The following is a 61,895-nucleotide window of genomic DNA, read 5'->3' as shown; positions in this document are numbered from 1 at the left end:
TTTCAAAAAGGTTGCTGACCCCTGATATAAATGAATATAACGATGGTAATAAAATGTTATATAGCAAAGTAAAAGTTGTGTTTCTTATCTAAGTAAATGTAACTCGTTACTACTCACCTACGTGGATAAGTGTGTTCACCTTTGACAGGTACGACAAAATAAAAATAAAAATGATCACCATCGAGTTTAGGTGACTTGAAACAAGCATGCATTCAATGTTTGGCTTTACCGTGTCTACTTTTACTTTCACTTTCTTTGATATTCTGCCAGCAGAAGCGTCTGCCTCAATCATTATTTGTATTGATGCTTTCTTGAGAGGACTACAATACGATCACTGATCGGATGTTCCAGCCCTGTCATTACTTTTAACTCTCAATCTCACCTTCATTCCTCTTTCTTTCTTTTCTTTCCAAGTTTGGCGGCCAACTTGACACACCTTTTTGTTGTCAAGTCACGTGATTTCCCAGAAAAGCCACACAAGCATTTACCTGACGTGGCCACAAGGGGCGCTCTCTAGTGAGTCCAGTAGAAGACTTCTTGTCAGTTGACTGCTGCCACTTTTCTGTGCAGAATAGCGTTTCGTTTTCTCTCCTCACTGTGACGTCACAGAATGCTGACTCCTCATTGGCTCAGGTGGAGTATTATAAAAAGAGCCTCGACAGTTCCTGGTTCATTTTTCCTGTTTGCGAGTCAAGCGAGTGTTCGTCACTTTTGTCTTTCTCTGCGGGATTAAAAGTGGCAAACATCTTTTTGTTTCGCGCTGACATCATGAACTTGTTTTTATTCTTTCTTCTGGTCGTGCAAATGCACAGCGTGACGCCTGGTAAGTCCTTTTTATAAGTTTATTAATTGTTACTCATAAATCCTCTTTGTGCCTTCACTTATTTGACTTCTGAGAGTTTCTGTTACTCATTAATTAGATAAATGTTGTATTATTCAAGCCCTTTTTTACTTATTCCTGGTTCTTTTTAAACATATTTTATTGTTTTCCCTTTTTCTAAGTAAAATTCATAATGTTCCAATAAGGTTACAGAAGCAGAGTAATCCATTTAAGCTCTTTATTTGTTTTGACTTTAGTGTTTCTTGTTCAAAGACTTATTTTTTCCAAGGCTTGTAAGAACGAACACAAATCTTCAAACACGGAAGTGTCAGAAACTAATCAAGTGTAGTAACATCACCCCGCCACAAGATGTCAGTAAGAGTCGACATCAAATGGGCAGAACAGGTTGTGTTCAACTCTGTTGTACTTTTTATTCAGCCTCCATTGTAGAAAATATATGTTTATTTTCAAAATGTTCAAACTGTCAACAGATGTTAGTAATATTATTAATGTGTTGTATTTGTCATAGAACATGTGAGTCTTGACTGTGATATCTAGCAGTGTTTGATGTTCACTTTAAGACCCGACTGAAGACGGAAGGAGCTAAAATATTCACAGTGCAAGATTGTTGAACATGAAACAAAATAATAAAAAGTCATCCTGTTGTTGTTTTCTTCTTTCAGTGATTCACACGCTGCAGTATTTCTACACTGCGTCCTCTCAAGTTCCAAACTTCCCAGAGTATGTGATTGTTGGTTATGTTGATGGAGTTCAGATTGTTCACTATGACAGCAACAGCAGGAAAGCAGAAGCCAAACAGGACTGGATGAACAAAATCACAGCAGAGAATCCAAAATACTGGCAGAGACAAACAGAGGTCGGTGTTGTTAGTGAGTTGAGGGACAAAAACAGCCTTGAAGTTCTTAAGAAGCGTTTCAACCAAACTGGAGGTTTGTTTATGTTGAACTTTCTACTACTTAAATGTATTTGATGTACTCTTTTTATACTGTAGTAAACACACATTACTGCACTGATACTTGTCTCTGTCCATCCCATAATAACCTACACTAATACTGTGTGTGTGTGTGTGTGTGTGTGTGTGTGTGTGTGTGTGTGTGTGTGTGTGTGTGTGTGTGTGTGTGTGTGTGTGTGTGTGTGTGCGTGTGTGTGTGTGCGTGTGTGTGTGTGCGTGTGTGTGTGTGCGTGCGTGTGTGTGTGTGTGTGTGTGTGTGTGTCACTCTGCTTTACAACACTGTGTGTGTCTCAGGTGTTCACATTCTCCAGTGGATGACTGGATGTGAATGGAATGATGAGACTGATGAAGTTAAAGGTTGGCGTCAGCAAGGTTATGATGGAGAAGATTTCATATCGTTGGACATGAAGACATGGACATTTACTGCAGCAAAACAACAAGCTTTCCCCGACAAACTCAAGTGGGACCAGAACAAACATCTACTAGAATACGAGAAGTTTTACTTCACTGAGGAATGTCCTTCTTACTTGAAGAAGTATGTGAACAATGGGAAGGAGGTCCTAATGAGAACAGGTAGAAACACAACATGTACTTTCACCTTTTAACTTGTTAGCACTCCCCCTATAGGAACATTACTGACATTACACCCTGTCTCTTCATACTCTTCTTTCTTTCTCTCACCTTCTCTCCATCTTTACCTTGTAATGACGACTATGACTGGTTAAATATGGATTAGCAATCACTTCAGGGTGTCGGGTCAGGACAGCAATTATTCATTCAGGTGAGTGCAGGAGAAAAAATAGATTGTCCAAGTCCAGATCTGCAGGTTCAATTGTATATTGAGTTGTTTGTTTGCATTTGTGTATGTGTGTGGTTTCCTAAACAAACAAATACAATTATTGTAAATTAACTAAAGTGACCACAATACAATTGAATATAGGCACAAGCATGCAACATGGCTGTTAAATATACATTACTTAGCTGTGTATACACAGTTTACATAAATCCACAGAATTTGAACATCCCAGCCCTAAGTAATGTAATAATTACTAGAATGTAAATAGCATCACAACAATAATTCTAAATTGTCAATTGGGGCTAACAAACATGTCCAATGCTACAAACAGGCCCCAATCAGAGTATGATATTTAGCTAGCAGTTAGCTTGTGAACCTGATGCCAAACAGCCATTAGACAACAATAAAACTGACCAAATGAGTTGCAATGTAGTTTTAAGCACAAAACAGGTTATATTAAAGTGTATACAAAGTAACTCACTTTGTATTGACGCACACTGTCAATTAAACAAATGACATCGAAGTTCACCGTAACTTTCAGAGCTTGCTGATATAGTGATGTGTTCAATGCCCCCTCCAGTGTCGTAAAAGTGAACTACACTCAAGCAACTCAATGACACAAAAAGAAAACAAGCGTTTCAGAGACAGTCTTTTGTACAGCCGCCCCCAAATTGGTGTACCAATTTGTCCACTAGGTGCTTATATTGTCCTAAGGTAAAGCTGGCAGCTTGATGAGACGAACAACTGGGCGAGTGTAGGTTCGGTCCTTAACCTGAATCACAGCTGTCCTCACTCGGCCATCTGCTCCAGGAATAACATTCTTCACAGTCCCTATTTGCCAAAGAGCCCTCGGCGTTTGCTGATCAATGATAAGAACTACTGTCCCAACAGTAATGTCATCCTTTTCAGTTAGCCATTTCTGTCTGGCTTGTAAGGTGGGGAGGAAGTGTTTGATGTAATGCTTCCAGAAGTGATCAGCTAAAACTTGCGAATGACGCCATCTTTTTCTGGTCAGCAGTTCTGACTCAGGGTAGACCACTTGAGGGAGTGAAGAGTCTGGCCGCCCCATCAACAAGCAGTTGGGCGTGACAGGATCCGGGTCAGCGAGGTCGGAGGAGACATAACCTAATGGCCTTGAGTTGAGGATTCCCTCTACTTCAATAAGGACTGTCATTAACACTTCCTCTGGCACAGTCTGAGCTCCCAAAGTGGTACGGAGGGCGTTCTTTACAGATCTCACTTCTCGTTCCCAAGAACCACCAAAATGTGGAGCATTAGGTGGATTGAAACGGAAAAAAATCTGTTCAGCTGCAAGTTGGTCTTTAACTGCAGGTTCTAAGGCACAGAAGGTTTCATGCAGTTCCTTACTTCCTCCTTTGAAATTGGTGCCCTGGTCTGAGAGAAGTTCATAGGGCTTCCCTCTGCGAGCAATAAAACGTCTGAGTGACATCAAGAAAGAATCGGTATCCATGTTGGGTAGAAGATCGAGGTGGATAGCACGAGTAGTGAGACACTTGTACAGGATGCCCCACCTTTTCTCTGTATGTCGTCCTACTTTAACATGCATAGGTCCGAAACAGTCGACACCGGTCGAGTAGAATGCAGGTCGGAAAAGCCTCAAACTAGAAGGTGGTATATCAGCCATTCTTGGTACTTGTGGTCTGCTTCTCCACCTTTTGCAGTCCACACAGTTGTGCTGGTACTTCCTAACGGCTTCTCTGCCCCTCAGTATCCAGTATTTTCTGCGCAGCTCTGCAAAAACACGCTCTGCTCCAGGATGATGCAGCTGGGTGTCATATTGCTGAATTAGAAGCTTGGATACTGGGTGCGAGGATGACAGAAGAATGGGATGCAGCACTTCCTGGTTGAGGCTGTCACATCTTCTAAGCCTACCTCCAACACGGATCAAGCCTGATGACTCATCATATTCAGGAGCTAAGGTTAGCAATCTACTGTTAGATGAGAGCGGCTTAGCAGATTTGAGCAGTGATACTTCTTCAGGAAAGGTCTCCATATGTGCATGCCTCAGGAGGGTCAATTCTGCTTCATGGTAGTCACCAGCGGTGAGTTGTGTGTTGTCGGCCGCCCCGTGTAACTTCTGTGTGGTTGCCTCCAAAAGATCTTGAAATGTTTTAAACTGCAGGATGTCAGGTATATTTGAATCAGTTGAGCTGGCTGTAAAACCACAAAACACAGTCCTCCTCAGTTCATCATCTTCTTTGGGGCCTGAACCAGCTGGTGCTTTAGGCCACTTGTCAGATGACTGTAGGAGAAAGGAAGGTCCATGACTCCATCGGCTCACTCCTATGAGCTGAGTCAGTGTTTTCCCCCTTGTGATATCATCTGCTGGGTTAGAGGCTGAGTCAATGTAGTGCCAGGCTCTAATGTCGGTGAGTTCTTGTATCTCTGCAACTCTTGTACCTACAAACACTTTATATCTGCAGGAGTCAGACTGCAGCCAGTTGAGGACTGTGGTAGAATCAGTCCAGTATACCACCGCTTGGATCTTGATCGTGAGCTCTTTAATTAGTACTGAACCTAACTGCGCCCCTGTTAAGGCGCCACACAGTTCGAGTCTGGGTATGGAAAGTTGCTTTTTTGGTGCCACTCTGGATCTGGCTGCTAAAAATGCCACTTGAACCTGTCCATCACCACTGTCGGTCAACAGGTACGCCACAGATCCATACACACGTTCCGATGCGTCACAGAAGACGTGGATGGTCCGGCTGCTATTACTACAGTCTATGTTGCGGTCGGTGTAGCACCTGGGTAATGTTACCTTTAACAACTGAGGAAGCTCTTCTTCCCATGATCTCCAAGCCTGCAGCAAATCTTCAGGGAGATTGGGATCATCCCATCCTCTCTTCTTGTCCCAAAGGCGTTGCACGATGATCTTGGCTCTTGTGGTGTATGGAATGATGTATCCCAAAGGATCATACTGTTGGGCAAGAAGACGATAAATGTTACGCATTGTCAATTCAGAGCACTCACTTTGATGCTGCTTGTAGCGGAGTGTGTCTGCTTTGCACTGCCACAAGAGTCCAAGAGTCCGCTCTTGAGGGTCAGCTGTCTGTTGTGTGAACCACAGTGTACTGTTTTCTGACCGAGATTCCTTTGGCAGGTGTTCGATGACTGCAGGAACGTTGCTGGCCCATTCTCGGAGTTCAAATCCACCTTGCTTCAATAATGTGTGCAATCGATTTACAAGCTGCTTCGCCTGATATTCTGACTGGAGACTCTGTAGACAATTATCAACGTAGAAACAGCGCTCTACTGACAGGCGAGCATTCTCATCAGGTTCTGTGTGTCTTTGGACATGAGTCTGGAGTGCAAAGGTGGCGCAACATGGACTGCATGTTGTGCCAAAAGGGAGTACTTGCCACTCATATATGGTAGGTTCTTGGTTGACTTTAACATCCCGCCACAGAAAGCGAAAGAATGGTTTGTCCTCTTCAAGCTGGTGAACTTGGTGAAACATTCCTTTCACATCACTGCTGATGGCCACTGGATGTTCCCGGAACCTCAATAGAACTCCCAATAGGCTAGCTCCAAGCGTGGGTCCCGGAAGGAGGTGGTCATTAAGGTTCTGTCCATTGAATGTGAAGGAGCAGTTAAAGACTATTCGGTTTTTACCGTTGTGCTGCACCATGTGATGGGGGATGAACCACGAATAGTCGCTTTCTTCTGCCTTGATTGGAGAAATGGCTGTGACGTAGCCTGCGTCAATGAGTTTGTGGATTTCTCTAGAGTAGATGACAGCCTTTTCATGGTCTTTCACAAGTCGTCTCTCTGTCGCACGCAACTGAGGCAGCACTGCTTCTTTGGTTGAATGAATCAATGGAATATTTTGTTTCCATAGTAATGGAGTAGCATACTTATTTACACCATCAACCATTATCCTGGTGGTCTTCTGTTCAAGAATTCGGACTGCCTGGTCATCTTGCTTTGACCTGGTGATCAAACGCTCACTCCTGTATGGTAAGATATCTAACTGCCACAGCCTCTCCACATGATTAAGCAACTCTGATTCTGGAGGAGTGCATGTGGTAAAAAGGCATTGCTGTGTGGACAGTTGGTGGTTCAAGAGGCTTGTAGGGCCTTGTAGTGTCCATCCTAGCCTGGTGTGAACCGCTGCAGGTCCGCCTGGAGGGCCAAGACGTACTGGTTCCACTGGAGTGACCAGATGGGGATTATCCGACCCAATCAGCAGTAGCGGCTGGGCATTGTTGATGGTCTGTAGTGGAATGTCTTTCAGGTGGCGATACTTCTCCTGCAAAGCTCTGACTGGATATGTGTGGCTGGCTAGATTCAGTTCTCTGGCAGTAAAAGCTTTATTAATCTTGTAACTCTTGCCTGGTTGTGATGCAGGAGATACTGAGAAGGATACATTTGCTCCGTGGATGGTGCAGACTTCTTGCCGGACTGTACGGAGGGCGAGGTCTTCAGTCTTCCCATGAAGGCCCAAGTAAACAGCAGCATCATTTAGGAGTATTGTGCGCTCTGACCCGTCATCCAATATTGCGTATGTCTCAAGTACCTTGTTGCCGCTCTGGAGGATGACTCTACTCAACTTGAGTAACACTTGATGGCTACTGGCTGGCCGATCAATGTACATAATCTCTGACACAGAACTCACTAAACAAGTGCTTGATTCAGGTGTTTGGAGTTTACCAGTTGCTGTGGCATTTTGGCTGGTATTGACCTGGTGCAGGACATCCAGGTGCTTCCTTTCGCACTGCTTGCACTTGGCCTTGAGGTTACATTTAGCTGCTTGGTGTTCACGTCCGCATCTCCAGCATCGATGATTTTCCTTGATCCACTGTGTTTTCTGTTCCACTGACAAGAGTTTAAAATTGTTGCATTGGTTCAGATAATGCTGTACAGTATTGCAGAAGGGACAGTATTTTTTCGGCTTATCTTGAATTACCTCTCTCACTGAATTAACTGGAGATTTATCTGATGTCTCTCTTGACTCCATAGACTCACTACCATGGAGGATAGTAGTGGATCTCTGTAACTTGTAGTCAGGACGTCGACTCTTGGGCAGAGCTTGTCTCTCTCTCGATGAGGTGCTACTGTGTTGGTCACCACTAATTTGAACTCGCACTTCATATTCGAGCCAGTCAGCCAAATCAAGCAGTGTTGGAATGGGAGTATTGATGGGGTTCACAAATCTATGGAAGTTAGCTCTTAGGTCCTGTGGCAACTTAGCTAAGAGGCGCGAAACATGTGACCCACACCGTAGTTCTGTCCAACCTTGGCCTCCTAGTTGATGTAGCATCCCGACCAATGCACGAACTTGAAGTGCAAATGATTTAAAGGCTTTAATGTCACCAGTCCTGATATTGGGCCCGTCCATCAGTTCAGAAATCTTCTTTAGTGCCAACTGCTGTGGTTGACCATACATCTCTGTAAGTGCCCTCATAGTGTCTGTAAATGGGAATGGACTGTTACTGTATGAGTCAGCAAGAAGTAATGCTTCTTCACATTTGAGATGGTCTGTGAGAATTTGAAATTTAAAGTGCTCTGGGGCATTGTATGGTAGTAAATTGTCAAGGGCTAGTTTAAGTCTTGCAAACTCACGAGGGTCCTCTGACCTAAAGTCTGGGATTGTGGGTTTAGGTCCCCAGTAGGCATCTACACCGGGCGTTCTGCTTAATGGAGTCTGACGGTTTGGTAAATGATATGGCAGGTCAGGTGAGTATCTGTGTTCCCCTTTTTTACTGTCATATACATGGTCAGGGGGGTTATTGTCATTATAGGGGCCTCTATAATCAGGAGAGTAACCTCTTTCGCGGCCAAAGTAGCGGCTTTCGTAATGAGCTCTTGGACTACTTGGTCTATAGGGCTTAGCAGGATGACTGTATTCATTACTGCTTGATGGATAACTTAGATGGGGTGGATGTGTGCTATAAGGGTGATGGTATTGGACATCACGTTGATAGGAGCGATCATTATAGCGCACGTAGTCTTCCTCATAAATCGGGTGGTACTTGACATCAGACAATATTTGACTTGGCACAGATTTATATTGTGTTTGTTGGATATCTTTGGACTGGTGGTGGGCTTTACTGTGTGGTGGACAGTCTTTGTTGTCATAGTAAAGGCAGTGGTTGACACTCCTTAATGTCGGTCACCCCAAAATTGTATTGAGAGTAAGGAGATGAACTGCCAGATGTGGCTTGTGACTCAATGTGCTCTGTGACTAATCCTGCTTCCTGCAAGCACTGCCTTAGATCCTCGACTGTGTCAGGTCGGTTGCCTTGTGGAGATGGGGAATCATCCCTGCTCACCGGTGGGGCACTTACTGGCTGACGTGGGCCTTGATGACCACTAGATGGCGTCGGCTTACAAGTATGTGCTGGTGTTGTCGATATTTCTTCCCTTTGGCGTCTGGACCGCGACTGATTCTGTGAGGAGGCTGTGGGAAGACTGTGGATCATGTCTGTAAGATGTTTGACATCTTTGCGCAATTGGTCATTTTCCTCCCTCATGCTCTGGAAAGATCTGTGAATTTCTGGAGAAGACATTCGTCTGGCCAGCTCATCACCAGGGACGTGGTACCTCATAGGGCAACTGACCTCGTAGTCCTGAAGATATGATGGCGGCTGTCTTGATCTTTGTGGACGATCCATATCTCTAGGCTTTCTCTCATGTGGCCTGAACATATTGACTGAAGTGGTTGCTTGTATCCGGCTCGAAGGACCAAAAATTGTAATGACGACTATGACTGGTTAAATATGGATTAGCAATCACATCAGGGTGTCGGGTCAGGACAGCAATTATTCATTCAGGTGAGTGCAGGAGAAAAAATAGATTGTCCAAGTCCAGATCTGCAGGTTCAATTGTATATTGAGTTGTTTGTTTGCATTTGTGTATGTGTGTGGTTTCCTAAACAAACAAATACAATTATTGTAAATTAACTAAAGTGACCACAATACAATTGAATATAGGCACAAGCATGCAACATGGCTGTTAAATATACATTACTTAGCTGTGTATACACAGTTTACATAAATCCACAGAATTTGAACATCCCAGCCCTAAGTAATGTAATAATTACTAGAATTTAAATAGCATCACAACAATAATTCTAAATTGTCAATTGGGGCTAACAAACATGTCCAATGCTACAAACAGGCCCCAATCAGGGTATGATATTTAGCTAGCAGTTAGCTTGTGAACCTGATGCCAAACAGCCATTAGACAACAATAAAACTGACCAAATGAGTTGCAATGTAGTTTTAAGCACAAAACAGGTTATATTAAAGTGTATATAAAGTAACTCACTTTGTATTGACGCACACTGTCAATTAAACAAATGACATCGAAGTTCACCGTAACTTTCAGAGCTTGCTGATATAGTGATGTGTTCAATGCCCCCTCCAGTGTCGTAAAAGTGAACTACACTCAAGCAACTCAATGACACAAAAAGAAAACAAGCGTTTCAGAGACAGTCTTTTGTACACTCCGTTGTCACCTTCTCTCCATCTTTACCTCCATTTTCCCTTCTTCTCCAACTTTACCTCCATCCACACCTCTACATCCACTTCCATCTACACTTTTTCCGTTCTCACTTTCTCTCCATCTTTACCTCCAATCTAACCTTCTCTCCATCTTCACATCCTTCTCTCCTTCTCTCCATCTTTACCTCCATCCTCACCTTCTATCCATCTTTACCTCCATTCTCACATTCTCTCCATCTTAACCTCCATCTACTCCTTCTCTCCATCTTTACCTCATTCTTACCTTCTCTCCATCTTTACCTCATTCTTACCTTCTCTCCATCTTTACCTCATTCTTACCTTCTCTCCATCTTTACCTCATTCTCTCCTTTTCTCCATCTTTACCTCATTCTCACCTTCTCTCCATCTTTACCTCTGTTCTCTCCTTTTCCCTCCATCTTTACCTCCATCCTCATGTTCTCTCCATCTTTACTGCTGTGCACTCTTACTTTCCATCTTTATCTCATTCTCAACTTCTCTCCATCTTTACCTCCATCCACACCTCATCTCCATATTTACCTCCGTTCTCTCCTTCTCTCCATCTTTACTTTCATCTAAACCTCTCTATGTGTACCTCCATTCTCTCTATCTTTACTTCCACCCTCATCTTCTCTCAATCTTTACCTCTGTTCTCATCTTCTCTCCATCCTTACCTCCGTTCTCATCTTCTCTCCATCTTTACCTTCATCCACACCTTCTCTCTGTACCTCCATTTTCTCCATCTTTACCTCCATTGACACCTTCTTTCCATCGACACCTTCACTCCATCTTTACCTCTGTTCTCATCTTTTCTCCATCTTTACCTCCATCCACACGTTATCTCCATATTTACCTCCGTTCTCACTTCCTCTCCATCTTTACCTCCGTTATTACATTCTCTCCATCTTTACTTTAATCCACACCTCTCCATCTTTGCCTCCATCCACACCTCTCCATCTTTACTTCCATTCTCTTCTTCTCTCCATCTTTACCTCCATCCCCACCTTCTCTCTATCTTTGTCTCCATCCACACCTTTTCTCCATATTCTCTCCATCCACACCTTCTCATCTTTACCTCCATCCACACCTTCTCTCCATCCACACCTTCTCCTCATTTTTACCTCCATCCACACCTTCTCTCCATCTTTACCTCCATCCACACCTTCTCTCCATCCACACCTTCTCCTCATCTTTACCTCCATCCACACCTTCTCTCCATCCACACCTTCTCCTCATCTTTACCTCCATCCCCACCTTCTCTCCATCCACACCTTCTCCCCACGTTGTCCTGTGTTCACACGTGACATCACTTCCTGTGCAGAGCTTCCAGAGGTGTTCCTGCTCCAGAAGACGCCGTCCTCTCCGGTCAGCTGCATGGCGACAGGTTTCTACCCCGACGGTGCCGACCTGTTTTGGAGGAAAGACGGCGAGCAGATCTTCGAGGACGTGGAGCACGGAGAGATACTCCCCAACCACGACGGAACCTTCCAGATGTCGGTGGCGCTGAAAGTGGAGGTGACGGCCGACGTGGAGGGCAAGTACGAATGTGTGTTTCAGCTGTCAGGCGTCAAGGAGGACTTGGTCACCAAGCTGGAGAGAAGAAGCATCCTGAGCAACGCAAGCCATGAAGGTGAGAAAGACACATTTAGTTGGAGATGTTTCCCATCACAAGTCCACCTGTCACCATTATTGATCCATGTCACCATGACAACGCTTGACGTCTGCATGCAAAGTAGTCATGAAGGTTTCCTCTTCATGCTTTGTCACTCCACTTGTGCTTTTTTGCTCTCCACAGACAACTTGAGCGTCGCCCTCGCTGCCACGGCGGCGGTCCTCGCTGTGGCGGCCATCATCATCATCATCATCATCATGGTCATGGTCAGGCGTCACAGAAACAGACAAGGTGAGGGACGCCAATGTCCTCTGTCTTCTTCTTCTCGGTGCACTCGGTCCAGGCCGTGAGTTGATGCTTTCATCCGGGCTGCAAAGGTGCGGCCATCTTTTAGTTGCCTTCCAGCCAAACACTCAAAGATCCACAGAGACAGAGCGCACACTCTCACGTAGAAACACGGCGTGACGTGAGGGGAAAAGTCCACTTCACCTTGTTTCTCTTTCATTTCAGCCCAGTACGGTCCAGCTGGTAAGTAAAACATCTTTTCTTTGAGCCGCAAGAAACAAAGCCGTGGTGAAGCGTCACTCACATGGAGGTCTGATGTGGACCTTTGTTACAAGTTTAGCCGGAAAAGCCCAACTGGAGCTGACTCCTTCACAATAAAAGTCCCTCCTGTGAGCACACGCAATACAAAGTCTGGCATATCTCACTTTTGACAGGAGTCCTCATGATGAGGATCAGCCAAATGAGACATCAAGTGTGCTGACTCGTCATGTTTCCAAGTCACACCTCAAAGATCTGATGTGAGTGACGAGGCACCTTCTGGATGTTCTTCCTTCACCGTTTGCGTTTGTCCCGCAGCTCGCCACGGCGGCGTGGAGCTCGACGAGAACGTGCAGGCGGCTGAAGGCTGAGTAAGCTCACATGGACTGTCTGCACCTCCAAATGTTCTTGTGTGAAGATGATGTTCAACTTGGATTCACCTGCTTCTGTCGGGAATGTGCTGAGTGGTCTTCTTCCTCCAGGATGCTTTGTGCACTGGAACACAGGGAGATGTCTCCATCGCTGAGGGACGTCATCACACTCGGAGATGAGATGGAGATGTGCTTTGTTCTTCGTCCGACTGCTCCTCACGCTATTCCATGTATTCTTCTTTGGCCGTTAAAAGACTTTCAAGATCAAACGTTGGTGGCTGTAAAATCGCACGTTTCATGGCCTTGACGTCATGACGAGGATTTCTTCTTTTCTTTCAATGGCCGCTGCTTATGATCAATATCACATTGTGTCACATCTCTGTCAATAAATCCGTTTTTCCTCCACTCGCCTCGCACTGCTTTCTTGGGGACCAGGAAGAGTCTCAGTCATAAAAATGGTAGAAGTCGTTCATTTTTATTCATGTTTGTATTTTTTCATTCAACACTTAAATCACTAAATCAATTTCAGGTCTATCCGTCCTTATCAGTCTTTTTTTTTCATAATTTACGCCATTTTTGTCAACACCTTGTTTTGTTATGGCAAAAGCACAAAATAATAATTTTCACTCAACGTAATTGCAATCTTAAATATGTCAATAATTCATAACATCATCGATTTTAATTCATAATTTTTTTTGGAGCAATGACAATTAAAACTTGTCCCACTGAAATTATTAGGATCCAAACGGGCCCCACTCATAAAAATAAGTCAAACATTATTTTTTACTTTCAACACTTAAGTCCCTCGATAAACTTCAGATCCATCCCTCGTTTCTGTGACGACCTGTCACGTCAGGTGTCACGCGGTCTGTTTGCGTTTGTGTTTATCTCCTAGTCGGCGCTCTTATTTTGGTCCCACTTCCTGTTTGTCTCCCTGAGCCCTTTTCCCTCCTCACCTGTCGCTGATTGGCAGCCTGGCCACACCTGGTCATGGGGTGAGGGTGATGGGTCAAATGCAGAGGAAAATCTCACCACACCTAGTGTGTGTGTGACAATCATTGGTACTTTTACTTTAATCAACTGGCTTCTATTTATGCCTGCCTCGCCCTCCAGTCAGGGCTCAAGGATTGTTTTGTGAAACGTTACTTTGGTTTTTCTGTATGCTGCTTATGCTTCTGTGCACTTCCCTGCTGCACCTCCTTGTGCTCCCTGTGGGAATTAAAAGACTCTCACCCGCACGTCGTCCTCCTGTCTCCTGCATCTTGGGGTCACAACTAGAGCAGCCATGCAAGTACGTGACAGCTTCTTCATTTCTGTTTTTTTTTTTTTTTGCCCTATTAGTCAAACACCCTTTTTTTTGTAGGATAAACACAAAATATCCTATGAAAATACTCTTAAGTCAAATTTTGTAAGTGACGTAATTGGAGCCATGACTAGTTTAAATAATTTGTAACAACATTGAGTTTGATTCATTATTATTTTTGAGCAATGACAGCTTTAAAGAGAAAACAACCTGCATGGCAGCTTTATTAGACTCAACAATGCAACTTTTCTTTGTTCCATTTCACATGTTTTCACCTCTTTTATTCCACTATTTAGGTTTTTTTTATACACTATCTGTAGAATGTGTCGTGTATGAGCTTATATGGGACATTATATATAATATTTCTAATTGCTTTTTTCTTTTTCATGCCTTTTTAACCTGAGTCTTTCAAGCATAATTGTTCCAAAAATCAGCAAACCCGCCTTTCTACTTCCTCCGTCAAAAGTAGGTGAATCCACAAATATAAATAACTACAGACCGATTTCCAAATTGGGTTAATGTTGAATGTCCAATCCAAGATGGCCGACAGGACTGTCTTTTGTTTGTCTGCTTGTCAAAGTGGTCTGAATTTCTATGTGTTTTAGTCTCTTTTTTTTAGCCGATTTAAGTAAATTGCACTAGTTTTAAGCGTAACAATTGATGAATGAAGGCTTACTTCCAAAAAGTGGTATTTCTGACTGCTTTTGTCGGATTTGGAAACCTGGAGGCCTCTGACCTGCAGAAGCCGGGGGATGTTTTGCTAGCTGAAATTTTGGCCTTCCATCTGCCACAGTCTGGATCTATACTAGTCTCAGCTTGGCCTTCCACTACCTACAGTCTGAGTCGACTGGCTTCATCTTGGCCTTCCGTCTTCCACGGCCTGGATCCATCTTAGCCTCAGACTGACTAAAGCTGGGCCTCTGCTAGCCTTAGCTTGGTCTTCCAACTCTTGTAGCTTGGACATCTGAACTTTGATTATTGGACCTGGGTAGGTAGTAAAACAATTTAACAATGACTTTGACAAAAGCTCTCTATTTAATATTAATGCTTTTTCCTGGACTTGTTTTCTGCAATTGTAGTGGGGTACCTGACCAGGTGCTCCACCAACCTTTAACTCTACCAAACGCAATAACAATCACCTGGTCCTTTGAAACTACAGCATTTACACAAAGGTTATTGATATCCACATGTGGGTCAGTGCTAAATAATTCTAACCAGCTTCAGTTATGGTGTATTTCTGTGCTAAACAGATGGTTTTCTCCTTCTGATATTACTCATTTTGATATTGTGAAGCCAAATAATGTTGTCATGAGGTCACCTTGCCATATGAAACGGAAAATCTTTATATTGCTCTTACTTCTGCTATCAGGCAATGTGCAACCAAATCCAGGCCCAGCTTTATACAACATCAGTACTCCTGATGAACTTAGAGCTAGCCCATAGCAAAGCAAAATTGAAGATGAGATCTCATATATGTCTTATATATATCTCCTAGACATAAAAGAGCACTAATCGAGACCAAAGTAGATTTCTCATTCTTCTCAAATGTAGCTCCTGAGAAATAAGGCTCGCAGTGAGCACTGTGAGAGATCTCAAAGTTGTCTAACAGTTATCTCTTTTTCCGATTTCAACAAAGACCAAAATGAGAGATGAATGAGCTGGTCTCCAATATGTCTCAATAATGACTCAGTGAGAGATACACATGGTTTTGTTTCTCACTACTCACTGTTTGAGTTCTCAGATGTCTCTTTGCTATTTCGGCAAAAAGACAATGAGTATTGGTTTCAATATGTCTCAATGATGTCTGAGTGAGAGATATACTTGGTTTTGTCTCTCACTGCTCACTATTTGAGTTGTAATATACCCGTTTTCTGGCTTAGAAAAAATAATTTCAAAAATGCATTTTAATTGACACAGTTTAATTATACCTCAATCATACTCCAGTTTATCTCACGCTAACATTTGGAGAAAATAATTAATTCAGGCAATATGGATATATGGTCTGTAATCTAAATGGTTTATTTAAATAATTTTCTACTTAATTTGTTGATTTCTTATCCACACACAATGTGCAGTAACTCAGTGACTACAATTGTGAGATTTAAAACTGAACCCAAACAATACTGATATGATCACAAGACACTTTTTAAGAGCTTTTAACATTTGTGAACTTTCTAGAGCAGTGGTTCTCAAACTCTTTTAACAAGGTACCACTTCAGAAGATATTTGGCTCTCCAACCACCATTATAAGGACTAATATTAAAATACAATAGCATAGTAGGCCTATGTATTCATTAAAAAAAGCCAAGTAAACAAGTAAATTTAATAAATTGGCCACTGAAATATTACACACAATGCAAAAACATAATCAACAATGATACTCCATATACAGTACATATTTACAGACTTTTACAGCATCCACGGCAACATCACATCAGTGTGTATTTTCAGAGCATTTATAACAATGATCAAAAAATTGATTTGTGGCTTCTTAGGCCAGTTCAGTTCTTAATTATCTAAAACTTTTCAAGTGTATTGGGGAAATGAACTGCAAACACAATGCCAAGCATAGATGTGAAGTCAAGGAAAACAACTTTACCCAATATGTCATCCAAGGATACTACTGTACTGGCAGAAGTTTCCAATAGGGGAATAACATAACTGCATGTCTCATATGTTACACTATCTTGCAGCAAAGAAAAACCTGCATGTTTAAATTCACGAACGAGGGCCCGTTTGGCACATGAATGTGCTACGGTAAAGAAGAAATCAATCTGTACATACTTTAAAAAAAAGGATGAGAATCTTTCTTCTGACACACTAGTCCCACAAAACAGGCATTTTATTTGTTTACTTTCTATTGGCCCAAAACAATTACTGGAGGATTTATGTAATATAATAAGCGATGATGCAGAGTGGGATAAAAAAAGTTTTTGAACTTCTGCACACTGTTTAAGCAGTCTGTGTTCAGACTATCGGGATAAAGCAACTTGAACATTTTGAGCATATCGCTTAGGGCCTTATCAGTGACTTTATGACAGTTTACATAACCCATGATGATCAGAAGGCACTCTGCCATGGCTTCTGATGCATTGTCATGTATTGGTTTGTCTGTTGTGTCCTTGAAATTTGACTCTTCTGCACACTCCTCACTCAAACTATCTTCAAATCCTTCATAAAACGTATGTCCGTCATTGTACATCCAATCCCCTATATCAGGGAGAGCTTCCTCAAATGATTGAGATGAATCATACTCAGCATCGACATGTAGTTTAGTTGTTAGGCCATCAGGAGGATCTGTGAGGGCTGTTCTGGAAAATGTTTTTCCATTGTCTTTGATAGTCAGAAGTAGAAATATTTTCATGTGCTGAAATTAAAATAGAATACAAATCATTAAAGGTTTTTTATAACATTTTGTCAAAAGGCAAAACGTATAACATCTCAGCATATCGCTCACATTCTTACACTCAAAAGTTTGTCATATTTTAGCAGGATTTGCTTCGTGACAAAATTCACAACAAAACAATAGTCAGACACAGAAGACGGTGGGTGTACCTGGCAGGTAGGGAGAGGCTTGATGTTCCAGAGTGGTACATCCTGCACGGTCACCTGAAGGTTGGATGTGTTCCATTTGAAGAGCAGTGTTTTGGGATCCTTCAGGAGGCACCGCCTCCTTCAGTGTTATTCTGCTGCTATCCCCTGACACAAAGAAGAGGAACCAAAAAACTCAAAAGACTAAGATTTAGTAAACACACAGCATCAAACCAAACCTATGAGAAAGGATCTTGACGAGGGATGCAACATTATTGTAAATATTACGTTATATTGGTTTCAAAATTCTCACAATAATGCCGTGATGTGTGACGCTATCAAACGAGAACTCCAGTGGGTGTGTTTTTTTCTGACAATATTAAGTGGGCTCATCTGAGAAGTAAACTCGATCTCCCATGATAACCCGCGTAGTGTGGGACAACAAAGTTCAAACAGGGGACATTATATAGGGGTGAAAAAGTGGAAGTGTGCAGGAGTGACGGGAACGTTTGTGCTTCGGTGATCCGAGGAATTGTTGCTGTGAAATATTTCTGTGCCTATAACTGTCGTGCTTGTTTAACCTTAAATAAAGTCTGCATAATACAAGGTAAAGCTTGCCACGTTCATCCAGACCATTTCCAAGTCGGCCCAGAGCTGTTGCAGCTCACCAAAGGAAACGTGGACATGCACAAAATAAGAAATTTGCCGACACTTCACACCACAATGTCTACAATAAGTTAGGGAATAGGAGTAATATATTGGAATGAGTTATATGTTAGAACCATTATTTGGAAAATATCATTGATGTGAAACCAAGACGTCAGCAAGGGAAAATATCCATTTGTGAGGTATTTACATGATTAAAAGTCAAATTATTACGGTAGTTAATTCTTAAGAATCAGTATTTGACAAACTAATACTAACATTTCCATTGCAAATGACAGTTTCTTAGGAAGTTAAAAGTAAAAAAAACACTAAACTAAACAGCAGTGATGTAACAATACCAAAATGTCATATCACCGTTACTGTGACCAAAATGATCACTGTTTGCATTATAATCGCATTATTGTTGAATGTGCTAAAAATGTAATCAAACCCACAATAATACCAAGTTATTTTAAAAAAAAAACATACCAGACAAACACAGTATAGTTTCTTGGCTAAAGAAACATTATTGTTCTACATTAGTTACACTGCAAGTTTACTGTTAATGTCAGTTTAAAGACACATATTTGAAAGTTTTGTTTTTTGTTTGTTTTTGTGTGTTACTTGAAATTCTGGAATTCCGCACCATTCCTTTGCACCTGAAATACCTGTTTATAATAATAAATATGATTACAACATATGAACATTATGTTTGTGTTCAATTATAGTAAGTGTGTTTATCCTAAACATTCCTGCCACTTCATTTAACACCATCCATCTATCCATTTTCTACCGCTTATTCCCTTTGGAGTCGCGGGGGGCGCTGGTGCCTATCTCAGCTACAATCGGGCGGAAGGCGGTGTACACCCAGGACAAGTCCCCACCTCACCGCAGGGCCAACACAGATAGACAGACAACATTCACACTCACATTCACACACCAGGGACCATTTAGTGTTGCCAATTAACCTATCCCCAGGTGCATGTCTTTGGACTTTGACATTTTTGTAACAATATCTTATTGTGGCTTTAACACTATGAGGATATCATACCGTGAAATTTTGATATTGTTACATCCCTAATCAGCCTTAACTTGAAGGTGAAAGGTTCAAAAAACATTAATTACACATGCTGAGATTACTTATATTTCACGTTTCATTCTTCATACGTGCTACTGTAATCAGGGTAAAAGAAAGCAATATTTCCATGCTTGTTCCTGACAAACTGTGGACAGCTTTTTATCCTTCTATCTGGTCTGTAAATCTCAATCAGAACTAATTCACTTAAACAAAGAACACGCACATACATGTAACTTACTTAGGCATTGCTCATCAGTCTTCACATAGGTGGTTGCAGGACGGGATGACTGCAGCAAGAAAAATAAAATATCAAATATCTGCTGCCAGTTTAATGCACCACAACTATGCCAGTCTGCTTACCAGCTTTACAGTCCTTCTTGATCATTTATTTGAGTCGACTTCTTTACCAGTTCTTCTCCATCGTTTTCCAGGTTTTCATTTTGTCATTTCGACACTCCAATACTATGTAAATACAGACAAAGGTTGCTGGAATATACAGTGGAACTTCTTGTAAATGTAAAACTCTATATTATGTTGAAGCAGTGTATGTTCAGTAATTTATATTGTTCAACTTCAAATGTTCTCTGAACATTTACTTCTATCATTGCTATTTCACTATGGGATGTATGAAGTGTAGTTTATCACTTGAGATGCCTCGCTGGAGGTAACTTTCATAGCTTCTAGCAAGGTTGAATGCGGCATTTATAGCTATATTTCCGTAAATCAGTGACGTTACAGTAGTTTAATAAATACTAACTCGTGTATGTTAAAGTAATTTAAATACTAAAACAAAAACAATAAATGGTATTACTTACTTGCAGTTATTCCTTCAGTGCCGAATTGTTTCTTCAAGTCACATCCGCCCACTAAATGCGCATGCGTGTTTTTCAGGTAGAGCAAATATGATTGGACAGATTCATGGGGCGCGGTGCCAAATCTCGCGAGAGTGTCGTTGAGATCCACATCTCAGAATTTTGATAAAGTTGATTTTCTCCTTATATGACCATCTGAAAATAGCCATTTTTGGCTATGAGTAACTTTCAAAGGAAGGAAATTTAGAAAATGTACGCTTTCTATCAGACGGCGGCGGACATGACGCGTGGTTTGCCGTCAGTTAACGTCAGAAGAAGAAGAAGAGGCGGGGAAACAGTAGGTGGCGTAACATTTGAACGTTGTCTGTGCGCCTACCTTAAACTAAAACGAGGAAGAAGAAGAAAGCGAAGAAGAAAGAGAAGAAGAAGCGGGAAAGTTTTTGGAAACGACAGTCGCAACGCTTGCGACATGAGACTTGGAGAGGTAAGTATGCTAATATTTTTTAGTTGGTCAACCATGTAATGTTGTGAAATGAAAATATTTAACTGTTGTGAAATGAAAATATTTAACTGTTGTGACAACGGAGCGGTCCTTTAGGAGGCTGCGGTAACCATAATGGCGTCTGCCCAACAAGTAATGTTAGCATACATAATGACCTTCACAATTGGATTCTACAGTGCATATTAATTTGGGGAGCTTAACTTAAAAATGTTTTTTATAATACTGTCGTAGATAAAGTGACACTCGACAAATGAGGTCCGGGTTGAATTTTATCGGTAAGGCTGGCTATTTGCAATAAATAAGAGATTACATCCAAAAGTATTAAATGATTCACTAATTTGCCCCGCCATTTTGAAAGCAGCAGTATATTTGCTTACTCGCTGGCAGAGGCACAGTATGTTTTGTATCATGCTATCGATTGTATAAACTGCATATATTTAGGAAAATAAAGTAGGTATGTGTGTAAAATGTTAAACATTCATTAAATGAATTCGGTATTATCAGTCAGGTCTTGTTAAGACTAGCAACATGATATAAGAATAGTTTTCCTGTGATACATGTTTAAAAAAGTATGATTGTGTTAACCTGGTCAAAATGCACTAATTATGGTCAACCTCTTCAATACAAAGTCATTGGGGCTCGAGATTATATTCATGACCTTTTTGTTAAAAATACTATAACTTTCCTAAAATGTACTCCATTATAAAAAGGTGCCATCAAGCCCACCGCACCTCAAAATAGATATGAATTAAAATAAGAATTAAACTGTCTGGTTTAAGATTTTTTTTTACTATAGCCTGAACGATCATAAATTATAATTTTGTTTACTTGTTTTTAACAGAAGTTAAATATGATTCACCCTAAAAGTTACCATCCATATGGAGTGACCCCATATATGTAAATAATTTCAATTTATATAATAGTTCCATCCATATATTTTCTACTGCTTTTCCCTTTCGTGTCGTGGGGGTGCTATGTCCTATCCCAGTTCCGCTCGGGCGAAAGGCGGGGTACACTATGGACAAGTCAACTTAGATCGACAGACAACATTCACACACGCGTCAATTTAGTGTTGCCAATCAACCTATCCTTAGTTTGTGATCCAAAATGTATTTTTTCATTTACAGCATGGACCAAAAGGAAACGACTACAAGAAAGAGGTTAAGAGTTCCCACAAAGAAAATGAAGGACCTGCATAATTCTCCTCCCCCAATTAAGCAATCTGGTAAGTTTCTATGTATGTGTGGCAAAGCGGACTACGGTTAAGCCAAATTGCAGTACATGTAGCTAACAAACTGGAAAAAGGACTTTATTAGTTTGTGTAGTATTTAAAGATCAGCTGAGAATACCACCTTGGGAAAGTTGCCCCAAGGAAGTTAGGTAACAGTACCCTAATTGTAATGAGGCCACACACCTCTAAGACAGCGATGGGCAAGATCTTCCTACTGCATCTGCTTTAAAATGCAAATAGGGATGGGGAGAGGGAATAATCATAACATTGATGTCCAAATGAGATGACAAATACCAGTCCAATTTTTTATACTCAAATTAACTATTTTAAACACTTTCTCTTTTGCACTCTCTCTTTCAGATTGTTTGGCATTCGTCAGATGGGAGGACGGTTATACCGGCAAAATCTTTACAGGAGCATACATTTTGCCAAGAAATGAAGCTCCTGTGCAGATCTTAGATCTTAAAACAGGAGATTCTGTTTTAGCAAAGTGGTCAGATAGTAAATTTTATAGGGCAACTGTTGAACATATTTTAGGAAAAGATCAGACTCAGTCACCAAAAGGCTGCCAAACTCCACAGGAGTTATTTTTAAATATGTTGGAAGCCAGTGAGCCATCACACTCAACATCAGGGTCTGAAACCATTACAGTAGATCAGAAACCACTGTCTGAACATGATAATATTACAGCGCTGAATCTATCAAGTGACGGGGGACTTGTAAGCTTGACATTTATTACCTCATGCCTATGGGTCTACAAGTTCAAAACGTTTAATCTTTAGCAAATTTAGTGAATTTCAAAACCAAAAAAAACAGCATTAATTTAAACATTATTTTATTTGCCATCAAATCATTGTTTCAGTAAATAGTATGTTAATGACAAATACAAATATTTGATGTATTAAGTTGCCCAAAACCCAACATCTGTATCCACTCTGATTTCAGGATTAAAAGTTCTGAACTTGTGGACCCTGAAAACAATTTGTTGCCATCATTTTATTACTTTTTAGTTATGGTCAAAACGTTCATAGAGTGTAAATATCCACTCTACAATCTCATGTGTCAAAACTAGGGAGTAACAAAATGCACATTTCATGTCATGGTTACAATTGTTATCACAGTATTGATGAATGTGCTCAAGAAGTACTTGAACACACACTGAAATCTTATAAACAAGTTTTATAGAGAAAAATGTACACAATATGTACTTTCTTAACAGTTTTTAAACATTCAGTTTCACGTCAAAATATAAATTCCGTTTTGTTTTTTTTCAATTAAATATAAATAAGAATATGAGAAATATAAATAAAAGTAGTTTAAGGATGGGAGTTCAAGGATGAGTGTCAAAAAATCCGGAGCTAACTTCTTATCAGCAATCAAGTATTAACTAAACACTTGTAGGTTCTCAGAGCAACACTCATCGGAAATGTGTCCAGTAAAAACCTGTCCGATCGGAGCGTTCAACAATAACAAAAATTCCATGGATGAATTAAGTAAACAATATCCAAAAAATAGGATCCAAACAAAATTTGTGGAACGCTCTCCTTGGCCGCTGGTACTTGCTGCTGCTCTTGCCTAAACACCGCACTGAATTTCAGGACAGGGACACCAAAACAAGCTTGGCTTGCTAGTTAGCATAATTATCATCATCGAGCTAGCTTACTTGTTGTTGATACTGTTACATGATTGGCTGTTGGCGTGTCCCTTCCATTGCTCAGTAAATACTGTTAACTGATTGTCTGTTGTAGCATGTCACTTCCATTGCTCAGTGACACTTCCTGTTTTCTGTTTACTGGGTTCCCAAAGCGCGAGTGACCTCATGCAGCGAATCATGCTGGCTCGAATATTTTATCGAAAGCATTTAATATTGATATGATTATGTGTATTGCGATGTATAATTATTGTTTTATTGGCCCAGTGCTATGTAGTATTGATTCTTAAAAAATATTTTCGGGGCTTTTGTCGGAGCCCTACATGCGGATGGAAATGTTCCTCTTTTTTGTGAATTTTCCTCCTCTTTTGTCAAAGGGTGCTCACATGCCTGTGCTTCCTTTGTGGAGAAAGGAGGTAGGGCAGAAATCTCAATAAGCAATAGTTTAAAAAAAAAAACATATTTAAACCAAATATAAGTACTGGTTTGACAGTTTATACTTAATTGTAGATTTCATAAATAATCCTGAGAGATATAAAGTAATAACTTTTTCGTGATAGTCAATGTTATGTATCACTTACTATTAAAAAAATCTGTTATTTGTTATTGTTGACTAAGTGAGTTGTCTATTTCCTTGCAGTCAAGATGATTTCATCTTCAGTACTGGTCCAGTTCCTTTGTCTTTGATGTGAAATGTTTTTGTTAAGGAGTACTGTACAGAATGATTATAGATATAGTCAATTTTGGTCATGGTACATTTATTTTCATTATTGGTACTGTCCATCATAGAATGAGGAGAACAAATCATTTATACATTGGTGATTTTGTAGTTCGATGTCTGTAACTTATATTATTATTTTTAGTAATATCATTATAGGCACACTTCAATTGTAAGTGATAGAATCCAAAACAAAAATCCGTAAAATCACATTGTATGAATTTTTTAAAAGTAATTAATTTGCATCTTATTGCATGAAATTTATATTTGATACTTCAGAGAAGTAGAGGTTACTAGGTGATCAATTCCGTGGAGAAAAAAAAATGCAAGTTACTTGAAAATAATAAAATGTGTAATTTTTTGTTTTGTTTTAGATTTTACAGAACCGCCAGTCTATTAAATACTTGTTCTCCTCACTGCACATAGACTAAGGTCCACTTTGGCCGCTGCAGGTTAAAATATACTGTAGGTCATTTCAGTAATTTTTTTGTAGTTCAGTATTTCTCATCTCTTTTGATGTTGTATATACATATATGGACAAATTGGGTTTATACAATTGTAATCTATTGTTCAATGAAATATCACGATAGGTTTACCAGAGAGGGAACCATTGGTCCATCACCCTACAGCGGCAATACAGCCATCCCATCACTGTATGACCTCCACATCAATTGTCAATTTCCTTACGGAGGCCATATATCTAGCCTATCACCATATGACAGGGGTGTCCAAAGTGCGGCCCGGGGGCCATTTGGGGCCCCCAGGTCATTCTTTAACGGCACATTTTAAAAATACAACTGAAAAAAATAAAAAGTGATAAAAAGCGCAAACGGGTGAAATGTAACAAGAAAATGTTGCAATGCTTTAATAACACAAAGATGCCATGCAGGCTGTTTCTTTCTTTAAAAAATAATGAATCAAAATCAATGTCATTTTGAATTATTGACCTATTCAAAACTTCAATTACGTCACGTTAAATATTCCACTTTAAGATATTTTTTGGGGAAAATGTTGCATATTTTGTGTTTTGCCATATAAAAAAACTGAGCTGTTTTTTTTTTTTTTTTAAGGGCCTAAAACAAACAAACCAAAAAAATTAAACAACAATAAAAGTTCTAAAATTGACGGATATATCTGAGGTTGATCTCGAGATTATTGTGCTAAAAGTAAACAGTAAAAAAAATGTATTATTTATTTTTTAACACTTTAACGAGTAGGACACTTTGGGATCCCCAATTATTTTAGTGTGATTTGTTTTTAAGTGTCATTCCTCCAAAAAAAATAATGATTAAATATCCAAAATTAAGGCTCCAATTGTTATATAATCTCAAAAATTCCACCCCAAAAAGTTATTGGATGAAAATATTGCATATTTTGTGTTTTTTCCATTTTTTTTTTCCTAATGTTGATCTAGAGATTTAAAACATGAATAATGATAATAATACTGAATAAAGACACATTTTTAATATTTTTTTGGACCAAAACCCTTTGGGGTCCCGGGATCATAACTAAGTGGAGGCCTAACTGTATATTTTTTTATACATTTATTGTATTGGTTTTTAAAATATGAAAATGGCCCCCGCTTGCTTTGATTTTTCAGTGTGCGGCCCTCAGTGGATTAAGTTTGGACACCCCTGCCATATGGTCTCAACATAAAAGGTCCATTTCCCTACGAAGACCATGCATCCTGCCCATCAACCAATGGCCTCACCACCGAAGGTTGATCACTCTGGAGGCTGTACACCCCGCCTATCCCCACACGACTTCAACACCGCTGGCCCATCACCAAATGTCCACAACACCTCTGGTCCTTCACCCGGCGTACACAATAGCTTGCCACCTAGCCGGGTGAATCCACCTGAGAATAAAAACGCAGCTTTCCTGGCACCAGACAGGAGAGATGCACTCAACCCATCTGTTGAGGACACTATCTGCTATCAACCACAGGCAGAAAAATCATGGACGCCATGTGATGGATGTAGGGAGGAGTTGGAAAAAATCCGGCGAGAAAAGCAACGAATCAAAGAAGTCCTCTTGAAAATAGGTAAGTACCCAATGCTAATTCATTCATGATGTAATTGTTTTGTTTACTTAAACTTGTGATTGGGCCTTGAACACATTAGTTTCTCATTCTGGTATTGTTTGTGCTATTTTTTCCCTTTCAGATCCGGGCCAAGTCAGAGTACTTCAAACTCCCTGCGACCTCGTTGGAGACAAATACACCGACGGCCCTCATTAATCGGACCAGCAAGAGCTCTTTCCTGAGAGCGGCGTATTCATATCATCGTTCCGCCTTGCTGCCATGAGACATGCTTCAAAGCCCAAATGTATGCGTTTATTCCACGCACTTTTTGACCTCTTTTTTACAGTAGAGGAGTGTCCCTTTTGGTCGCCCTGAAAACAAACCTGCAGGAACACGAAAGCGCATCCTTGACCGGAAAAAAGTTGAAGGAATCCTAAGTAAGTTTTCCCAAACTGAGGGTGTTTTCAGGCCAAAATTGGGTAACAATAATTAAATAGAAGTTCAATATGAGAAATGTTAATCCCTTATCGATTACAGCACACTGGAAGTATAACTCAATGTTACATAATTACAATTTGTGATTGACTAAAAACTAGCGTTATGATGAGCAATATAGTGTTATGTCCATCAACTTGAAGTGTGGTTGTGTGTATTAATGATTTTGCGTAAATTAAGGCTTTAAACGGCAATAAAAAGCATTAAATGCTTTGCCCAGAGGCATTTAAAAAATTTAATACGATTGTAGGACATGGCGGACAGTCAATATGTCAAACGGTAAATGAAAATTAACTTAAGAAGGTTACGGTCATCGAAATTGTTAGTCTTCCTGTGTGTTTCTTTTTTTAACTGCGGCTGTCAAACTGCATACAAGAGGTATTGTAAGGTGGGAACACGACAAAAGCACTGCTTCAATAAAGCAAAATGAAACTGCTCTGGGGGCCTAAACTTTTCCATTCTTTGGTCACTGTAGGCGTGTAGTCCTTAACTGTGACACCATGTCAGGATAATGGAAAAGCTGAGCTTTTTTAATACACTGAGTCGTTTATTTCAATCATCTGCACTTCAACACATATGAGCTAACTTGCCTAACATTAGCAACTGTTGTGACGCAAGTGATCTACGCTAGCGAGGCAATTTTCACAGCAGACCACAACTCTTTTATTTTCTGACATTCCCACAATAAATGAATACAAGTTCCTTCAGCTGCCGGACACTTGATACATACTTGCTATTTACTGTAAACATTTTAAACAGAGAAGGTGTAAAATACAATAAATTCAAAATGTTTAATTGCCATAGCTTTTTTTCAAATGCATTTTATTGGCATTTTTACCAATATTGTTCTGTATTTTTCTAAAATGTTTAAATAGATCATCCATTTCCAAACACATGCATAATTTGCAATCCTGGTATGATGTTCATTTATTATTCCATAAAACCTTTTAACTATTTAAAACAAATTGTATCCTGATTAAAAATGGTATCCTCCAGTTTGTGGCTATTATAAATCATATTTTCAGAGAATATATATATATACTTACAGCATGTTTCAAACAGACACAACTAAATAAATGGCTAATGGGTATATTATATTGATCATCTGATGCAGAATGGGATGTTTGTTTAGAGGGTTCAAGTGCAGTTCTCCTTTAATATTTTTGATAGTCAGAACCTTTTAATTAGCGATTGTCTACGGCCATGCATACGGTCAAAACACCAGATGCTACTCCACAAAAATAAATAAATAAAAATACATTCTCCAATTAAACAGCTTTGTAAGCCAATTCTAATACATTAGATAGTAACAGTTAATGTAAACTTTTCCACTAATTAACTAATGCTTGCAACTGTGTGTATACAGATAGATAATTGTAAGCTTTTGACTATATAAAAAAACAACAACTATATGCAGTCGCACATGGGCATTACATTTTTTCAAGTACCAAAAAATGGCATTAAAAAGCATTACATTTGAATTTGCATTATTATTGTTATTGCATTGCATTGCATAGATTTGATACCTGTAGAAACTGATGTGGGACAAAATTACGAATGGCTGATTATTATGTTCTTGCCTTGCAGCGTATGTCCTGAGATGCGGCACCTTTCCTGATTGGGACAATATTGAGGAGGCCAAGCTCAAGAAAGCTTTGGTAAACAAATGTCGGGCCAGAGACGGTTTTAAGTAGGCCCTTGTACCTGTCAAGTTCATTCTATGGTAGGATGTTTCCTTGGTAAACATGTTAAATATTTTGGTCTAGGTTTGCGTAGTATATATTGTAAAAAATTGCCTTATGATGTAGCTTTTAGTACCACGTTATTCTGTGATAATGCATATTGAGGTGTGCTGTGCCAAGCAAATTTGGCACTGATGCCAGCGCCCCCCGCGACCCCAAAAGGGAATAAGCGGTAGAAATGGATGGATGCAACCTCACTAACAAGCTAGCGGCTTATATCCTTTCACAGTGCAAAGTTTTTTCCAAATAAAAAAATAATGCAACCGGAAATGACGCAGTACGTTACTGCTTACATAATCAGGTATATTAGTAGCTTTTGTAACCAATTTCAAAATATTTCAATGATCATTTATGTACCAAATGTTATATTGTTATCGCAGGAGGCTGTTCTATTGTTTACAACAGTGTTTCTTAATCATAGGGCTGGGGCCCACTGTTTGGCTGCGAGTACCCCTTGGAAGCCGCCAATAAATATCTGTTTCTTAGCTGTGGTCCGTCCATATGGGCAGCAATGGTACTCGGTTGTCTTACACTTTAGTGTAAGATGACTAATTCAGTGTTTATATTTCAGTTGGTCCCAGACCCTTGTGTAGTGGAAAAGTTGGTCGTGCCCCAAGGTAAAAATGTTAAGTATCCCTGGTTTTCACTGTGATTATTTTTTGTATGTAGACCAGTTCCACACAGCACGGTTACAATTTTATAAATTATTTCAGTTTTTGCTTGGAATATTTCCAAAATGGAAATTTTGTCATTTACTCACCCTCTTACTGAGATGAAGTCAAGTGTTTTTTTAAACTAAGGTACATGGTTTGCTCAACAAGGAGTTAAAAAACTACACCTGACTTTTTCACAATAACAAAGTGAGTACTTAAGGTCAAATTCATTTATTTTTGTATTTTTTTAATTTTTTGTATATTGTTTTCTATGTTTTAAGTATTGTGAATGTCAATATGTACATTATGTATGTACTAATTAACTACATATACATTTTTGTATTTAATCTATTTTTATATTATATTTTGTATTTTTGTGTAGCCAAATAAAGTGATACACCTTTCAATATTTGAGTATTTGTTTAGTGTTATTTCTAATTAAGTCAGATGAATATTTTAATTGCACTCTCAATTTGTTCTCATGATTCTCAAATTTGAGATATGATAATAAATTTAAGAGAAATAATCAAGACATGAAAAAGACATACATAAAATCTCTTTTATTGCTCATACATCTCGTTTCTTTCTCTTTTTATTATCCTTCAAAATAAATGAGACATAATTGAGATCAATGGCATACATATATGAGCTCTCGTCAGTGTATCCCACTTCTCAAATATTGCTCAAAGGGTTGTCTCAACTCAACCTCCTTTGTCTCAGTGATGTCTTGTCTCTTTTTAGCTTATTTATTGCTCCTAAGGGTCCCTTAGGAGCAATAAAAGAGAAACAATTGATCACAGAATTAGACAGATATGAGAAGCTCAAAATGTTCTCAAGATACGAGATTAAGCAACAGATGAGCAAGCAAATTTTTGCTATGGGGAGTTATTTGACAGAGTTGATCACTCATGAGTTAGTTTAACTCTGCTGAGATGCAATTAAGCCCCGCCCTGCATTTCACTTCAGTTGGAGGGAAAAGAGACAATAGGAACCATTTCGCTTCTCTCGTGCAGTTCCACAAGGTAAGTGCAATTTAATCAAATGTACTGAAACAGCTGCAAATTAATGCTGTGAAATGTAGCATGTACAATAAAACATGTATGGAGAATATGTGTTTTAGCAACTAAGCTTTTTTTGTCACCAGTTCTGAACAACAAAATCGGTCATGCTATTAGCTTGCATTTCTAAGCTAGCAGACAGTAGTAGCAAGTCACTTCAACTTTAAAAATGACAGTAAGTCACTTCCTCAAAGCCATGATAAACAAAGTTTTTACTGTACAAAATATTATTTAAGGCTGGAACTAACAGTTGTGGGGGCTTTTGTTATTTTGTCCCTCACACTCTAAACTTCAAAAAACTGCAAAAACCTGTGGAGACATGTTTCTCTTGTCCAATTTTGTCTGCGTAGGGATAAGCTCAGTAGTTACTGGTTCATTTATTGCTACTCTTCAAGTTTTGGTGTTATTTATTATCAGGGTATTCACTGGGTCGTGGACATATTGTATTAAATAGTAAATTAGATTTAATTTAATTTAGTATTTAATTCATACCAGGGCCTTTACAAGCATCTGAATCTGTCTTGACCTAGGAATATATAAATGTAAGAACTGATTGTTTTTTTTTTTTTCTTGATTAGATACAAATTAATATAGCTGCAGCCTCTCCTCTGTTCTCAGGGGCACAGAAACACACGCACGTCAGTGAGCAGCAGAGCAGAGGTTACGGTGGATCCCGTGAAATGACAGTAACTGTAACATCAGTTTGATGACATCTAACTAAGTACTGTATGTGAAGAAAAACCTCCTCGAGTATAAACAACTGTAAAACCTGCGCAAACATGTGAAATAGTTTTTAATCCGTTTGCTCCTCCATCTCTCATTTATCCTCTGACACAGCATGCTGGCTCATCTTTAAACTGTAGCAAACAATCTAGCAGTCGTTGTCCTTATACTTTCTGCTAACCATAACTCGCCACTGAAATGATTGTGTTAAAAGTTTCTGCTGGCAGAGCCAACCAGCCCTCACTGCCACATAAACAGCTGAGAAAGGAGGAAAGAGATAGGACAGGAAGAATAACTAATGTTTTTTTTTCTTTTTTGCTGTGTTTTTAATCCTATTTTGAAATTATTCAATATTGTGACAACAGGAATATGATTAAAATGACTTGTTTCCAGTGAGATATTGTTCAGATGATATTGTGACTTTTCTGTTGTAGAAATTACTGTTACTGCTCTAACATTTAGTTTTAATTACAATATTCAATTGTGATCCCTTTCAAAATTCTCTCCCTCTCTCTGTCTCATGTATACATAAATATAGACATATATATATATATATATATATATATTATAAAGCAATCATTTAGGAATGAAAAAGAAAATTATTGATAGAGGCCCCTGCAAAATATTAACAAATCTTATCCTTTACTGTGACACATTGACCTCTAAACTGTTCTTTCTTTAAATATTGACTTTCTTTAATATATGTTTTGCATGTCTCAGTGAAGATGCTGGTCCAGGTGAAGTACAACCAACAGCAGAAGTATGTGAAGCTGGATGACGTTGAGGGACAGTTTGACTTTATCCAATTCCATGGAAAAGGTGTTTCAATTTACTTAATCTTACCTTAAAAACTGTTTAAAAATAGACCCACTTTCTTTAAAAACCTCATGTTGTATACTCTGGTGTCTTTACATGCCTGAAGCAGATTCCTTTATAAATGGGGATAATTTACTCAACATGTGTGCCACCTAGAATGTAAAGCATTTTATACACAAGAACAGTTAACTGAGAAAAGCCAATACTTCACTTTTAAATTTGGACTTAAGAAGTGTCAGGGTTACTTGAGGGAAAAAATCACCAGTGGATGACTCCATCTAACTAGAACAGTCATTTGCTGTGAGACAAATGAAACTGCACATAAAGCACATAAATCACAATTTTCTCATACTGTTTCCCAGTCATTGAGAGATTTTGCCTGCCACCCGATGCAAGCATTATGTACAAGGATGCAACAGGGACAGAAGTTGATGCGGAAATATTCAGCGACCTGGTTGGACAAGGCAATGTGGTGCTGACAATATTCTCAAGCCAGGGTGAGATATAAAATCATGTATTATCAGGCACTCTGTACACTACTGAATAAAATGATCAAATGTTTTTTTCTTTTATTCCTTTAGAATTTTCAGACCTGTCCTTGTCCTCTGCATCTGAGATCTCTGACTCTAGCTTCAACTCAAGCGGAACTCTTACCATGGATGAGATCCCTCGCAAGAGACAGCGAAAAGAGAATAAACATGATGCAACATCAGCTAAACAGGTTTGAACAAAGCTTGATTCACTTGAGTTTTTTTACACATTAAAACAGTTTTTGCGTGTCAAGGATAGCTGTTTATCAGCATATTTTGCATTTTCATGTTTTTGTTTTTTATCAGTTGATTGAAGCTGTAACAAGCTATGACGGAATGACAGACAGAAATACCCATTTTTTTATACATATAGATTTATTTATTAAAGGTAGATTGAGCAAATTGGTTATTTCTGGCAATTTATTTAAGTGTGTATCAAACTGGTAGCCCTTCGCATTAATCAGTACCCAAGAAGTAGCTCTTGGTTTCAAAAAGGTTGGTGACCCCTGATATAAATGAATGTAACGATGGTAATAAAATGTTATATAGCAAAGTAAAAGTTGTGTTTCTTATCTAAGTAAATGTAACTCGTTACTACTCACCTACGTGGATAAGTGTGTTCACCTTTGACAGGTACGACAAAATAAAAATAAAAATGATCACCATCGAGTTTAGGTGACTTGAAACAAGCATGCATTCAATGTTTGGCTTTACCGTGTCTACTTTTACTTTCACTTTCTTTGATATTCTGCCAGCAGAAGCGTCTGCCTCACACTTTTCCCCCACGTTCAGCACTTTGGCCACAGCGAGTCCATCTCATGAAGGCTTTCTGCTGACTTTTTTACTCAGGATGAAACTTCCTGATGCAACCCTGGCCGGGAATCGAACCCATGCGAGGCAGATGCGTGTCCCGTTACCCCAGCAGGGACGCCTCACGCTTGGGAGACATAACGGAGGTGAAAGTTAAGACGTGAAATAAAAAGAAGTGAGGATGTCCTGCGGTGTAGCGACTTTATGTCTATCAATCATTATTTGTATTGATGCTTTCTTGAGAGGACTACAATACGATCACTGATCGGATGTTCCAGCCCTGTCATTACTTTTAACTCTCAATCTCACCTTCATTCCTCTTTCTTTCTTTTCTTTCCAAGTTTGGCGGCCAACTTGACACACCTTTTTGTTGTCAAGTCACGTGATTTCCCAGAAAAGCCACACAAGCATTTACCTGACGTGGCCACAAGGGGCGCTCTCTAGTGAGTCCAGTAGAAGACTTCTTGTCAGTTGACTGCTGCCACTTTTCTGTGCAGAATAGCGTTTCGTTTTCTCTCCTCACTGTGACGTCACAGAATGCTGACTCCTCATTGGCTCAGGTGGAGTATTATAAAAAGAGCCTCGACAGTTCCTGGTTCATTTTTCCTGTTTGCGAGTCAAGCGAGTGTTCGTCACTTTTGTCTTTCTCTGCGGGATTAAAAGTGGCAAACATCTTTTTGTTTCGCGCTGACATCATGAACTTGTTTTTATTCTTTCTTCTGGTCGTGCAAATGCACAGCGTGACGCCTGGTAAGTCCTTTTTATAAGTTTATTAATTGTTACTCATAAATCCTGTCCGTGCCTTCACTTATTTGACGTCTTAAAGTTTCTGTTACTTATTAATTAATTAATTGTTGTATTATTCAAGCCCTTTTTTACTTAATCCTGGTTCTTTTTAAACATATTTTATTGTTTTCCCTTTTTCTAAGTAAAATTCAAAATGTTCCAAGAACGTTACAGAAGCTGAGAAATCCATTTAAGCTCTTTATTTATTTTGACTTTAGTGTTTCTTGTTCAAAGACTTATTTTTTCCAAGGCTTGTAAGAACGAACACAAATCTTCAAACACGGAAGTGTCAGAAACTAATCAAGTGTAGTAACATCACCCCGCCACAAGATGTCAGTAAGAGTCGACATCAAATGGGCAGAACAGGTTGTGTTCAACTCTGTTGTACTTTTTATTCAGCCTCCATTGTAGAAAATATATGTTTATTTTCAAAATGTTCAAACCGTCAACAGATGTTAGTAATATTATTAATGTGTTGTATTTGTCATAGAACATGTGAGTCTTGACTGTGATATCTAGCAGTGTTTGATGTTCACTTTAAGACCCGACTGAAGACGGAAGGAGCTAAAATATTCACAGTGCAAGATTGTTGAACATGAAACAAAATAATAAAAAGTCATCCTGTTGTTGTTTTCTTCTTTCAGTGATTCACACGCTGCAGTATTTCCACACTGCGTCCTCTCAAGTTCCAAACTTCCCAGAGTATGTGAGTGTTGGTTATGTTGATGGAGTTCAGATTTCTCACTATGACAGCAACAGCAGGAAAGCAGAAGCCAAACAGGACTGGATGAACAAAATCACAGCAGAGGATCCAAAATACTGGCAGATACAAACAGAGATCAGTGTTGGTAGTGAGTTGACTGACAAACACAACCTTGAAGTTCTTAAGAAGCTTTTCAACCAAACTGGAGGTTTGTTTATGTTGAACTTTCTACTACTTAAATGTATTTGATGTACTCTTTTTATACTGTAGTAAACACACATTACTGCACTGATACTTGTCTCTGTCCATCCCATAATAACCTACACTAATACTGTGTGTGTGTGTGTGTGTGTGTGTGTGTGTGTGTGTGTGTGTGTGTGTGTCTCAGGTGTTCACATTCTCCAGTGGATGTTTGGATGTGAATGGAATGATGAGACTGATGAAGTTAAAGGTTGGCATCAGGAAGGTTATGATGGAGAAGATTTCATATCGTTGGACATGAAGACATGGACATTTACTGCAGCAAAACAACAAGCTTTCCCCACCAAACTCAATTGGGACCAGAACAAACATCTACTAGATGACAAGAAGTTTTACTACACTGAGATATGTCCTTCTTACTTGAAGAAGTATGTGAACAATGGGAAGGAGGTCCTAATGAGAACAGGTAGAAACACAACATGTACTTTCACCTTTTAACTTGTTAGCACTCCCCCTATAGGAACATTACTGACATTACACCCTGTCTCTTTATACTCTTCTCTCTTTCTCTCACCTTCTCTCCATCTTTACTTCCATTTACACCTTCTCTCCATATTTACCTCCGTTCTCTCCTTTTCCCTCCATCTACACCTTCCCTCCATCTTTATCTCATTCTCTCCTTCTCTCCATCTTTACCTCCGTTCTCTCCTTTTCCCTCCATCTTTACCTCATTCTCACCTTCTCTCCATCTTTACCTCCATCCACACCTTCTCTCCATATTTACCTCCGTTCTCTCCTTTTCCCTCTATCTTTACCTCCATCCTCACTTTCTCTCCATCTTTACCTCCATCTACACTTTCTCTCCATCTTTATCTCATTCTCTCCTCTCCATCTTTACCTCCGTTCTCTCCTTTTCCCTCCATCTTTACCACATCCTCACCTTCTCTCCATCTTTACCGCTGTCCACTCTTACTTTCCATCTTTATCTCATTCTCTCCTTCTCTCCATCTTTACCTCATTCTCAACTTCTCTCCATCTTTACCTCCCTCCACACCTTCTCTCCATCTTTACTTCTGTTCTCATCTTCTCTCCATCCTTACCTCCGTTCTCATCTTCTCTCTGTACCTCCATTTTCTCCGTCTTTACCTCCATTGACACCTTCTTTTCATCGACACCTTCACTCCATCTTTACCTCTGTTCTCATCTTTTCTCCATCTTTACCTCCATCCACACGTTATCTCCATATTTACCTCCGTTCTCACTTTCCCTCCATCTTTACCTCCGTTATTACATTCTCTCCATCTTTACTTTAATCCACACCTTCTCTCCATCTTTGTCTCCATCCACACCTTTTCTCCATATTCTCTCCATCCACACCTTCTCATCTTTACCTCCATCCACACCTTCTCTCCATCCACACCTTCTCCTCATTTTTACCTCCATCCACACCTTCTCTCCATCTTTACCTCCATCCCCACCTTCTCTCCATCTTTACTTCCATTCTCTTCTTTTCTCTCCATCTTTACCTCCATCCACACCTTCTCTCCATCTTTACCTCCATCCACACCTTCTCTCCATCTTTACCTCCATCCACACCTTCTCTCCATCCACACCTTCTCTCCACCTTTACTTCCATCCACACCTTCTCTCCACGTTGTCCTGTGTTCACACGTGACATCACTTCCTGTGCAGAGCTTCCAGAGGTGTTCCTGCTCCAGAAGACGCCGTCCTCTCCGGTCAGCTGCATGGCGACAGGTTTCTACCCCGACGGTGCCGACCTGTTTTGGAGGAAAGACGGCGAGCAGATCTTCGAGGACGTGGAGCACGGAGAGATACTCCCCAACCACGACGGAACCTTCCAGATGTCGGTGGCGCTGAAAGTGGAGGTGACGGCCGACGTGGAGGGCAAGTACGAATGTGTGTTTCAGCTGTCAGGCGTCAAGGAGGACTTGGTCACCAAGCTGGAGAGAAGAAGCATCCTGAGCAACGCAAGCCATGAAGGTGAGAAAGACACATTTAGTTGGAGATGTTTCCCATCACAAGTCCACCTGTCACCATTATTGATCCATGTCACCATGACAACGCTTGACGTCTGCATGCAAAGTAGTCATGAAGGTTTCCTCTTCATGCTTTGTCACTCCACTTGTGCTTTTTTGCTCTCCACAGACAACTTGAGCGTCGCCCTCGCTGCCACGGCGGCGGTCCTCGCTGTGGCGGCCATCATCATCATCATCATCATCATCATGGTCATGGTCAGGCGTCACAGAAACAGACAAGGTGAGGGACGCCAATGTCCTCTGTCTTCTTCTTCTCGGTGCACTCGGTCCAGGCCGTGAGTTGATGCTTTCATCCGGGCTGCAAAGGTGCGGCCATCTTTTAGTTGCCTTCCAGCCAAACACTCAAAGATCCACAGAGACAGAGCGCACACTCTCACGTAGAAACACGGCGTGACGTGAGGGGAAAAGTCCACTTCACCTTGTTTCTCTTTCATTTCAGCCCAGTACGATCCAGCTGGTAAGTAAAACATCTTTTCTTTGAGCCGCAAGAAACAAAGCCGTGGTGAAGCGTCACTCACATGGAGGTCTGATGTGGACCTTTGTTACAAGTTTAGCCGGAAAAGCCCAACTGGAGCTGACTCCTTCACAATAAAAGTCCCTCCTGTGAGCACACGCAATACAAAGTCTGGCATATCTCACTTTTGACAGGAGTCCTCATGATGAGGATCAGCCAAATGAGACATCAAGTGTGCTGACTCGTCATGTTTCCAAGTCACACCTCAAAGATCTGATGTGAGTGACGAGGCACCTTCTGGATGTTCTTCCTTCACCGTTTGCGTTTGTCCCGCAGCTCGCCACGGCGGCGTGGAGCTCGACGAGAACGTGCAGGCGGCTGAAGGCTGAGTAAGCTCACATGGACTGTCTGCACCTCCAAATGTTCTTGTGTGAAGATGATGTTCAACTTGGATTCACCTGCTTCTGTCGGGAATGTGCTGAGTGGTCTTCTTCCTCCAGGATGCTTTGTGCACTGGAACACAGGGAGATGTCTCCATCGCTGAGGGACGTCATCACACTCGGAGATGAGATGGAGATGTGCTTTGTTCTTCGTCCGACTGCTCCTCACGCTATTCCATGTATTCTTCTTTGGCCGTTAAAAGACTTTCAAGATCAAACGCTGGTGGCTGTAAAATCGCACGTTTCATGGCCTTGACGTCATGACGAGGATTTCTTCTTTTCTTTCAATGGCCGCTGCTTATGATCAATATCACATTGTGTCACATCTCTGTCAATAAATCCGTTTTTCCTCCACTCGCCTCGCACTGCTTTCTTGGGGACCAGGAAGAGTCTCAGTCATAAAAATGGTAGAAGTAGGTCATTTTTGTTTGTTTTTACTTTTTCATTCAACACTTAAATCCCTTGATCAATTTCAGGTTTATCCGTCTTCATCAGTCTTTTTTTTTTTCATAATTTACGCCATTTTTGTCAAAACCTTGTTTTGTTATGGCAAAAGCACAAAATAATAATTTTCACTCAACGTAATTGCAATCTTAAATATGTCAATAATTCATAACATCATCGATTTTAATTCATTATTTTTTTTGAGCAATGACAATTAAAACTTGTCCCACTGAAATTATTAGGATCCAAACGGGCCCCACTCATAAAAATAAGTCAAACATTTTTTTTTTACTTTCAACACTTAAGTCCCTCGATAAACTTCAGATCCATCCCTCGTTTCTGTGACGACCTGTCACGTCAGGTGTCACGCGGTCTGTTTGCGTTTGTGTTTATCTCCTAGTAGGCGCTCTTATTTTGGTCCCACTTCCTGTTTGTCTCCCTGAGTCCTTTTCCCTCCTCACCTGTCGCTGATTGGCAGCCTGGCCACACCTGGTCATGGGGTGAGGGTGATGGGTCAAATGCAGAGGAAAATCTCACCACACCTAGTGTGTGTGTGACAATCATTGGTACTTTTACTTTAATCAACTGGCTTCTATTTATGCCTGCCTCGCCCTCCAGTCAGGGCTCAAGGATTGTTTTGTGAAACGCTACTTTGGTTTTTCTGTATGCTGCTTATGCTTCTGTGCACTTCCCTGCTGCACCTCCTTGTGCTCCCTGTGGGAATTAAAAGACTCTCACCCGCACGTCGTCCTCCTGTCTCCTGCATCTTGGGGTCACAACTAGAGCAGCCATGCAAGTACGTGACAGCTTCTTCATTTATGTTATTATTTTTTTTTTTTTGCCCTATTAGTCAAAAACCCTTTTTTTTGTAGGATAAACACAAAATATCCTATAAAAATACTCTTTAGTCAAATTTTGTATGTGACGTAATTGGAGCCATGACTAGTTTAAATAATTTGTAACAACATTGAGTTTGATTCATTATTATTTTTGAGCAATGACAGCTTTAAAGAGAAAACAACCTGCATGGCAGCTTTATTAGACTCAACAATGCAACTTTTCTTTGTTCCATTTCACATGTTTTCACCTCTTTTATTCCACTATTTAGGTTTTTTTTATACACTATCTGTAGAATGTGTCGTGTATGAGCTTATATGGGACAATGTATAATATTTCTAATTCTTTATTTCTTTTTCATGCCTTTTTAACCTGAGTCTTTCAAGCAAAATCGTTCCAAAAATCAGCAAACCCGCCTTTCTTCTTCCTCCGTCAAAAGTAGGTGAATCCACAAATATAAATAACTACAGACCGATTTCCAAATTGGGTTAATGTTGAATGTCCAATCCAAGATGGCCGACAGGACTGTCTTTTGTTTGTCTGCTTGTCAAAGTGGTCTGAATTTCTATGTGTTTTAGTCTCTTTTTTTTGCCGATTTAAGTAAATTGCACTAGTTTTAAGCGTAACAATTGATGAATGAAGGCTTACTTCCAAAAAGTGGTATTTCTGACTGCTTTTGTTGGATTTGGAAATCTGGAGGCCTCTGACCTGCAGAAGCCGGGGGATGTTTTGCTAGCTGAAATTTTGGCCTTCCATCTGCCACAGTCTGGATCTATACTAGTCTCAGCTTGGCCTTCCACTACCTACAGTCTGAGTCGACTGGCTTCATCTTGGCCTTCCGTCTTCCACGGCCTGGATCCATCTTAGCCTCAGACTGACTAAAGCTGGGCCTCTGCTAGCCTTAGCTTGGTCTTCCAACTCTTGTAGCTTGGACATCTGAACTTTGATTATTGGACCTGGGTAGGTAGTAAAACAATTTAACAATGACTTTGACAAAAGCTCTCTATTTAATATTAATGCTTTTTCCTGGACTTGTTTTCTGCAATTGTAGTGGGGTACCTGACCAGGTGCTCCACCAACCTTTAACTCTACCAAACGCAATAACAATCACCTGGTCCTTTGAAACTACAGCATTTACACAAAGGTTATTGATATCCACATGTGGGTCAGTGCTAAATAATTCTAACCAGCTTCAGTTATGGTGTATTTCTGTGCTAAACAGATGGTTTTCTCCTTCTGATATTACTCATTTTGATATTGTGAAGCCAAATAATGTTGTCATGAGGTCACCTTGCCATATGAAACGGAAAATCTTTATATTGCTCTTACTTCTGCTATCAGGCAATGTGCAACCAAATCCAGGCCCAGCTTTATACAACATCAGTACTCCTGATGAACTTAGAGCTAGGTCAGGTCTTGGTTTAATTCATTCAAATATTAGAAGCCTACTGCCAAAATTCGACTTAGTCAAAATTTGGATTCAAACAACCAATGCAGATATATTTATTTAATCAGAAACCTGGCTAAGTAAAGCAGTCTCTGACAAGGACATTGCTATAAATGGATACAATGTCTTCCGATGCGATCGTCCTCGAAAAGGTGGAGGGGTGGCTATGTATATAAAAAACAGATTTAATGTTACTTTATTATCATCACTGTCAATCACTAAACCATTTGAACTCCTTGCCCTGCAGCTTGAATTCTCGCATGGCCAAACTCTCGCAATTGTAGGGTGTTATAGACCTCCCTATGCCTCCACTGAAGCCCTTGCCTCTCTTGAATCCTTTATGAGTGGACTAGTGAACTTCTCTTGGTTGGTGATTTAAATTTTGACTGGTTGACTTCCTCTTCTGATAACCTTAAAGCTGTATGCAACACACTAAATTTTACTCAATTATTCACTTCCCCAACTCGACCCAATACTAAAAACACCTCAAAATCATCTTTACTTGATCTAATTCTAACCAACGCTCCCCATAAGTACACTGGTACTGGGGTGTTTGTCAATGACTTGAGTGATCATTGTACAATTGCAGCTGTAGGAAACTGCAAGCTACCAAAATCAAAACCCATTATTACATGCAAAAGAGATATTAACATTTTTTGCCTCCCAGCTTTTATATACGACTTAGCTGCCTTTGAGTGGAACAGAGTTGCTTTAATTGATGATATTGAGATAGCGTTGAAATACTTTTATAACGAATTTCAACGTATAGTCAATAAACATGCTCCCTTTCGAAAATGTAGAGTTAAAGGTGGAAATAATCCCTGGTTTACCGCTGCAATTGGAAACCTTCTCAAAGAGAGAGATGTTGCTTGGGCCAGGGCTCAAAAAACAAAGACAGAGGTTGACTGGTTTAGCTTTCGCCAGCTTAGAAATAAATGTACTTCGCTTGTTAAAAGAGCCAAGTCTGATTTTTACCTGCATGAATGCAAAAAACATATCAATGACCCCAAAAAGTTTTGGCAAACCATAAAAGCTTCTTTAAATCATGTGAAAACAAATGACTTTCCATGTCCTTTGATTACTCAATCTGGTACTTTGTCTGATAAGACAACTATATCAAATTGTTTTAATGAGTATTTAGTTTCTGCCGGATTTTTGTTTGAGTCGTTGAATCCTCAATCGTCAAATGTTGGTTTAACTAATGTTAATATCCCAAATACACCACAGGCTGTAATTAGACGCAGCACCTGCACTTGTGACTTCACACCTGTATCAGTATCTGAGGTATACAATGCACTAAAGAGCCTGGACACAACTAAAGCAGCAGGACCGGACCAAATTGAACCCGTTTTCTTAAAATTGGCTGCTGATTTTATTGCTGAGCCTCTCTCGCATATTTTTAACCTCAGTCTAACAAGTAAAATCATTCCAAAAATCTGGAAATCAGCCTTTGTTCTTCCCCTGCTAAAAGGGGGTGAACCCACAAATATAAATAATTACAGACCAATTTCAAAATTATGCATTTTAGCAAAATTGTTTGAGAAAATCATCAGTAACCAGCTAAATTAATTTTTTAGAATTAAACAATATTTTATCCCCATTTCAATCGGATTTTAGAATACAGCATAGCACTATTACAGCTGCTCTTAAGGTCCTCAATGATTTAATCGAGACTGTGGACGGCAAAAAATACTGTGTCGGCCTTTTTATTGATTTGTCAAAAGCATTTGACACAGTAGACCACAGTCTGCTCATTGAAGCTCTCCATCACGTTGGATTATCTAAAAATGCAGCTGCTTGGTTCACAGACTATCTTTCCAGCAGAACACAACGTGTACAGGTGGCTGGGACAACCTCTTCATTATTGGACATTACCAAAGGAGTTCCACAAGGCTCAGTGCTGGGGCCCATTTTATTTTCTATCTACTTGAATAATCTTTGCAATAATCTGTCAAATGCAATGTACCATTTTTATGCAGACGACACCATTATTTATTGCTGTTCAACCTCCAGCACTCAGGATTTTGAGTTTTTACAAGCTGCTTTTGATGTCATCCAGGCTCGCTTATTTGATCTTAAATTGGTTTTAAATACAGATAAAAGCAAAGTAATGGTTTCTCTCATTCAAGGGTGCTACTGGAAAATATTCCAAATATTGTAACATCAAATGGAAACCCTATAGAGCAGGTCTTAAATTACAAGTACTTGGGTTTTACTCTTGATCAGGAGCTTTCATTTAAAGCCCGTATTAGCAACTTGGTCTCTAAGCTCAGGGTAAAGCTCGGTTTCCTTTTTAGAAATAAAAACGGCTTCTCTCTTAAAGTCAGAAAGAAATTGGTGACAGCGACTATCTTGCCCGTAAATGATTATGGAGACCTGCTTTATTTTAGTGCTTCATCTAAATGCCTCCAGTCCTTGGACACTGTTTTTCACTCAGCACTAAGATTTGTTCCTGGCTGTCGTAGTCTCACCCACCACTGTCAACTGTATATGAAGTCAGACTTATCTTCATTGAGTGCACACAGATACACACATTGGCTGGCCATCATTTATAAAGCTCTTTTAGGTTTAATACCTCCATACTTGTCTACTTTGTTACAAAGAAAAAAACAGCTCTTATGCGTTCTAACAATTTGTATGTTTTAACTGTTCCCCATGTACGGACTGAATTTGGCAAAAGAGCTTTTGGCATTGCTGCCCCTATGGCATGGAATGCATTGCAGACGAAACTGAAACTCACTGAACTAATTCCATTCGGAGCCTTCCGTTCTGTCCTGAGGGACAGAGAGCAAGAGACTTTTGCTCAGTGCCTGTGTTGCCCACATATGTGGTCCTCTCCAAGGTTTCTCATAGTCATCATGGTCGACGTCCAACTGGGGCGAGTTTTTCCTTGCCCTTATGTGGGCCCTACCGAGGATGTCGTTGTGGTTTGTGCGGCCCTTTGAGGCACTTGTGATTTAGGGCTATATAAATAAACATTGATTGATGATTGATTGATTGAAAGGCCTACTGAAAGCCACTACTAGCGACCACGCAGTCTGATAGTTTATATATCAATGATGAAATATTAACATTGCAACACATGCCAGTTTACTAAATTGCCATTTTAAATTTCGCGCCAAAGTATCCTCCTGAAACGTCGCGGTATGATGACGCGTGTGCGTGACGTCACGCATTGTAGAGGACATTTTGTTCCAGCACCGTTCCCAGCTATAAGTCGTCTGTTTTAATCGCATAATTCCACAGTATTCTGGACATCTGTGTTGCTGAATCTTTAGCTATTTTTTCAATGAATAATGGAGACATCAAAGAAGAAAGCTGTAGGTGGGAAGCGGTGTATTGCGGCCGCCTTTAGCAACACAAACACAGCCGGTGTTTCATTGTTTACATTCCTGAAATATGACGTTGAAGCTTTACTATGGAACAGAGCGGTCAAGCGAACACGGCTGGATTGGACCACACACACAAAGTACAGTGTATTATGCAGCGGTCACTTTGAAAGATCGTGTTTCGAAGAGGGTCCCTTGCGAAGGGCAGAGATGGGCATCGCCACCATCCGTCGACTGGTGCGGGGCCGACCTTCAGGTTGTACAGTTACGACCATGTAATCTCACTTTAACACTAGTAACACAATAAGCAGATAAGGGAATTTCCTGAATTATCCTAGTAAATTTGTCTAATAATATCTGAATCGCTCCCACTGTAGTCTTTTTTTTTCTTTCTAGTCCTTCACTCTCACTTTCCTCATCCACAAATCTTTCATCCTCGCTCAAATTAATGGGGAAATCGTCGCTTTCTCGGTCCGAATCGCTCTCGCTGCTGGTGGCCATGATTGTAAACAATGTTCAGATGTGAGGAGCTCCACAACCCGTGATGTCACGCGCACATCGTCTGCTACTTCCGGTACAGGCAAGGCTTTTTTATCAGCACCAAAAGTTGCTAACTTTATCGTCGATGTTCTCTACTAAATCCTTTCAGCAAAAATATGGCAATATCTGGAAATGATCAAGTATGACACATAGAATGGACCTGCTATCCCCGTTTGAATAAGAAAATCTGATTTCAGTAGGCCTTTAATGTTAGTGCGGCCCGCAAGTTTTATATGAACGGCGCTTGACAGCGTTGTGTTATTCGGGTCCAAAATGGCTCTTTCAACGTTCTGGGTTGCCTACCCTGCGTTAGTGGAAAAGCGGCAAATGAGTGAAAGCGACAGAGACGTTGCCATGGAGACGGGGGTTCACTTAGGTGCCTGGCTGCAGTCACACCGCGACACCTGTCCGTCAGTAATAACAGTCCCCGATAACCTGGACCAATTCAAACCGTTATTTGCTTTTTTTTTCTTGTTTAGTTTGCATTGCCTCACACGATGAACACTACATATAAACACTCCGGGAGCCGTCACTTTTTTGCGCTCGCTATCTTTCCCGGCTATTATCCGCCGACCGCCGTGTTGCTGTAGGGAGGAAAAGCGGAGCGACGCACATTGCGGAAACAACATTATTCTCCGTGCGTGGGCTAAATACAAATATATTCCACAACCCCAAACATGTCTTTTTCAAAGCCTGCAGTGAAGAGAAGGGTTAGTGATGAGCAAAGACAATTGCAGGAAAAGTGGGAGATGCGATATTTCTTTGTTGAGCACAGGGGCACCCCGACGTGTCTTATTTGCACCCAGAAAGTTGCACAAGGGATACAATTTGAAACGTCATTATACAACTAGACATGCTGAGGAGTATGCAAAAAAAATAAATAAATACATCTTTTCTTGCGGCCCAGCCTCACTCAGACTCTGCATCCAGTGGCCCCCTGGTAAATTGAGTTTGAGACCCCTGGTCTAGAGTGTAGGCAGTGCTGTTAAGTTTCTCTGTGTGTGAATAAGTGGAGGAGGCGGAAACTTTGAGGCATGACGCAGCTGACTTGTTGATAAACTAGTTTGAGAAGAATGTTTTTGTTTTGCTCATAAGTGGATTGTACTTTTCAGTGGTGTAAATATTGACTATTGTGTGTGAAGTCCTACTAAAGGTGAACATTCAGTTTAAGAATTAGGCCATCAAGTTAAGATAAATGTAGTAATGGTGGGAAAAATGTGGATCAAGGATACTTTATTGAGTTGAGTTCACTTTTATTTTCTTACTTCCCCTCCTGAGAGATTGGCACCTTCTTGTGGTTATTTTGTGCTTAGTCTTCAGGTGGCACACCCAAGTTGCACAGGTGTGAAGGTAGAGGCCTGACAAAGTGCAATCCTCGTCTCCAGGATGGAGTTGGACTCATAGGGCCTGATTTATTAAAGGTTTGCGTGTACTAAAAGACGTGCAAACCCGATAGCACACGCAGAGCTGATCTACTAAACCTGTGCAAAGTGGATTGTGTCTCTTAAGTGAGCAGAATAAGGCGTGCAATACATTTTGGGTCTCTGTCTTCATTAACATGCAAAATATATGCTGATCATTAAAACTCCCACAATACTGGGAGAAAATGCGAATATAATTATTTATCACGCCCAATATGATTTATCAACACTCACCGCTGTCGTGCCAGCACTATTTAGTTTTTATTTAGTAACTGGGCACACTGACAGTTCCACACACGGCTGCAGGATCAGTGCTTGTGCTCCACAGACACACATTTTACAGATATCGTCTTTTCAGCAACATCATTTTATAGCTGCTAAAGGACTTAAGGGGCTAATTACAACCAATTTGATCGATGCGTTTTTGTGGCCTTTATTATTTTTTTAAATTATGTTCTTTTTTTCAATATACAAAACCCAAAATCAATGAAGTTGGCACGTTGTGTAAATGGTAAATAAAAACAGAAAACAGTGATTTGCAAATCTTTTTCAACCCATATTCAATTGAATAGACTGCAAAGACAAGATACTAAACGCTCAAACTAGAAGACTTTATTTTTTGCAAGTATTAGCTCATTTGGAATTGCCTGCAACATATTTGAAAAAAATGGCACAAGTGGCAAAAAAGACTGAGAAAGTTGAAGAATGCTCATCAAAAACTCATTTGAAATATCCCACAGGTGAACAGGCTAATGGGGAACAGGTGGGTGCCATGATTGGGTATAAAAGCAGCTTCCATGAAATGTTTGTTCATTCACAAACAAGGATGGGGCGAGGGTCACCACTTCATGAACAAATGTTTAAAAACAACAACTCTCAACGAGCTATTGCAAGGAATTTAGGGATTCCACCATCTGCGGTCCGTAATATAATCAAAAGGTTCAGAGAATCTGGGTAAATCCCTGCATGTAAGCAGCAAGGCTGAAAACCAACATTGAATCCCCTTGACCTTTGATCCCTCAGGCGGTACTGCATCAAAAAGTGGCATCAGTGTGTAAAGGTTATCACCACATGGGCTCAGGAACACTTCAGAAAACCACTGTCAGTAACTACAGTTGGTTGCTACATCTGTAAGTACAAGTTAAAACTGTACTATTCAAAGCGAAAGCCAGTTATCAACAACACCCAGAAATTCTGCAAGCGTTGCTAAACCCGAGCTCATCCAAGATGGACTGATGCAAAGTGTAAAAGAGTTGTGTGGTCTGACGAGGCCACATTTCAAATTGTTTTTTGGAAACTGTGGCCGTTGTGTCCTCCAGATCAAAGAGGAAAAGAACCATGGGGATAGTTCTAGGCGCAAATCAATCAATCAATCAATGTATTTTATTTCGGCAATCTTCACATAAAACAAAGAACAACAACAAGAAAAGAAAAAAAAACAAAAACAAAACAAAACAAAAAAACACTCATTTGAGCAATGATTGAGCCAAAAGGGTGTAGGTTGAAGCAACGCTTATATAAACCTACCCCATCACAACAATCCAATCCAATCCACTTTATTTATATAGCACATTTAAACAACAATAACGTTTCCAAAGTGCTGCACAGCCATGTTAAAAACAATATTATGCTCCACCAATGACTGAATAAAACAAAAAATGAATAAAAATAAAACCAATAAAAACAATATAAAAACAAATATGATTAAAAACTATTTTAAAGGGTAAAATCAATTAAAACAGTAAAATAGAAATCAAAGTGTATAAAAAACACAGAGGACAACAGAGGACAGAGGACCACACAACTCACGTAGTGTTAAAAGCCAAAGAATAAAAGTGGGTCTTAAGACGAGACTTAAAAGAGTCCACTGTGGAAGCAGTTTGAACATGGAGGGGCAGAGTGTTCCAGAGCTTAGGGCCGACCACAGAGAAGGCCCTGTCTGCCCTGGTCTTAAGTCTGATCTTGGGCACCACGAGCTGGAACTGGCTTTCGGACCTCAGGAGTGTAAATTTGGATGAGGTCCGAGATATATTGAGGTGCCAGTCCATGTAAAGATTTAAAAACAAACAGCAATGTTTTAAAATCAATTCTAAAATGAACAGGGAGCCAGTGCAAACTCTGAAGAATTGGGGTTATATGCTGGCGTTTCCTGGCCCCTGTTAAAAGTCCTGCTGCCGCGTTCTGGACTAACTGCAACCGGGAGAGAGGTTTTTGGCTAATGCCAGCATAAAGTGCCTTGCAGTAGTCCAGGCCACTTGAAATAAAAGCATGCACTACTTGTTCAAAAAGGTTAAAAGATAAAAACGGTTTAACCTTTACTAAAAGACGAAGGTGATAAAAACACGATTTTAAAACGCCATTGACTTGTTTGTCTAGTTTAAAATGGCGGTCTATAGTGACGCCAAGGCTGGTGACTTTGGGACACACATCATGTTGCAATGGTCCCAAGTCAGTGAGGGCCGGACCGAAAACTAAAATTTCCGTTTTTCCCTCATTCATTATTAAAAAATTCTGGGCTAACCAAGCCTTGAGGTCACATAGACAGTTAAGAAGGGGTGTCAGGGGGCGTGGCCTTTTGAAATCGGCATATAAATTTGGCAGTCATCTGCATAAAAGTGATAAAACACTCCATGTTTCTTAAAAATATCTCCAAGAGGGAGGAGATAAAGAGCGAACAGGATGGGGCCTAAAATAGATCCACAACAAGAACAAGGTTCAAAATATATAAAATCTAAAACATGCTTCACTTATATTACTTTTTTTTTAAACAATATATAAGCAACATATATGTAGCACACGTCTCATATACACAGTTTAACATTTAAATCAAACATATACATTTGTACACTTATGTATATATATATATATATATATATATATATACACAATTTATTTAAATTCCATATAAAGTGGTAATATATACATTTTAATATAACTATGTATAATTATGAAATCATAAATTGTATTTATATACATATTATATATTATTGTCTTTCTAAAACAATGTTTGCTCTTCTTTCTTATACTTACTAATGATAAATGATTTAAAAAGCTTTTTAAACTGGTTTATGTTGGTGCTGTGTTTTATTTCATCCTTTAAACAGTTCCATATTTTAACCCCGGCTATTGTTATACTCATTCGTTTCTGCGTTGTTCTACAATATTGGATCTTAAAAAGTAGTTCTCCTCTTAAATTGTAATTCCCTTCTCTCTGTAAAAATCTTCTCTGTAACCCTGTTGGAAGTCAATCTTTACTTGCTTTATAAATCATTTGGGCAGTCTTGAGTTGGATGAGATCTGGTAGTTTTAAATCAAATGTTTTTATAAATAATCCATTAGTGTGTTCTCGGGGTCCTGTGTTATGTATCAGTCTGATGGCCCTTTTTGGCATTATGAATAGTGGTTGGATGTTCGTCCTGTATGTATTTCCCCAAACTTCTAGACAGTAACTCAAATATGGTAAAACAAGTGTACAATAAAGAGTGTGTAATGTTTTTTGATGAAGAATGTGCCTTGTTTTACCCAGGACAGCAATACTTCTCGCCAACTTCCCTTTGATGTATGTAATGTGTGACTTCCCTTTGATGTATGTAATGTGTGACTTCCCTTTGATGTATGTAATGTGTGACTTCCCTTTGATGTATGTAATGTGTGACTTCCCTTTGATGTATGTAATGTGTGACTTCCAGCAGATCCTGTGGTCCAAGATCACACCCAAAAATGTGATTTGGTTTACTCTTTCTATACTAACATTGTCTATATATAACTTTACATGTATATCATTTCTCTTATTTCCAAATAACATAAAGTTAGTTTTATTTAGGTTTAATGATAATTTATTAGCATCAAACCATTTTTTTAGTTTACACATCTCCATGGTGACGGTCCTCAGGAGCTGCTGCAAGTCCACATCAGAACAGAGTACATTGGTGTCATCCGCCAATAACACATATTTAAGGTTTTCAGTTACTTTACAAATATCATTTATATACATGATGAACATCTTGGGCCCTAAGACTGACCCCTGTGGTACCAAACATTTAATATTTAACCAACATGATTTTTTTTTTGTGATATCTGTACAAACTGCTTTCTATCAGATAAATAACTTTTGATCCATTCCAGAACAATACTCCTAAAACCATATTTTTAAAATTTTCTAATAAGAATACTATGGTCTACTGTATCAAAAGCCTTCTTAAGATCTAAGAATACTCCTATTGTATATTTATTTTTATCAATACTATCAGTTATTTCTTCAATTAAATCAATTGATCGATTATTCCTGAAACCATACTGCCTATCTGTTAATAATTCATTTTTTTCTACAAAGCCATCGAATCTATTTATAAATATATTTTCTAATATTTTGGAGAACTGTGGTAATATTGAGATTGGTCTGTAGTTTGTGAATAAGTGTCCGTCTCCCGCTTTGTGAATAGGAACAACTTTTGCAATTTTCATTAGTTGAGGAAATACTCCCATTTCAAATGAAAGGTTAAATAGATACGCTAATGGAGCACTAATTCCATCTATCACATACTTTAAAGTTTGCATGTCTATATCATCCACATCTTTGCTTGTTTTGTTCTTAAAACTTTTGACTATGTCCCTGATTCCTCTTTCTACTACTGGTTTTAAAAACATTGTTTTAGGGTTTGGGTCGATATAATCTGCTGCATCTATTTTTGTCCCTTCTACCTTTATCTCTTCTGCTAGTTTCGGTCCAATATTTATAAAATAATCATTAAATGTATTTACTATCACCTCCTTATCCTTAATTATGTGGTTATTTTCCACAAAGTATGGTGGGTATTGATTATCATCAGTTTTATTTCTAATAATACCATTGAATATTTTCCATACACCTCTTATATTATTCTTGTTATATTCCAGTTTATTTATATAATAATCTTTTTTACACATTCTGATTATATTGATTAGTTTATTTTTATATTTTTTATATTTATTTTCATTTACTAAAGTTTTATTTTTTATAAATTTCTTATATAAAATATTCTTTTTTTTTACAGGCATTTTGGAGTCCTTTAGTCATCCACGGTTTAAACTCGCCGTACTTTGACTTCCTTTTATAATTTACTACTGGACAATTTCCATCATATACTATTTTACATGTTTTTAGGAATTCTTCATAGGCTGTATTAACTTCTTGTTTATCATAAATAGTATTCCAATTTTGCTTTTGTAGTTCATCCTTGAATTTGTTGAGCGTTTTCTCTGTTATGATTCTTTTATAGACAGTTTCACATTCATTCTTGATTTTAATTTTACTGGCACAGTTGTAGACCACAAAGACTGGGAGATGATCACTTATATCATTTATCAAGATTCCACATATTAGGTTGTCATCCATTATATTGGTAAATATATTGTCAATTAGGGTGGCACTATGTGATGTGATTCTTGTTGCTTTATTTATCAAAGATATCAAACTCATACTGTGCATTGTGTCTATAAATTCAGCTGTTTCTCTATTGCTACTTGTATGTATTAAGTCAATGTTAAAGTCTCCACTAATAAATATTTCTTTGTTATTCAATTTATAAAATAATCCTTTGGTGAAGGTTTCTATTTTGGATCCCGGAGTTCTATATATACAACTAACTAGGATATTTTTTCTTCCTTCTCTTATAATCTCTACCGTTATACATTCCATTACTTGTTCAATGATATTTTCAACTTTAATAAAGTTTAGATTTTTATCAATATAGAGTGCTACTCCTCCTCCCTTTTTCTCTATTCTATCCAAATGCACAAATTCATATCCATTCAGACCAAAATCTACACTTTTTTCTTGAGTTATCCAAGTTTCTGATATTGCTATAATGCTAAAAGGTTTTACAAATTGACTTAAATATTCCTTTATATGGTGAACGTTTGCAGACAGACTTCTATGAATATGTATAATTGTTAATTGGTTACTTAATTTTATACTGTCATTATATTGTTCATCTGTATAATATTTGCAATTCATTGCTATGCCATTGAAGACATTTTTTTCAGGGTCTATATCGTTTTCAAACATAGTGCAAAGTTCATATTTCACTCATTCATTTGCTGTTATATTAACATTCAATTAGCAAGTTGGCAACATGATTTCTGGTTTCATCATTTGTACTTTTCAAGCTCCCCCATTTCTCTGATTACTAGAACCTTTGCTTCTTCAGGCGTGCCCTGTAGTTTTATCCAGACTTTGCAATTCCGTGTCCACGTGGACTGAATTTTCCCTTGTTTCTTTAGGGCCCTAGCATGTCTTGCTATGTCCGAGTTTTTTTTTGTTAAGTGCTCATTAATGTACACTGCCGTACCTCTTAACTTTTTACACTGTCTCAAAAGATCAGTTTTTACTTTCCTGTTCGTAAACCTTATAATAATTGCTTGTTTTGCCAAGTTATCCCTTCGAGGTATGACAGGCAGAGATAGCATTACTGTCTATTTCAATGTTCTTAGACTGAAAAAACTGCAGGACCTGTTGCTCCAGGTTTTCTAGCTCCGTCGTGGACTCATCCCCACCATTCTGTTCACCTGCAGTTGCTCGAGCATATGAGCGGTGTTTGGTGTCCAAGCCACTGACAATCACATCATCCATTCTTGTGTATTGTTCAAGTTCATCAACACGTCTTTCCAATATTTTAATTGATTTGGCTACAATTATTTTTTTTAGCTCTCTAACTTCCTCCACTAGTTGACTAAGTGCAGTTTGTTGGTTTGCCACTCTGGACAACTCTTCAGACATAAAGTTAAGCGAGAGTTTTATTTCTTCCAGCTCGTCAACCTGTGGTTACTGTTGGTAGTTTAACCTTGGAGTACCTTGATCAGCAGGCTTTATGGCAGTCTGCTTGATCTGTTGGTGGTAGGTGCTGCTGTACTGGAGTTGGAGAAATTGATGTTAATGAATGCTTGCTAATTCCTCAGGGCAGCAGCAGCAGCAGCAGAGTGTTAGCCTCCTCAGGGCAGCAGCAGCAGAGTGTTAGCCTCCTCAGGGCAGCAGCAGAGTGTTAGCCTCCTCAGGGCAGCAGCAACAGAGTGTTAGCCTCCTCAGGGCAGCAGCAACAGAGTGTTAGCCTCCTCAGGGCAGCAGCAGCAGAGTGTTAGCCTCTTCAGGGCAGCAGCAGCAGAGTGTTGGCCTCCTAAGGGCAGCAGCAGCAGCAGCAGAGTGTTAGCCTCCTCAGGGCAGCAGCAGAGTGTTAGCCTCCTCAGGGCAGCAGCAGCAGCAGCAGCAGAGTGTTAGCCTCCTCAGGGCAGCAGCAGCAGCAGAGTGTTAGCCTCCTCAGGGCAGCAGCAGAGTGTTAGCCTCCTCAGGGCAGCAGCAGAGTGTTAGCCTCCTCAGGGCAGCAGCAGCAGCAGCAGCAGAGTGTTAGCCTCCTCAGGGCAGCAGCAGCAGCAGAGTGTTAGCCTCCTCAGGGCAGCAGCAGCAGAGTGTTAGCCTCCTCAGGGCAGCAGCAGCAGCAGAGTGTTAGCCTCCTCAGGGCAGCAGCAGAGTGTTAGTCTCCTCAGGGCAGCAGCAGCAGCAGCAGCAGCAGAGTGTTAGCCTCCTCAGGGCAGCAGCAGCAGCAGCAGCAGCAGAGTGTTAGCCTCCTCAGGGCAGCAGCAGCAGCAGCAGCAGCAGAGTGTTAGCCTCCTCAGGGCAGCAGCAGCAGCAGCAGCAGAGTGTTAGCCTCCTCAGGGCAGCAGCAACAGAGTGTTAGCCTCCTCAGGGCAGCAGCAACAGAGTGTTAGCCTCCTCAGGGCAGCAGCAACAGAGTGTTAGCCTCCTCAGGGCAGCAGCAACAGAGTGTTAGCCTCCTCAGGGCAGCAGCAACAGAGTGTTAGTCTTGAACAATCCACAGGAAGACGAGCAAGGCTGTCAGTCCGTCCATAGTTCCACATCCATGCCGGCGGGAGACCCTTCAAAGTTGGCGGGCACACACTCACACACCTGCGGCTTGAGTGTGCAGGTAAGGTCCTCTCCTGGAGCCAGAAAGGAAGCGTTCGCTCATGTTGGCGTCCGACGTCCACACGGCGGCTGACGTGACACTTTCCCCGCCGGCCCGCCTCTCCTCACTTTTTGTTAATGCTCCAATTATTATATAATCTCAAATATTCCACTTGAAAAAATATTGGGTGATAATATTGCATATTTTGTGTTTTTTTTCCATTAAAAACATGGGTTTTTTTGACAAAAAGAGCATACAACTTAAAGCTTTAAAATCATTATATTGACAGATGGACCTAATGTTGATCTGGAGATTTAAAACTTGAATTATAATAAAACAAAAATAATACTGAATAATGACACATTTTTAATATTTTTTGGACCAAAACCCTTTGGGGTCCCCGGGATCAAACCAGAGTGGAGGCCTAAATGTATATTGGTTATACATGTATTGGTTTTTAAAATAAAAAAAAATGTCAAAATGGCCCCGCTTGCTATGATTTTTCAGTCTGCGGCCCTCAGTGGAAAAAGTTTGGACACCCCTGCTCTAATGTGACGGTTGGCCATACGCAGTGTGCCTCTTGTACGCTAGGGGGCGACTGTGGTCATTTGATGGAGTTTAGCTATGTTGGAATGTAAACACAGTAGATGAAGAGAAGGGTGCATGCTAATAAAGTAGCCAGCGTTAGTAACTGTCCAGCTCCACCAAAATGAAAGGAATATAATTGAAAATTAACAGAATATACTCTACAAATTATTTTTGAAACAAAAATGTAACATGTAGGTTGACGGCTGTTATACATGTGGAGCTGTAGAGCAGTGGTTCTCAACCTTTTTTTCAGTGATGTACCCCCTGTGAACATTTTTTTAATTCAAGTACCCCTTAATCAGAACAGAGGGATTTTGGTTGAAAAAAAGAGATAAAGAAGTAAAATACTGTCAAAGTTAGTTGGTGACGAACCCCAAGATGCAGAGAAGGAGACAGGCTTTTTGCAGGTAAACATGTTTTGATTAAAATAATAGAATAAGAACAAACAAAAGGCTACTAACAAAGGACGCGCACAAGGCGGATAACAAACAAAAGGAGCTTTAGCATGGAAGCTAGCAACAAACAAAAAGGGGCCTAGCGTGGAAGCTAGCGGGTAGCGAACAGGAAAACAGAAGTCGTTACTTGTAGAATGAAAACAAAACGGAAGCAGGGAACAAAAGACAGTAAGTTACAAACAGATACCGAAAGATATCTTACCGCTACGCTGCAATGACACGACATGACAGGAGCGACAATACGGAAGTGACATCGACAAGACAATAATCCAGCCCTGACTGGAGGACAAAAGCAGGTAGGGAAAGGATCGGGCTGATTGACACCAGGTGTGGCCAGGTGCCAAGAAAATATTTTAAAGACTTGGTCTTCACTTGTCTAAATAAATTCATTTATTTTTTTACTTTGCTTCTTATAACTTTCAGAAAGACAATTTTAGAGAAAAATTACAACCTTAAAAATGATTTTAGGATTTTCCAAAACATATACCTTTTTACCTTTTAAATTCCTTCCTCTTCCTGACAATTTAAATCAATGTTCAAGTAAATTTATTTTTTTTGTTGTAAAGAATAAGAAATACATTTTAATCTAATTCTTTATTTTAGCTTCTGTTTTTTCGACAAAAATTATTTGTGAAATATTTCTTCAATTATGATTAAAATTCCAAAAAATTATTGTGGCAAATCTAGAAAAACCCTTAGAATCAAATTTAAATCTTATTTCAAAGTCTTTTGAATTTTCTTTTAAAATTCTTCTTCTGGAAAATCTAGAAGAAATGATGATTTGTCTTTGTTAGAAATATAGCTTGGTCCAACTCGTTATATATTCTAACAAAGTGCAGATTGGATTTTAATCTTTTAAAACATGTCATCAAAATTCTAAAATTAATCTTAATCAGGAAAAAATACTAATGATGTTCCATAAATTCTTTTTTTTAATTTTTTCAAAAAGATTCGAATTAGCTAGTTCTTCTCTTTTTTTCGGTTGAATTTTGAATTTTAAAGAGTCGAAATTGAAGATAAACTATGTTTCAAAATGTAATTTTCCTTTTTTTCCTGTTTTCTCCTCTTTTAAACCGTTCAATTAAGTGTTTTTTTTTTCATCATTTATTCTCTACAAAAAACCTTCCGTAAAAGGAAAAAAAAATGTATGATGAATGACAGACAGAAATACCCATTTTTTTATACATATAGATTTATTTATTAAAGGTAGATTGAGCAAATTGGTTATTTCTGGCAATTTATTTAAGTGTGTATCAAACTGGTAGCCCTTCGCATTAATCAGTACCCAAGAAGTAGCTCTTGGTTTCAAAAAGGTTGCTGACCCCTGATATAAATGAATGTAACGATGGTAATAAAATGTTATATAGCAAAGTAAAAGTTGTGTTTCTTATCTAAGTAAATGTAACTCGTTACTACTCACCTACGTGGATAAGTGTGTTCACCTTTGACAGGTACGACAAAATAAAAATAAAAATAAAAATGATCACCATCAAGTTCAATGTTTGGCTTTACCGTGTCTACTTTTACTTTCACTTTCTTTGATATTCTGCCAGCAGAAGCGTCTGCCTCACACTTTTCCCCCACGTTCAGCACTTTGGCCACAGCGAGTCCATCTCATGAAGGCTTTCTGCTGACTTTTTTACTCAGGATGAAACTTCCTGATGCAACCCTGGCCGGGAATCGAACCCATGCGAGGCAGATGCGTGTCCCGTTACCCCAGCAGGGACGCCTCACGCTTGGGAGACATAACGGAGGTGAAAGTTAAGACGTGAAATAAAAAGAAGTGAGGATGTCCTGCGGTGTAGCGACTTTATGTCTATCAATCATTATTTGTATTGATGCTTTCTTGAGAGGACTACAATACGATCACTGATCGGATGTTCCAGCCCTGTCATTACTTTTAACTCTCAATCTCACCTTCATTCCTCTTTCTTTCTTTTCTTTCCAAGTTTGGCGGCCAACTTGACACACCTTTTTGTTGTCAAGTCACGTGATTTCCCAGAAAAGCCACACAAGCATTTACCTGACGTGGCCACAAGGGGCGCTCTCTAGTGAGTCCAGTAGAAGACTTCTTGTCAGTTGACTGCTGCCACTTTTCTGTGCAGAATAGCGTTTCGTTTTCTCTCCTCACTGTGACGTCACAGAATGCTGACTCCTCATTGGCTCAGGTGGAGTATTATAAAAAGAGCCTCGACAGTTCCTGGTTCATTTTTCCTGTTTGCGAGTCAAGCGAGTGTTCGTCACTTTTGTCTTTCTCTGCGGGATTAAAAGTGGCAAACATCTTTTTGTTTCGCGCTGACATCATGAACTTGTTTTTATTCTTTCTTCTGGTCGTGCAAATGCACAGCGTGACGCCTGGTAAGTCCTTTTTATAAGTTTATTAATATTTTACTCATAAATCCTCTTTGTGCCTTCACTTATTTGACGTCTTAAAGTTTCTGTTACTTATTAATTAATTAATTGTTGTATTATTCAAGCCCTTTTTTACTTAATCCTGGTTCTTTTTAAACATATTTTATTGTTTTCCCTTTTTCTAAGTAAAATTCAAAATGTTCCAAGAACGTTACAGAAGCTGAGAAATCCGTTTAAGCTCTTTATTTATTTTGACTTTAGTGTTTCTTGTTCAAAGACTTATTTTTTCCAAGGCTTGTAAGAACGAACACAAATCTTCAAACACGGAAGTGTCAGAAACTAATCAAGTGTAGTAACATCACCCCGCCACAAGATGTCAGTAAGAGTCGACATCAAATGGGCAGAACAGGTTGTGTTCAACTCTGTTGTACTTTTTATTCAGCCTCCATTGTAGAAAATATATGTTTATTTTCAAAATGTTCAAACTGTCAACAGATGTTAGTAATATTATTAATATGTTGTATTTGTCATAGAACATGTGAGTCTTGACTGTGATATCTAGCAGTGTTTGATGTTCACTTTAAGACCCGACTGAAGACGGAAGGAGCTAAAATATTCACAGTGCAAGATTGTTGAACATGAAACAAAATAATAAAAAGTCATCCTGTTGTTGTTTTCTTCTTTCAGTGATTCACACGCTGCAGTATTTCCTCACTGCGTCCTCTCAAGTTCCAAACTTCCCAGAGTATGTGAGTGTTGGTTATGTTGATGGAGTTCAGATTTCTCACTATGACAGCAACAGCAGGAAAGCAGAAGCCAAACAGGACTGGATGAACAAAATCACAGCAGAGGATCCAAAATACTGGCAGAGAGAAACAGAGATCAATGTTGTTAGTGAGTTGACTGGCAAACACAACCTTGAAGTTTTTAAGAAGCGTTTCAACCAAACTGGAGGTTTGTTTATGTTGAACTTTCTACTACTTAAATGTATTTGATGTACTCTTTTCATACTGTAGTAAACACACATTACTGCACTGATACTTGTCTCTGTCCATCCCATAATAACCTACACTAATACTGTGTGTGTGTGTGTGTGTGTGTGTGTGTGTGTGTGTGTGTGTCTGTGTGTGTGTGTGTGTGTGTGTGTGTGTGTGTGTGTGTGTGTGTGTGTGTGTGTCACTCTGCTTTACAACACTGTGTGTGTCTCAGGTGTTCACATTCTCCAGTTGATGTCTGGATGTGAATGGAATGATGAGACTGATGAAGTTAAAGGTTGGCGTCAGGAAGGTTATGATGGAGAAGATTTCATATCGTTGGACATGAAGACATGGACATTTACTGCAGCAAAACAACAAGCTTTCCCCACCAAACTCAAGTGGGACCAGAACAAACATCTACTAGAATACAATAAGTTTTACTACACTGAGATATGTCCTTCTTACTTGAAGAAGTATGTGAACAATGGGAAGGAGGTCCTAATGAGAACAGGTAGAAACACAACATGTACTTTCACCTTTTAACTTGTTAGCACTCCCCCTATAGGAACATTACTGACATTACACCCTGTCTCTTTATACTCTTCACCTCATTCTCTCATTCTCTCCATCTTTACCTCCATCCTCACATTCTCTCCATCCTAACCTGTGTTCTCATCTTCTCTCCATCTTTACCTCCATCCTCATGTTCTCTCCATCTTTACCTCCATCAACACCTTCTCTCCATCTTTATCTCATTCTCTCCTTCTCTTGCATCTTTACCTCATTCTTACCTTCTCTCCATCTTTACCTTCTCTCCATATTTACCTCCGTTCTCTCCTTTTCCCTCCATCTTTACCTCCATCCTCAGGTTCTCTTCATCTTTACCGCTGTCCACTCTTACTCTCCATCTGTATCTCATTCTCTCCTTCTCTCTATCTTTACCTCATTCTCTCCATCTTTACCTCATTCTTACCTTCTCTCCATATTTACCTCCGTTCTCTCCTTTTCCCTCCATTTTTACCTCCATCCTCACTTTCTCTCCATCTTTACCTCTGTCCACTCTTACTGTCCTTCTTTACCTCCATCTACACTTTCTCTCCATCTTTATCTCATTCTCTCCTTCTCTCCATCTTTACCTCATTCTCTCCATCTTTACCTCATTCTTACTTTCTCTCCATCTTTATCTCATTCTCTCCTTCTCTCCATCTTTACCTCACTCTCTCCATCTTTACCTCATTCTTACCTTCTCTCCATTTTTACCTCCATCCACACCTTCTCTCCATATTTACCTCCGTTCTCTCCTTTTCCCTCCATCCTCAATTTCTCTCCATCTTTACCTCTGTCCACTCTTACTCTCCATCTTTACCTCCATCTACACTTTCTCTCCATCTTTACCTCATTCTCACCTTCTCTCCATCTTTACCTCCATCCACACCTTCTCTCCATATTTACCTCCGTTCTCTCCTTTTCCCTCCATTTTTACCTCCATCCTCACTTTCTCTCCATCTTTACCTCCGTCCACTCTTACTCTCCATCTTTACCTCCATCTACACTTTCTCTCCATCTTTACCTCATTCTCTCCATCTTTACCTCATTCTCACCTTCTCTCCATCTTTACCTCCGTTCTCTCCTTTTCCCTCCATCTTTACCTCCATCCTCACCTTCTCTCCATCTTTACCGCTGTCCACTCTTACTTTCCATCTTTATCTCATTCTCTCCTTTTCTCCATCTTTACCTCATTCTCAACTTCTCTCCATCTTTACCTCCCTCCACACCTTCTCTCCATCTTTACCTCTGTTCTCATCTTCTCTCCATCTTTACCTCTGTTCTCATCTTCTCTCCATCTTTACCTCCGTTCTCATCTTCTCTCCATCTTTACCTCCGTTCTCATCTTCTCTCTGTACCTCCATTTTCTCCGTCTTTACCTCCATTGACACCTTCTTTCCATCGACACCTTCACTCCATCTTTACCTCTGTTCTCATCTTTTCTCCATCTTTACCTCCATCCACACGTTCTCTCCATATTTACCTCTGTTCTCACTTTCTCTCCATCTTTACCTCCGTTATTACATTCTCTCCATCTTTACCTCCGTTATTACATTCTCTCCATCTTTGCCTCCATCCACACCTTTTCTCCATATTCTCTCCATCCACATCTTCTCATCTTTACCTCCATCCACACCTTCTCCTCATTTTTACCTCCATTCACACCTTCTCTCCATTCACACCTTCTCTCCATCCACACCTTCTCTCCATCCACACCTTCTCTCCATCTTTACCTCCATCCCCACCTTCTCTCCATCCACACCTTCTCCCCACGTTGTCCTGTGTTCACACGTGACATCACTTCCTGTGCAGAGCTTCCAGAGGTGTTCCTGCTCCAGAAGACGCCGTCCTCTCCGGTCAGCTGCATGGCGACAGGTTTCTACCCCGACGGTGCCGACCTGTTTTGGAGGAAAGACGGCGAGCAGATCTTCGAGGACGTGGAGCACGGAGAGATACTCCCCAACCACGACGGAACCTTCCAGATGTCGGTGGCGCTGAAAGTGGAGGTGACGGCCGACGTGGAGGGCAAGTACGAATGTGTGTTTCAGCTGTCAGGCGTCAAGGAGGACTTGGTCACCAAGCTGGAGAGAAGAAGCATCCTGAGCAACGCAAGCCATGAAGGTGAGAAAGACACATTTAGTTGGAGATGTTTCCCATCACAAGTCCACCTGTCACCATTATTGATCCATGTCACCATGACAACGCTTGACGTCTGCATGCAAAGTAGTCATGAAGGTTTCCTCTTCATGCTTTGTCACTCCACTTGTGCTTTTTTGCTCTCCACAGACAACTTGAGCGTCGCCCTCGCTGCCACGGCGGCGGTCCTCGCTGTGGCGGCCATCATCATCATCATCATCATCATGGTCATGGTCAGGCGTCACAGAAACAGACAAGGTGAGGGACGCCAATGTCCTCTGTCTTCTTCTTCTCGGTGCACTCGGTCCAGGCCGTGAGTTGATGCTTTCATCCGGGCTGCAAAGGTGCGGCCATCTTTTAGTTGCCTTCCAGCCAAACACTCAAAGATCCACAGAGACAGAGCGCACACTCTCACGTAGAAACACGGCGTGACGTGAGGGGAAAAGTCCACTTCACCTTGTTTCTCTTTCATTTCAGCCCAGTACGATCCAGCTGGTAAGTAAAACATCTTTTCTTTGAGCCGCAAGAAACAAAGCCGTGGTGAAGCGTCACTCACATGGAGGTCTGATGTGGACCTTTGTTACAAGTTTAGCCGGAAAAGCCCAACTGGAGCTGACTCCTTCACAATAAAAGTCCCTCCTGTGAGCACACGCAATACAAAGTCTGGCATATCTCACTTTTGACAGGAGTCCTCATGATGAGGATCAGCCAAATGAGACATCAAGTGTGCTGACTCGTCATGTTTCCAAGTCACACCTCAAAGATCTGATGTGAGTGACGAGGCACCTTCTGGATGTTCTTCCTTCACCGTTTGCGTTTGTCCCGCAGCTCGCCACGGCGGCGTGGAGCTCGACGAGAACGTGCAGGCGGCTGAAGGCTGAGTAAGCTCACATGGACTGTCTGCACCTCCAAATGTTCTTGTGTGAAGATGATGTTCAACTTGGATTCACCTGCTTCTGTCGGGAATGTGCTGAGTGGTCTTCTTCCTCCAGGATGCTTTGTGCACTGGAACACAGGGAGATGTCTCCATCGCTGAGGGACGTCATCACACTCGGAGATGAGATGGAGATGTGCTTTGTTCTTCGTCCGACTGCTCCTCACGCTATTCCATGTATTCTTCTTTGGCCGTTAAAAGACTTTCAAGATCAAACGTTGGTGGCTGTAAAATCGCACGTTTCATGGCCTTGACGTCATGACGAGGATTTCTTCTTTTCTTTCAATGGCCGCTGCTTATGATCAATATCACATTGTGTCACATCTCTGTCAATAAATCCGTTTTTTCTCCACTCGCCTCGCACTGCTTTCTTGGGGACCAGGAAGAGTCT

The 61,895-nt window shown here is 40.0% G+C and overlaps 3 protein-coding genes across 3 annotated transcripts; all 3 read left to right on the top strand.

The window, feature by feature from the left end:
* Positions 1 to 1,391: 1,391 nt before the first annotated feature.
* On the top strand, positions 1,392 to 32,307 carry LOC133550467 (class I histocompatibility antigen, F10 alpha chain-like). The gene is made up of 6 exons (XM_061896450.1): positions 1,392 to 1,770; positions 2,088 to 2,366; positions 11,395 to 11,697; positions 31,485 to 31,583; positions 31,943 to 32,077; positions 32,162 to 32,307. Exons 1-6 carry the CDS (start codon positions 1,455 to 1,457, stop codon positions 32,305 to 32,307), a joined length of 1,278 nt encoding a protein of 425 aa, XP_061752434.1. The 5' UTR covers positions 1,392 to 1,454.
* Positions 32,308 to 34,112: 1,805 nt separating this feature from the next.
* LOC133550466 (class I histocompatibility antigen, F10 alpha chain-like) lies at positions 34,113 to 40,541 on the top strand. Its single transcript, XM_061896449.1, has 4 exons — positions 34,113 to 34,617; positions 34,798 to 35,076; positions 36,303 to 36,605; positions 40,537 to 40,541. The coding sequence occupies exons 1-4, from the start codon at positions 34,302 to 34,304 to the stop codon at positions 40,539 to 40,541; spliced, it is 903 nt and encodes a 300-aa protein (XP_061752433.1). The 5' UTR covers positions 34,113 to 34,301.
* A 16,885-nt stretch (positions 40,542 to 57,426) lies between these two features.
* LOC133551945 (class I histocompatibility antigen, F10 alpha chain-like) lies at positions 57,427 to 60,551 on the top strand (the record flags this gene model as incomplete). Its single annotated transcript, XM_061899158.1, has 3 exons — positions 57,427 to 57,865; positions 58,121 to 58,399; positions 60,247 to 60,551. Coding segments are annotated over exons 1-3 (900 nt in total), but the record flags the coding sequence as incomplete, so codon positions are not given.
* Positions 60,552 to 61,895: the final 1,344 nt, after the last annotated feature.

Source organism: Nerophis ophidion, linkage group LG04 (assembly GCF_033978795.1).
Source record: "Nerophis ophidion isolate RoL-2023_Sa linkage group LG04, RoL_Noph_v1.0, whole genome shotgun sequence".
In the NCBI taxonomy this organism is placed as follows: Eukaryota; Metazoa; Chordata; class Actinopteri; order Syngnathiformes; family Syngnathidae; genus Nerophis; species Nerophis ophidion.
This window is presented reverse-complemented; position numbering and strand designations above follow the sequence as displayed.

What these genes read in the sequence shown, in the direction of transcription:
- LOC133550467 (XM_061896450.1), top strand. Translation starts at nt 1,455, where the DNA reads ATGAAACAAAATAATAAAAAGTCATCCTGTTGTTGTTTTCTTCTTTCA. An exon ending in GCGTTTCAACCAAACTGGAG is followed by an intron (nt 1,771 to 2,087) that starts GTTTGTTTATGT and finishes TGTGTGTCTCAG; the next exon opens with GTGTTCACATTCTCCAGTGG. An exon ending in CATCCTGAGCAACGCAAGCC is followed by an intron (nt 11,698 to 31,484) that starts ATGAAGGTGAGA and finishes TGCATGTCTCAG; the next exon opens with TGAAGATGCTGGTCCAGGTG.
- LOC133550466 (XM_061896449.1), top strand. Translation starts at nt 34,302, where the DNA reads ATGAAACAAAATAATAAAAAGTCATCCTGTTGTTGTTTTCTTCTTTCA. An exon ending in GCTTTTCAACCAAACTGGAG is followed by an intron (nt 34,618 to 34,797) that starts GTTTGTTTATGT and finishes TGTGTGTCTCAG; the next exon opens with GTGTTCACATTCTCCAGTGG. An exon ending in GGAGGTCCTAATGAGAACAG is followed by an intron (nt 35,077 to 36,302) that starts GTAGAAACACAA and finishes CTTCCTGTGCAG; the next exon opens with AGCTTCCAGAGGTGTTCCTG.